The sequence below is a fragment of the Scyliorhinus canicula genome, chromosome 7, assembly GCF_902713615.1.
Source record: "Scyliorhinus canicula chromosome 7, sScyCan1.1, whole genome shotgun sequence".
Classification (NCBI taxonomy): domain Eukaryota; kingdom Metazoa; phylum Chordata; class Chondrichthyes; order Carcharhiniformes; family Scyliorhinidae; genus Scyliorhinus; species Scyliorhinus canicula.
In genome coordinates, this window is record NC_052152.1 from 168,484,349 (window position 1) to 168,556,437 (window position 72,089).

The window sequence follows — 72,089 nt, forward strand, 5'->3', positions numbered from 1 at the left end:
ATGGTAGCCCATCCCTGCGAAGGGTCCACCAACCGAGGGTCCGCCAACCCTGCCGAGCACTGGGGAGGCCGGCCCAGTCAGTCTGTCCTGGTGATGTTATGAGCGGGTGACTGGGATACAATATCTGGGGTCCGGTGAGGGGAGCTCGCTACGGCCGTGAATGTGTGTGGGCGGGGTGTTCCAGGTTGGGGGTGGGGATCATTGGGGAATGGTGGGTCCCAGGATGGGAGCCATTGCTGTTTGTCAGTCAACCAGCCTCCCCCAATGCTCTAGTGGTGCTGCTGCTTCAACGGGCGGGCAGATGCCGGAGACAGTGTCAGCAGCGGAGTCTGCAGATGCTCGAGGTGGCGACTCACGTGTTGGACCCCGCCCCACACCCTGAGGACCCAGACACCCATCAGGCCAAGGAGGGACGCAGAGGGGAGTCCCGCGACAGCCCAAGGTGTACAGGCGTTGCTGGTCATTCGAACAGATGACGGACAGTGCATGCTGCAAGAGGCTCCTCAACAAGGAGACGCTGTGGCACCTGTGTCATGTACTTGCGGACCTGGCACCACATGGAGCAGGAGGACACCGTTCTCTGGATGTAAAGGTCACTGCAGCCCTTAACTTTTGTGCCTCAGGATTCTTCCAGTGCTTGTGCGGGGCACCTGTGTGGCATCTCTCAGGCTACAGCTCAAAGGTGCATCCGACAGGTGATGGATGCCCTGTTTGCCCAGGTGAAAAACTACATCATCTTTGACATGGACCAAGACCAACAGGATGCCTGGACAGTAGGTTTCTCCACCATCGCCGGGGTGCCCCAGGTCCAGGGGATAGTAGATGGCTTGCATGTTGCCCTGCACTCACCGGGCCATCTGGGAGTGCCCTATGTTAACAGAAAGGGGTTCCACTCCCTGAACATACAGCTTGTGTGCGACCACCACACGAATGCATGTTTCCCCAGGAGTGTCCACGACACCCACATCCTGGGGCAATCGGTCATCCATTGCCTCTCCGAGGACCACCCAGGATGGGCACAGTAAGAAGTCTCACAACACCAGGCTAACGTCCAACAGGTTTATTTGAAGTCACAAGCTTTCAGAGCGCTGCTCCTTCATCGGATGGAGGTGCCCCAGGATGGGCGGTTGGCTCTTTGGGATAAGGAGTACCCACTGAGGACCTGGCTATTGATGCCAGTACGGAGACCGGAGACTGAAGTGGAGACCCAAGACAACGAGGCCCAACAGCCACCCTGGCTGCCATTGGGCAGTGCACCAGACTCCTCAAGATGCGGTTCCGATATCTCGACCACTCCGGTGGTGCCCTGCAGTACACCGCCCGGAGGGTCGACCGCTTTGTGGTGGCCTGCTGTGTCCTCACAACCCCGCATAACAGGACAAGATGGAGGTTGGTGATGAGGAACATATGTAACTCGGGGGAGCTGTTGCCACTGTCGCCATTCCATGGGATGGGGCAGGGTTGGCACCCGGCGATCCTCCTCCTGCTCGGTGCTGATCAAGCCATGGGGTTCACCTTGAGACAGAGGGGAAGATGGTTTGAGCCCTGGCTGCCCCTGTATAATCTGGCTCTGCCAGCACTGGCGGCTACCCAATGTCTGCACCCTCGTGTCGATGCTACTCAGTGACTGGGACATGCTCCGCAGCATCTCAGCCATTCCCACATGAGAGCGGGATATGTCCTGCAGCACCTCATCAATGTCAGCCTTGTACTGGGTCACATCCCCCAGCAAGTCAGTCATTCTGCTAAGACGCTCAGCCATGGTTGTCACCTACTGCGTGATGCCTTGGACAGCTTCATGAATGATGCCGATGTCGTGCGCCAGTCTTTCCACTGCGGTTGCCATCCTAGCAGAGTTGGTCTCTGTGCCACGCACTGCCGGCATCATCTCCTGCACCTGTAGCCTCTGGGATGACTCCAAGAAGCTACGGACCTGCTGGAATGTCGCTGACATCTCCCTCTGAATGTCCCAGCCCCTTCCTATCATTTCCATCAGCTCCAGCTAACCCTGTACCAGAGGCTCAGCATCATGCTGGGACCCAGCAGGGTCCTGGGTTCCAGCAGACCTCCGAGTGCTGTCTCACCTGGAAGGTTCCTGCCTCAACCATGTGTGTATCAGCAGCTGTGTGGTGCTCACCAGATTTTGCCCAGAAGTCTGACCACGAGCATTTCCCACCAAGGCGCACATATCCGCACAGGTGGAGGGTGGAGATAACAGCTATGACGCATCGATTGTGTCTTCCTCGGAGCTCTCCACTGAGGTTGTCTCCTGGGAGACTGGAGAGGGGGCCATCCGGGATGGGTCGGCGCCATCGGCTGGAGGACCTGTGGGAGAATGGACAAGTGGTCAGTGGGAGGGATGGGTCAGTCAGTAAGGCAATAACAACTCACATTTGACAGGTTATCCATGTGGGGCCCAATGGTTCCTCACCTGTGAGGCTTCCGCCAATCTCTGCATTGGTGACTGCCCTGTCCTTGGCCAACCTAATCACCTCCAGGGCATGCTCCTCGAAGGAGGTGAGGCTTCTTATGTCAGGCACCCCTCCGCCAGTCTCACTCCTTTCGCTCCTCTCCCTGTGTGCCCGGATGGATATCAGCTCCCCACGAATCACTGCCTTCAGGGCTTCCCAGACAATCCCCACCTGAACCTCCCCCGTATCATTCACCTCGAGGTACCCCTCAATACTTGCCCGGACCCTCCTACACACCTCCTCCTCCGCCAACAACCCCACATCCAACCGCCACAACGGACGTTGGTCCCGCACCTCCCCCATCTCCAACTCTATCCAATGCGGAGCGTGGTCGGAGATTGCAATGGCCGAATACTCGGCCTCCTCCACTCTCGGAATCAGTCCCCTACTCACCACGAAGAAATCTATCCAAGAGTAGACCCTATGTACGTGGGAGAAGAAAGAGTACTCGCGTGCCCTCAGCCTCACAAACCTCCATGGATCCACCCCACCCATCTGATCCATAAACCCTCTCAGTACCTTGGCCGCCGCCGGCCTCCTACCCGTCCTAGAGCTGGACTGATCCAGTGAAGGATCCAACACCGTATTAAAGTCCCCCCCCCCCCCCCATGATCAGACCTCCCGCCTCCAGATCCGGGACCCGTCCCAACATACGCCTCATAAAACCCGCATCGTCCCAATTTGGGGCATACACACTAGCCAGTACCACCTTCTCTCCTTGTAGCCTGCCCCTAACCATAACATACCTACCCCCCTTATCCGCCACCACCTCCGATGCCTCAAACAACACATTTTTCCCCACCAGAATCGCCACTCCCCGGTTCTTCACATCCAACCCAGAGTGGAAAACCTGCCCCACCCATCCCTTCCTCAGGCGGACCTGGTCCGCCACCTTCAGGTGGGTCTCCTGAAGCATTGCCACATCTGCCTTTAGCCCCTTCAGGTGAGCCAGTACCCTCGACCGCTTCACCGGCCCATTCAACCCTCTCGCATTCCAGGTGACCAATCGGATCAGAGGACGTCCCGCCCCCCTCCCCCGTTGACTAGCCATAGCCCGTAATCAAGTCACCTCTTACAGGAATGGTTGTTAGATGTTCCGGGGTTTAGATGTTTTCAGAAGAATAGGGAGGGAGATAAAAGAGGAGGGGGGGTGGCACGTTAATTAGGGAGTGCACCACAGCTGCAGTAAATTAGGTAGTTGGGGAGACTTTGTCTCCTGAGTCAGTGTGGATGGAAGTCAGAAACAAGGGGCGAAATTCTCCCCCCCCCACGACGGGTGGGAGAATAGCGGGAGGGCCTTCCCGACTTTTTTGACGCCCTCCCGCTATTCTCCCCCCCCCCCGCCGAAATCCCGACACGAATCGCTGCCGCCGTTTTTTTACGGCCGGCAGCGATTCACAGCTGTTAGAAGGGCCGAAGTCCCAGCCCTTTACGACCTTTTTACGAACGGCAAACACACCTGGTCCTGCCATTCGTAAAAACGTCGTGACCACCTGGAAAAAAATAACCATGGCACCGATTGGCACGGCAGTACCACGGCCGTGCCAAGGGTGCCATGGGCCCGCGATCGGTGCCCACCGATCGCGGGCAGCGGGCCCGATGCCCGCGCACTATTTGTCCTTCCGCCGCCCCGCAGTATCAATACGCGGGGCGGCTGAGGGGCAACCCGGACCGCGCATGCGCGGGTTTCGCGCAAAAACGCGATGACGTCACCCGCGCATGCGCGGGTGGAGTCTTCCCACCTGCGCATGCGCGGCTGACGTCATATGACGCGTCAGCCGGCGCTAAGTCCGACAAGCGGGCTTAACGATTTTCGTTAAGCCCGACTTGTCGGGGCCTCCGACGTCGGGCTGCTAGCCCCGACGGGGGACCAGAATCGGTCCCCCGTCGGGAAGGGGCGCGATGCCGTAAAACCCGCCCGGGTTTTACGGCAGTTTGACGATTTCTCCCGTTTTGGGAGAATTTCGCCCAAGAAAGGTGTAGTCACTTTATTGGGAGTTTTCTATAGACCTCCCAATAGCAGCAGAGAGATCGAGGAACAGATTGGGCGGCGGATCTTGGAAAAGTGAAGAAGTAACAGAGTTATTGTCATGGGTGACTTCAACTTCCCTAATATTGACTGGAACCTCCTTAGTGCAAATGGTTTGGATGGAGCAGATTTTGTCAGGTGTGTACAGGAAGGATTCCTGACTCAATATGTAGATAGGCCGACTAGCAGGGAGGCTATATTGGACTTGGTGCTCGGCAACCTACCAGGCCAGATGTCATATGTCTCGGTGGGAGAGCATTTCGGTGACAGTGACCACAACTCCTTGACCTTTACCATAGTAAAAGAGGGAGAGGGATAGGAACACACAGTATGGGAAGGTATTTAATTGGGGGAGGGGAAATTATACTGCTATTAGACAGGAGCTGAGGAGCTTAAAGTGGGAACAATTGTTCTTGGGGAAATGCACAACAGTAATCTGGGAATTGTTTAAGGAGCACTTGCTGTGAGTGCTGAGTAGTTTTGTCCCACTGAGACGAGGAAGGAATGGCAAGGTGAAGGAGCCTTGGATGACAAGAGAAGTGGAGCTTCTAGTCAAGAGGAAGAAGGAAGCTTACGTAAGGTTGAGGAAGCAAGGGTCTGACTCAGCTCTAGAGGGTTACAAGGTAGCCAGGAAGGAACTCAAAAATGGACTGAGCAGAGCTAGAAAGGGGCATGAAAAAGCCCTGGCAGGAAGGATTAGGGGAAACCCCAAGGCGTTCTACACTTATGTGAGAAATAAGAGGATGATCAGAGTGAGAGTAGGGCCGATCAGGGATAGTGGAGGGAACTTGTGCCTAGAGTCTGAGGAAATGGGGGAGGCCCTAAATGAATACTTTGCTTCAGTATTCACTAGAGAGAGGGACCTTGTTGCCCATGAGAACAGTGTGAACAGACTTGAACAGGTTGATATTAAGAAGGAGGATGTGCTGGAAATTTTGAAAAGCATCAGGATAAATAAGTCGCGTGGGCCTGACGAGATATACCCAAGGTTACTACGGGAAGCGAGGGAGGAGATTGCTGCGCCATTGGCGGTGATCTTTGCGTCCTCACTCTCCACTGGAGTAGTACCAGATGATTGGAGTGAGGCGAATGTTGTTCCCCTGTTCAAGAAAGGGAATAGGGAAATCCCTGGGAATTACAGACCCATCAGTCTTACGTCTGTAGTGAGCAAAATATTGGAAAGGATTCTGAGAGATTGGATTTATGATTATTTAGAAAAACATAGTTTGATTAAAGATAGTCAGCATGGCTTTGTGAGGGGCAGTTTATGCCTCACAAGCCTCATTGAATTCTTCGAGGATGTGATGAGACACATTGATGTGTGAATGTCTCTTTAATTCACTTATCTATCAGCCCGGAGGAAACAGTCTCGAACACGTTCGTACTTTAGAATATTCTTTATTGGGCAGCCCTCTAGGTATTCCAAAGAAACACCTGTGGGAGAGTGCCAAAGTTTTGCTCAAAACATCATATCTTTATATGGTTTTTAAGGGGCTGTCCCTTACATTCACTTGAGCTTGTTTTTACCAAAGATCTAATACATGATTAACTTATTATTGCCATATTTTCAATACATGATTTTACAGACATTGAGGTTATCTATTGGCACATGAGCATATAGCAATTTTAGCAAAACAACAGGTGTTCAGCCACTTTATCAATGGCTCCCACATTTCATATTCCGTCATCCAGCCATCTTCTTTGTTTCTCAAGGCTATTTGGCTTACTGCCTGAGTCGGCTCACAAATTCAATAATAACTCCCTTATTAGTAACTTTCCACTAATGTGTCCCATTAATTCTGGAGTGTTCTAGCTATTAACCCTTGCTTCACATTCTCAGATGAAAGTCATGCAGTGGATGTAGTGTATTTGGATTTCAGTAAGGCATTTGATAAGGTTCCCCATGGTAGGCTCATTCAGAAAGTTAGGCAGCATGGGATACAGGGTAATTTGGCTGTCTGGATACAGAATTGGCTGGCTGAAAGAAGACAGTGAGTGGTAGTGGATGGAAAGTATTCCGCCTGGAGGTCGGTGACCAGTGTTGTCCCGCAAGGATTTGTTCTGGGACCTCTGCTCTTTGTGGTTTTATAAATGACTTGGATGAAGAAGTTAAAGGGTGGGTTAGTAGGTTTCCCGATGACATGAAGGTTGGGGGAGTTGTAGGTAGTATTGAGGGTTGTTGCAGGTTACAACAGGACATTGACAGATGCAGAGCTGGGCTGAGAAGTGGCAGGTGGAGTTCAACCTTGATAAATGTGAAGTGATTCATTTTGGAAGGTGGAATTTGAATGCTGAATACAGGGTTAAAGGCAGGATTCTTGGAAGTGTGGAGGAACAGAGGGATCTTTGGGTTCACGTATAGATCCCTCAAAGTTGCCATCCAGGTTGATAGGGTTGTTAAGAAGGCATATGGTGTGTTGGCTTTCATTAACAGGGCAATTGAGTTTAAGAGCTGGGAGGTTTTGCTGCAGCTTTATAAAACTCTAGTTATACCACACTTGGAATATTGTGTCCAGTTCTGGTCGCCTCATTATAGGAAGGATGTGGATGCTTTGGAGAGGGTATAGAGGAGATTTACCAGGATGCTGCCTGGACTGGAGGGCATGTCTTATGAAGAAAGGTTAAGGGAGATAGGGCTTTTCTCACTGGAGCGAAGAAGGCAGAGAGATGACTTGATAGAGTGTACAAGGTGATGAGAGCCATGATGTGGAGATGCCGGCATTGGACTAGGGTGAGCACAGCAAGAAGTCTTACAACACATATAGAATATAGAACAGTACAGCACAGAACAGGCCCTTCAGCCCTCGATGTTGTGCCGAGCAATGACAACCCTACTCAAACCCACGTATCCACCCTATACCCGTAACCCAACAACCCCCCCCCCCCCCTTAACCTTACTTTTTAGGACACTACGGGCAATTTAGCATGGCCAATCCACCTAACCCGCACATCTTTGGACTGTGGGAGGAAACCGGAGCACCCGGAGGAAACCCACGCACACACGGGGAGGACGTGCAGACTCCGCACAGACAGTGACCCAGCCGGGAACCGAACCTGGGACCCTGGAGCTGTGAAGCATTTATGCTAACCACCATGCTACCGTGCTGCCCACAAAACATGTTGTCACAGTCCCAGAGGATTGTAGGGTGCTCTCCTTTTGAGAGCTGACTGATGGTGATTTAACCTGAGGGTCACCACACCTCAGGCAAAGGGCCTTCATGAGTAACCTCAGCTGGTACAGGAATTGAACCCACTCTATTGGTACTGCTATCACAAGCCAGGCCTCCAGCCACCTGAGCTAACTGATCCCCTTACACCAGGTTAAAGTCCAACAAGTTTGTTTCAAACACGAGCTTTCGGAGCACTGCTCCTTCCTCAGGTGAATGGAGAGGTATGTTCCAGAAACAGTTATATAGACAAAGTCAGAGATGACAGACAATGCTTAGAATGCGAGCATTTGCGGGTAATCAAATCATTACAGATCCAGAGATCGGGGGTGATCGCAGGTTAAAGAGGTGTGAATTGTCTCAAGCCAGGACAGTTGGTAGGATTTTGCAAGTTCAGGCCAGATGGTGGGGGGTGAGATGAATCTGGCATTGACATGACTCCTGACGGCTTGAGCATACATGTCGAGTCTAGGGCAGCGGCCTTCCGGAGAGGTCCAATTTGACTCTTTCCTTTTTGGTTGCTGCACCGCAGATCTCGCGGTCTGCTGTTCCGGTTCATTGGTCGTCTCCTTGGGTTCACAGTCGGCCTCTTGAGGTCTGTGGAAGAATTCCCGGAGCCTCATTCGCCTGATGAATTCCTCTATGTCTGCCGGGAGACTGATGTGGTCCATTTTGGTGGTGGTGCAGAAATTGAGCCCCCCACCATCTGGCCTGGACTTGCAAAATCCTACCAACTGTCCTGGCTTGAGACAATTCACACCTCTTTAACCTGGGATCACCCCCTATCTCTGGATCTGTAATGATTTGATTACCCGCAAATGCTCGCATTCCAAGCATTGTCTGGCATCGCTGACTTTGTCTATATAAATGTTTCTGGAACATACCTCTTCATTCACCTGAGGAAGGAGCAGTGCTCCGAAAGCTCGTGTTTGAAACAAACCTGTTGGACTTAACCTGGTGTTGTAAGACTTCTTAAGGTGATGAGAGGCATTGATAGAGTGGATAGCCAGAGCATTTTCCCCAGGGTGGAAATGGCTGTCACGAGGGGACATAATTTTAAGGCGATTGATGGAAGGTATAGGGGAGATGTCAGAGGTTGGTTCTTTCCAAAGAGAGTCATGGGTGTGTTGAATACACTGCCAGGAGAGGTGGTGGAGTCAGAGTCATTCGGGACATCTAAGTGACTCTTAAATAGGCACATGGACAGCAGTAAATTGAAGGGGTGTAGGTTAGGTTGATAGATTAGGATAAATGGTCGGCACAACATCGTAGGCTGAAGGGCCTGTACTGTGCTGTACTGTTCTATGTTCTATGTAATCTGCTAAACTCCAACAGGTACAAGCAGAGCCTGTCTAATCTTTCTTCTGAAGGATATCTGCCCATTCCAGGTATTAGTCTAGTACACCTTCTCTGTACTGCTTACAAATCATTTACATCCTTCCTTAAATAAGGAGACCAATATTGTACACAATATTTCAGATATGGGGCGGGATTCTCTAATAATGGGCTATGTCACCACACCGGCGAGAAAAACGGGGCCAATGACTCTGGGCTCAACGGCCCCCCGAAGGCGAGGCATTCTTCCCTTCCTAGGGGGCTAGGTTGGCGCCAGAGTGGTCCCCGCAGCTCCAGCTGGCGCGGAATGGCCCGCACGAGTTCGCTCAGAATGGCCAGTGTATTTCCCTGCATGCGCGGGGGTTCCCTTCAACGCGCCGGCCCCCGGGCAATATGGCGGAGGCCAACAGGGGCCCTGCATGGAGTAAAGTAGGCCCCCATGGAACCAGCCGCCCACTGATTGGTAGGTCCGGATCGCGGGCCAGGCCATTGTGGTCCCCCCTTCCCGGGATCGGATCACCCCCGTTCCCGGGATCGGATCACTCCCCCCACTCCAGGATGGCCCACGCACACTCATCTTCCAGGTCCCGCCATGTGGGAGCTGAGTAATCCACGCCGGCGGAACTTGGCCAAACCCGTCAGCCACTTGGCCCATCGGGGACCGGAGAGATCGCTATGAACTTCCCCCAACCGGCATGGCGGCGATCCCGCAGGTGCCCGAAAAATGGCGCTGGAGAATGGGGAAGCTGGTGTCCGGGCACAATCCCCCCCCCCCCCCCCCCCCCCCCAGTGATTCTCTGACCCGGGTTGGAGAATCTCTGACCCGGGTCGGAGAATCCTGGCCATGGTCTCACCAATGCCCTGTATAACTTCCCGTGCCGGCTGAGATTATTCTCAACCTTGCCCCGTATCTGAGGTGTGGTGATCCTCAGGTTAAATCACCACCAGTCAGCTCTCCCCTTCAAAGGGGAAAGTAGCCTATGGCCATGGGGGAATATGGTGTCTTTACTTTTATAACTGAAGCAATTTTACTTGCAATAAGCAATGACATTCTAACACCTTTCCTAACTATTTGCTGCACCTGCACATTATTATTTTGCGATGCACATAATAGGACACACAGATCTCTCTGCATCTCAAAACTCTGCAATCTCTCACAATTTATGATGTGGGGATGCTGCCGTTGGACTGGGGTGGGCACAGTAAGAAGTCTTACAACACCAGGTTAAAGTCCAACAGGTTTATTTAGAATCGCTAGATTTCGGAGTGCAGCACCTTCACCTGAATTTAGATCAAATGTTTCTTTATTATTCATCCTGCCCAAAAAATATATATTTTCCCACATTGTATTCCATTGCCAGATCTCTGCTCACCAATTTGCTAAGTACTACTTCACTGGTAATTTATTTTTCTTGAGTTCCATTCCATTTCTTGATTTACAGCTATTTCTGGGATGTTACTTGTATCCTCCATAGTGAAGACGGATGCAAAATACGTGTTCAATTAATCTGCCATATACTTATTAAAGTGAAATTGCAACAATATGAATTCTGCCATTTTCCATGCAGTCTCACTTTGAACAAGATTGATAACTTAAAACCAATTGATGGTGAATTAGGACAATTATGGTCTTCCACAAAGAACAGGTTTGAGGTTATTTACAGCCATCAGGGAGCCTTCAGATAAGCCATGTGGCTTTCCAGGCCAGCCCCAGAAATTAACTCACCCTCATTTCTGAATTCTCATATTTTTAAAAATATAGTGCACTTTACCTCATTACTTATTTATCTCTTCTATCAATCTTGAGCTTTGGAATTGTACTTTACTTTCCCCTCAAACATATCCTTGTAACAATTAGTAACCTGGTTGTAAAATAATATGTAAAGGAATTTAAAATCTACTTTAAAAATTGGACACCACAAAATTGAGTATCGGCCAATATATAATTCCTGTGCATGCAAGGTCTGCAGGCAAAGGAGTGGAGTAGCAGGTAATTCCTTCTTTATAGAGATATCTTTGTCTAATGATATATTCATATTAATAATCTTCAACAAATTTGAGTTCAGATAACTGTCTGAATATTATTCGTGAATCCACACGAATTTAACTCACTTTTTCCCTTTTTATATGATTTTACACCCTTATATCCTTACTGCAATCCATAACCTGTATTTAAATGTAATGAGCTAACCTATAAAAAAAATAAAAGAATGATTTATTAATGAACAAATATGCCAGAGGAAGACACCTAAGTGTTTAGAACTGTTTTATTTCTATCGCCACATTTTTATTGCTCCTTTGAGCTTTTTATTTTCTATGCTGTGAACCGTGGGATCATTTGTTTCCACCGGAACCTTTGTGCGTGAGATTATACGTGGGCGAACAGTACGGTTGTGACACGGGAAGATGGAGGTGCCGGAGGAAGAAGCGATTCGTGAGTTCGTGACAGTAACAGGCGCCGAGGAGGAGCGGGCTCGCTTCTACCTGGAGTCTGCGGACTGGGATCTGCAGGTAAGGCCCGTATTTGGCGGGGGGAATGCCTGAGCGCAGTTTATCCTGGCGGAGTTGGGCTCAAGTTTGGGCCTGTGGCAGTGTCCCGTTAAATGGCGCCGGGTTCCCCCTCCCCCCTTTTCATCTGATCCTGCTCCGGGGCCGCAAAATGCCGGCCTGGCTCAGCTCCCTCGCCCTCTGTACATGGGTTGGGTCGGGGGTTTTGAGTGGTGATTCAGCAACTTTTAGCCGCAGTGCGGGATCCAGGCCTGCATGAGGGGGAGATCAGGGTTCGGTGAGTCAGTGGTCCTGGGTGGGTGGTAGAGGGGATGGCTGCGAATGGGAAAAGTGCACGAGCTATGCCCAGTGTTATTATCAAGTGTTTCATACAGCTGAAGGACTGTGGCCCATGTACGAGCTTCGTGACCAGGCTTTATTGATGGATTTACTTTTTTTTTAAATGGAGATCTTTTGCAGGGAGGGTGGACTTCAATCTCCAATGACTTCACACAACATTTTGAGAGGGGGTCAACCTTGTTCATTAAAGTCCCTGACATCAAGATCTGTCTGGCATTAGATTTGGATATCTCGAACATCAGGGTGACCAGCATTATCACCAAGCTATCTTTGACCAAATAAACGCAGATGTCAGCAATGAAACACATGAGAAACTAAGGCTTGGGGTGATGATTATCACAAGACATCACTTGAAGATCCTGCATGATCAAACACATCTTTGGTCACCGGGTTGGTTTAGCGCAGTTGGCTGGACAGCTGGTTCGTGATGCAGAGCGAGGCCAACATTATGGGTTCGATTCCCATATCGGCTGAGGTTATTTATGAAGGCCCTGCCTTCTCAACCTTGCCTCTCACCTGACGTGTGGTGATGCTCGGTTTAAATCACCATCAGTCACCTCTCCACCTCAAAGGAAAAATGCAGCCTATAAAACGTAGCAACTCTGCCAAGCAAGGACTCAAACTGTAATTGTCTAGTAGCTGACCTTGGTGGACAGATGGGCAGGCTGTCTAGGAACAACGTGGCTTCAAAATGATACACGCAGCCATTATAAAATAGAACAAATGTATCCTTAATGGCAACTTTGCTAAATCTGATCTGTGAATCAAAAAGCTCTCCTGAATTATAGCCACTGTTTATGATTACCGAGGTGACTCAGGAATGGGAAGAGAACAACCTGTCACTGGGATTGCAATTTGTCACACTCCGATCCCCATAACCGCATAAGTAAATGCCTTAATGAATACAGACTGGATCTAAGCAGGCAAGCAACTCAAGGTTTGCATGAATCCTCTGATTTAAGATGGTGTGGTGAAACTTGAGCATTGCTCGTAGCTTCCTGGGCAGGCTGTTGCCATGCTTCACCAAAGTTCTCCGTGCTTAAGTAAGATCTGTCCTTTTGGGGATGGTACACTCTATAATTAGGCAGTTGGACTTCTCAGTTCAGTTTGGAGATTTGATTGGATTTATGAAGCTGCCTGTTACTGGGCTGACTGAAAACCAAAGGGAAAATCTCTAGAAAACAGAGTACATAGGCTATACGGCACAGGACAGCCCATGCTTCTGCTCCATTTGAATTCAGGAAAAAAAGTGGATCCCTGTTTTTTAAGTTCTGAGTCTTGATCCAATGATACAGATAAAGCTCTAATTGAGGAAAAGCTCAAGAATCGTGGAAAAGTTAAGGCGGAATCTTAATAGTGGTTTTCCAAAACTATGAGGGATTTTGAGAGGATAAATAAGGAAACACTTTCCATTTTTTGACTACATGGTGGCACACTGGTTAGCATTGTTGCTTCACAGCGCCAGGACTCCCAGGTTTGCTTCCCAGGTTCGCTTCCCAGCTTGGGTCACCGTCTGTGTGGCGTCTTCACGTTCTCCCCGCGTCTGCGTGGGTTTTCTCCGGGTGCTCTGGTTTCCTCCCACGAGTCCCGAAAGACGTGCTGTTGGGTGAATTTGACATTCTGAATTCTCCCTCTGTGCCTGAGCAGGCACCGGAGTGTGCCGACTACCGGATTTCACAGTGGCTTCATTGCAGTGTTAATATAAGCCTACTTGTGACAATAATAAAGCTTGCTATTATTCCTTCAACAAGGAGGCATAAACTCAGAAATACAGTGGAGAATGAAAGGGAACATTTTAAGTTTTTCAATCAGACATTGTTTCACCACAGGTCACTGAGGCAAATAGCATTAGTTAAAAGTAAAATGGATAGGGTATTCAAAAAAGGAAATTAAAAAAAGTCCAAGAAGTTGACAATTCTAGTTATAAAGCCAAAACCCATGTACAATGGAGTAAAAAGCGGACTGCTGTGATATTTCCTTAAATAGGAAAGTAAAACAATTGGAGGTGAAACAAGTTAACCTTTGGAGAAAAACCTGAGGAAGATGTGTTGCTCTATTATGTATTTTCTTTTATTCCCTTTTCTTCCCAGTAGTTAATGATGTGTTGAGCTGCTCGCAGAAAAATACTTTTCACTGTACCTCGGTACACGTGACAATAAACAAATTCAATCCAATGAGGAAGCTTACAGGATATAGAACAACATGAAAAACTGTAGCTAAAAAGATTTAGATGGAATAAAATATTTTAAAAGCAAAGAGCAATTAAATTAGTTGATTAGATGAATATTTTCTGGCACCAACAAAATATCTTTCAAATCCCTCCCTTATGCCCATGATATGCAAATTTGTGCAGTTCCGTAACATTCCTTATAATTATGGAGAGCTGTCCTTAATGACTGGGACAAAGATCCAGAGATAGTTCTTTGTTGTTTGCATTATTATTGTGTTTGCTAAAGGAAATTATTAATCTGAAGTTTAAGGCATTTGTTTTTGGATAGTTTGTGAACTAAATGCATTCAAAGCAAAACTGCACCATAGCAATGTAAGAGGCTGTCCTTTTCCATTCAGAGTGTATGCCACTTGCTAAACTTTCACATACAAACCTGTGCATCAGTCCTGACTTGCCAAGAGTGCTGCTTGGAACACCAATGGCATTAATTGCCTGACTGTTCTCCATCTGTTAGCCCAGAAATTCAATATTGGTGGGTTGCTTGACAGGGAGATATTATAGGTGAGCTGTGTCTCATTTGGACTCCATATCAGCACTCTCCAGCAAGAGTTAATGGATACTGAGATCCGTGGTTGAATTTACTCCTTGCTGGCCTCGAGCACTGAATCTATTTTGCATCTACCTGCTATCACCATTGATTGAGATCAGCTAATTTGTTCAGGGTGCAAATTGATTTTGTGATCTTCTGGTCTGTATGCAGACTAACTTACTAACTTAACCTTTGAGGATGAGCCATCAAATCTTTAGCAATGTTAGATTTTAATCCTTGTTTGAATAGAGTGTGGTTTGGTATAGACTACGCACATGTTCTTGAATTCACTGGTTTTTAAAAAAAATTCAGATTTGATTTGGACAGAAAATGCAGTACTGGGTTCCTTGCTGCCAATCTATTTCAACAATCGTGAATAGTTACAGTATACTTAATATCAGTTGCTAATTTTGATTCCTGCTGAATGTTTGAACAGTAAACAAGATGTTTATCAAATATGTCACATCAATAATCTGATCATTTTGCTTTCATTTGAAATGTGTTTAAGTTTTCAATAAAGGATCTATGGGATCCTGCCTGGACTGGCTGTCATTTTCATGTTGTTAAGTCTGGAATGAGAATTTTTGTGCAACCACAATAGTTAATTTGAAGTTTGAGAAAGGTCTCCAATATTATTATATGTTTGGTTACAGCTCGCCCTAGGCAGCTTTTATGAAGAAGGTGGTGACGATGATGTGATAACTCTTCCACAGCCTGAACCCAGTACAGGTTCGAGAACCATAGCACCAAGGTGAGGACTTAGTGCTTGTGTCGGACAAGATTGTTAGTGCTTTCCTACTTCATTAATCTCCTCTACCTTCTCATTAGCTTTTTAAATTTTATTAAGGCTGTCATTTCTGATTTTGGCCCAAGTACCTAATTCTTGTGCGAACTGGCTGGCAACTTTAATGTCCAAATGCATTTGCTTCCAACGTAAACCACTGGATAGACTGGAGCAGGAGTCTTGAGCACCACAGCCTAAAACTGCTGGGAAATAAAAATGTCCCACTGGTGTAGCAAGTGTGCCTGTCTGAAATTAAAATCTGTGGTTGAAGTAGAAAGTATTTTGCTTGCTATCTAACTCTTGCTGGCCTAGGTGTATTCTTTGCCAATAACAGATAGCAAACATTGGGGAAAATATTCAATTTCTTTTAGCACAGGCACAGGCATTTTATTGTAATAAAATCAGCACAAAGTCATGACAGGTGTTCCATCCCATGAACTTGCGTTTCAGAGCTGTATGTACTTGCTACCACCAGGTACCTGTTCCAATGAATGATATGTGGCTTTTAATTTGAATCCAAATTATATTGTGGTTAATTACATTTTTGAGGCTAAACGCAACTGTGGAGCTACCAGGATTTACCTTTTAACACTTGCATTTTCATTTTCCTGATGACCTAGTGTACAAAAGTTAATTGGTTATACATCTCCAAAGTAATTGTTTGTTATTGGCGGTACACAAGCCCTGTGGGACTATAAGGGGTGAGAAAGATTCCTTGATTTTGGCAAGTGATGTGCAAGTACATTGGGATAGCTGAGAATGTTGAGATCATTGATTATTTTATCTACCTTCCTCTGTTTCTTACGTTTTAGCATTCTCTGCCTCCGCTCTTTTATTCTTTCCCAGATTTAACGTCTTGCTACTTTTTTTGCTGATGTGACTTTTCTGTCACCTGCCTTGGTTGGATGATATATCCAGGAATGGCTTTAGCATTCTGCACAGTATCTTCTTTGGGGAAGAGTGGGGGGGAATCATTTATCACCAGGGATTTGTCAGTTACCATGCTGAGTGAGCGCCTTCTGGGACACTTTCAGTGTATAAATGTTTAGCCACTTTGGGGAAACCTGAATTACACTGTATATGAGACTGAGGCAATTATTGTTTCATCTTGTAAGGTACCAAAATGTGTATTTTTTCTGGGGTAGTTTATGCTTCCAGTGGGGGATTGTACTTGAAAAGCAGTAAAAAGTCTCCAGTATTGTGTGGGGGGTGGGGGGGGGGGGGGGGGGGTGGGTGGGGGTGGGGGGGGGGGGGGGGGGGGGGGGTGGGTGGGGGTGGGGGGGGGGGGGGGTGGGGGGTGGGGGGGGGGGGGGGTGGGGGGGGGGGGGGGGGGGAGAGAGAGAGACACGCCAAAGCTTTTCGACTTGCACTCATCAGGACACTATGCAAGAATATCAACATAAGGCTAAAACAGTTTGTACCATATGAGAAGAGTGTCCTGATTGGTGGAAGTGTTGCCATGGACACTGCACCACGTGATGATAACTGACAGTTAACTGCCAAGCATTGTTTAAAATCTAAATCCGGCAGCTTGACTCTGATTGGTCAAGCTTGTATGGTAAGCAACTGGCTTGGGCCCTATTTACAAGGTTTGCTAATCTTGTAGCGAAACATGGAAGCTTGACTCTAAAATAAGGAGCATCTAAAGGCATCCTGCTAGACAATGGCTACCCTGATGGATCATTTTGTGCTGTATTTCGCACAAACGTCTTGAGTGGCCCAAGGCAGTCACTTTCAGTCCAGAAACGTGTCCAGTCTACCGCCGATCTCAACAAGTGAAGCTAGTTGTTTTACACTGTTACTATGCAAGCAAACTAGATGCTGCCATCAAGCCAAAAATATATATTCTGCCTATCTCACAAAAGTAATCTGGTATATGAATTTTGGTGCCATTATAATACCAAATACGTAGGCCACATGTCCGAAAAGCTGGCGAATCATATGAATGGCATGTTTCAGCCACTGTTTGCAACAGGCAAGTTACAGATTGTACCCAACCAGCCCCTGCTTGCAAAACTCAATGGTGTTCAACATTAAATGTGATTCTGCAATTGGACAACATTTGCTAAATATTCCTTATTGTGCTAAGAATCAATGCTGTCATCCAATTTAAGATGTCGGGCTTGCAGTGTGGCATGTGCTGGCAGTGAAATACATTAATACACAGGACCTGGTTCTTTGCAGATATGTACACACATCGCGTCTATTTTTGCGAGACAATATAACTGGAAGCCATTTGCTGAGTCATTCCGTAGGGTAATACAATAACCAAACTATGTCAAACTGCCTGGTATTAATATCAAACAATGTTTGGCAGTTAACTGTTGGTCACCATCACTTGGGGCATTCTCCAATGCACTGCCTCGAGTCCACTTGTCAACTATTCAGCACTCCCTTCTCAGACAGTATAAACTGTTGTTTTCACCTTATTAGTACTGCTGCGTAGTGAGTGCAAGTTGAAGATTTTTGACATGTCTATTTTTATCAGAAATATTCTGTACTACGAAATGACTATTATATAAAGCCTCCATTGTAAGTATAGATGTCATGAATCAGTCTTGATGACAGTACCATAATTGTGTAATGTGTTTCACAAAGTAGCATGTTATTTAACAGCGCACTCCTGCTATATTTTCATGCCGATTAGTGTCAAATAAAATTTATTGATTGATTCATTTATTCGTATCCGGCTCTAGCTCTGTTTTTAACATACATATCATCAGATCATTCTTTGCAGTATTTAATGCCCTAGCTAACTTCATTTTCTCCTCGGAGGAAGGTTAGAATTAATCTGTCTTTCTTTAGTGAATGAAGAATATTTTTTGATTTGATTTATAAATTTAGGTGAAGTATCCTTTACCTATTGTAATAATGTATCCTATTTTTAAATTTATAGTGATGCCCGGGTAACCTCGTTCAGAGATTTGTGGCATGAAGAGAAAGATGATGACGACGACGAGGGCCAAAGGTCTGCAGATTAATCAATTTCTCGCCCAGAATTTTGTCGTTCTCTGTACAATGCACTGAAGTGGTTTCTTTCTAGCATGATTGCACAGTGGTTAACACTGTTGCTTCACAGCACCAGGGTCCCAGGTTTGATTCCCGGCTTGGGTGACTGTCTGTGCGAAGTCTGCACGTCCTCCCTGTGTCTGCATGGGTTTCCTCCGGCTTCCTCCCACAAGTCCCGAAAGACGTGCTGTTAGATGAATTGGACATTCTGAATTCTCCCTCTATGTACCCGAACAGGTGCCGGAATGTGGCGACTAGGAGATTTTCAAAGTAACTTCATTGCCTACTTGTGACAATAAAGATTATTATTCTTGAAGATTATCATTCTATGATTCTAGTGTGTTAAGGCACAGACTGTTGACACAATTGTTCAGTGTTCCTACTTTGTTTATAAGATGAGCAATGAATCATCGACTAAAGTGTACACCAGAGAATGTCCTGATAATTTGTTCCAATTCGTAATGGTGTTCGGGTGGGAAAGTGGACATCAGCCATGATCTCATTGAATGGCGGAGCAGGCTAGAAGGTCGAGATGGCCTACTCCTGCTCCTAGTTCTTATGTTCTTATGGAACTGGATTATGGCCTGTACCATTCCCCTACTTGTTCACCTTAATCTTTGAGGTGGTTGTCATTGCCAAATTTTACCAACCCAATGGGGATCTGCCCCATGTTATTTACCAATGGGAAACATGCTCATTTGTAGATTCTTACTCTTTTATTTGTAGATTCTTAATGTTCAGATCTTTGTATATGTTTCATTACTCTATTAGTTGGTAACAATATGGAGGGACCTGTTCAATTCAGGTAATACATGTGTGGTATATTTAATTTGATGAGCATTAACTCAAATTGTATTCAGACACAGTTATGTAATTTTGACCAACAATCCTTCAACTTTTTTTTCACCCTTTTTCTTTGAGGACATAGTGATCAATCTTTAGGGTACTAAGGTTAGTTTGTCATAACTACTGTAACTTATATTTTTCCTATGTAGCCTTTAGAAAGCTGCTAAGTACCGTTTTGATCTATTTTATGGGAGTTTCAAAATCACGTGGAGCTGTTAACAAATGCAGGAATCGGTTTATTTTAGTGCTATGTTCCACTACCTGTGGATTTAAATCTATCCCTTTGTATTCTACAATTCCAAGATTGCGAAGGTAGAGCTTCTTCGGGTTCACACTGCATGGACTGAGTTATATTGCTTGCATGATTTTTTTTTCAGTGTGTTTAAAACTTTGGCCCACTTGCTGGTGGAGTTATGGAGTGGAGTTGGACGGATTCAATATTATAAAGGATGTCACAACTTGGAAATAAACATCCTTTTGATAGAATATTGTGAGAGTCCCAATCTTAAGTCTGCCCCATGCAGTTTTTATAAGTCTTGTTTTTTTTTAAATGCTATTCATTAATCTGCTTTATTGGCTTTAAAACATGAGTATTGAGCATTTGTAGTTTTAGCTTTAAGGCTTCGTATTTGTGTAGCGGAGGAGTCACTATGTTTGCAAGTTATGTTCTGTAAGTTGTTCAGTGCTAAAACTTAGTGCTTACTGTGTACTTGTGCAACTACAATTTGTGGCAGCATTAATTCATTGACCAGCCCTGTAATGGCAAGATTATTGCATAATGTCCCTTTGTTAGAAATTAAGTGAGCTGTCACATCTGGAATATACCATTGAACAAATTGTACTGAAAGGAAAAAGTTGGAATTGTTTGGTTTGCTTTATCCTATCAAAGTGCTGTACTCATCAATATAGTACTGAAATCATGAAGCTGTTTCATGTTCCCTTGAGGTTGTTGCTGCATAATGATTTTAAATATATGTTTGTTATTTTAAAGGTTTTATGCTGGTGGATCTGAAAGAAGTGGCCAGCAAATTGTTGGTCCTCCAAAAAAGAAGAATTCTAATGAAGTTGTAGAAGATCTGTTTAAAGGGGCAAAGGAACATGGTGCGGTTGCTGTTGAGCGAGCTGGCAAAGGTCCTGGAGAATCCAGCAAATCTAGAGTATGTATAGTATTAAAAGCCACCAAGGGAGCTTTGGGGTTGTTTGCAGGCTGATAATAGTAACTGGGATGATAATTGCTGATTCATAGTTGTCATCCTTTGTTCCACAGTGCTAAGTTTTTATAGTCCAGAGTCAAGTACTCTGCGTTTTATTCCTGAGCGATTTTCCAGCTCATTGTCAAGTTTTTTTCCGTTAATTGGAAAAGAGCGAATAACCCTTTGTGATTCCAATTCATCTGTGGTGATTTATTTTTTAAAATTGAGGGCTTATTTTCAAATTGTTTATATTGATAACTCTAAATTGGACAGACGAGTCATAAATACTTATTCTCTGATGCAGAATTTGATATTTGTGCTGCAGAAATGTGCCTCAAGGTACCAGACTTCCTACAAGACTAGAATGCTTTCTGGTTACAAATCAGTAAAGATATTGGAGTTAAACCCATAATATTTAAAAAGTATATTTTTATTGAACTTTTTATCATTTTGTACAAATCACAAATAATAACAATAGCAGCGTAAAATCAAAAAGAATAATACCACCCCGCTGCTAAAGTGACCAGCTCTTTAAAATGCAATATGAACGTCCGCCATCTACGGTAGAACCTATCGATCGACCCTTTCACCGTAACCGTGACCTCCTCGAGGTACAAGAAGTCGATCAAATCACCCAACCATTCTGCGGCGCTCCCAAAAAACCATCGGCTTAGGGCAGGACCAGAACAGGTGCATATTGTGAGTAGGCTCTCTCAACCATCGCTCGCCCTTCTCTTCGACCTTTAGTGAATTTCTCGTCAAAAAATCTGCTTACCCTGGCTTTGGGTGAGTGTGTGCCCTAAATATCACCTTAAGCTGAATCGGGCTCGGCCTTGTGCAGAATGAAGTCATAGAATCATAGCATTTGCAGTGCAGAAATCCCTCAACCACTCCAGCCCTTTGCCTTTCCACCCCTCCAAATGTAGCTTTCAATTTCACTGGCTCAAACAAGTGGTTCCCACAGACGGGGGCTACCTTGACACCGTCCTCAACTTAAAATATTGACTGAGTTGTCACCATATTTTTAAAGTGGAGACCATCACTAAGTTTATATAATACGTTGCTGGGGCGAATGGCAAAGACTCCGTTGCCACCACCTCCAAGCTCATCCCTTTACAGGACCCCAACTCCACCCTCCCCTAAACAGCTTGTGATCCCCAAACTACCCTAATACCTTCACTGCATTAACTGCACAATACATCAGGTATGGCAGCACCAACCCCCCCCCCCCCCCCCCCCCTGTAGAATCCTTCCCCAAATCCGAGGAGTACTCTCTGCCCACATGAAATCAGTTATGAGCCACTCCATCTCCTGGAAGAATGACTTTGGTATGAAAACTGGGAGGCATTGAAACAAGAACATTAATTATAGCAAGATACATATGTTGATATATTAAACTCGGCCAGCCAACGACAATGGGAGGCTGGGTGGCACAATGGTTCAATCCCAGACCCGGGTCGCTGTTCATGTGGAGTTTGAACATACTCCCCATGTCTGCGTGGGTCTCACGCCCACACCCCAAAGATGTGCAGGAAAGGTGGATTGGCCACACTAAATTGCTCCTTAATTGGACAGTGTGGTGCTGACCTAACTTTCTAGATCTGCTCTAATCATGCTCACCAGACTCCTAAAATTGAACTTGCAAAGCCGTACCCCGTCCTGAGCCACCTGGGCTCCCAAAGGACGAAAACTAGTCCCCGCCAGATGGAACAGCAATTGTACCAACCTAGCTTATCCCCTTGAAAGCCTAACCACAAAATACTCACTACCCAACATTCAGTTGACACCCTGAAAAAGAGCTGAACCCTTGCTCCCCCTCCTCACGATCCCTCTCCACCTATCCAAGGCCCTCAAAGTGATTGTCCACAGTTCAATCATCATGAGCAGAACAGGGACACTGGACATCTCTGCCTCGTTCCCCTGTATGCCCCAAATGACCTGGACTCCAGTTGTTTGTTTGTATGCCTGGAGACGGTGCATCATATAACAACCTCATCCATGACACAAATTCCAGACCAATCCCAAACTTCTCTTGCACCTAGAACAGGTAGGTCCCTGTTGAATGCCTTTTCTGCCTCCAGGGACACGATTACCTCTGAATCTGGCCCCAGTGCCGCTGTGAGAACCACATTAAGTAATCACCTCACATTAGACAACAACTTTCTACCGTTCACAAACCCCGTCTGGTCTTTCCCCACTACCTCCAGGAGACAGGATTCCACCCTCAACGCCAAGATCTTGGCCAAATGTTTTGCATCCATGTTAAGTAAAGAAATTGGGCGGTACGGCCCACACTCTGTGGAGTCCTTGTCCTTCTTCATAAGGAGGGAGACGGACCCTGGCCCCAGCCTCTCTGGCTGACACCCCACACCAATGAGTCGTTAAATCAACAATGCCAGCTGATCCACAAACCTTTTTATAAAATTCTACCAGGAACCCATCTGGTCCCGATGCCTTCCCTGGCTGCATCTTTCCAAGGCCCTACAGACCTCTTCCAGCCCTATCGGCACCTCCCGCAGCTCTTCCCTCACCTGACAAAACTCCAATCCCTTCAGGAACTCCATCATTTCCTGCTCCTCTTCTGGCGGCTCCGATCTATAGGGCCCCTCCTAACAGGACTGAAACACCTCATTGACCTTTCCGGGACAGAAACCAGCCCACACCCCTGCTCCCGTACCTGCACAATCTCCCTTGCAGCCTCCTGTTGCCTTAACTGATGAGCAAACGGGCGGCAAGCCTTTTACCCGTACTCGTGTACCGTCCCCTTTAAGAGCCTCAGCTGACGCCCCACCCAGACCGTGGATAGTAGGTCAAATAATTTCTTCTTGCATGCCCTAAGTTCTGGTGTTGGGTAGTTCGCATACTCCTTATCTACACCAAAATCTTGCGCCCCCCCCCAATGTCGTTCCATTCCACATATCCCCCTATGGCCCTAGAAATGTTTGCACAAAACCCCATAACCAATAAAAGTCCCACATCCAGCTTCCAACCCATACACTACGCCCTCCCTGCTTCCAACCTCAGGTCCACCACATGTGGTCAGAGATGACCATAGCCAAAAACTCCATGCTCTTAATCCCGTGACGTGCGCTCTTAACCTCAGTAATGGGAGTCCTACACATAACAAAGAAGTTGATCCTTGAGAATACGTTATGCACCCCCCCCCCCCCCCCCCCCAAGTCTATTGGTGCTTCTAGAACCTCTGCCATTCTTGAAGGGACCAGCGATCTAGGCCTGGAGCGGTCCATCTTGGATCCAAAACTCAATTTAAAAGACGCTCCTAAAATCAGTTTCCGTTTATTTAATTACAGAATAGCAGCCAACAACCATCTCATAAACGTGTCATCGTCCCAAGTTGGGGCATACACACTCACCAACACCACAGTCCTACCCTCTAGCGTACCTGTAACAATCACATAATGACTCTTCTCCTCCCCCTCCCGCGTACCTTTAACAATCACATAATGACTCTTCTCCCCCCCCCCCCCAAATCAGTCTCCACGTAAACCCTGCTGTCAAACCCAGAGTGAAAAGAGCTGACTCACCCAGGCCTTCCGCAACCTGATCTGGTCTCACACCCGCAGGTGGGATTCTTGCAGGAACACTAAATTGGCCCCCAAAGCCTTTAAATGGGGGAAAAAACTCTTGCCCTCTTCATTGCTCCCCCTACATACACACAGTCCTAAATAGTTCTCTTCACAGTGGTCCAACTTCTTCTCCTTTGATGAAGGCCACTGCCTCTTCTGGTGTGTCAAAGAAGTAGTCCATTGTGACCCGCAGTCGCACCGGGTAGACCATACCAAATTGCACAACCTTATTATAAAACACTGCCTTCGCCATGTTGAAGACTGCACGTCACTTCGCCAGCTCCGTCCCAATGTCTTGATATATCCGCACCGTGTTCCTGTCCCAGTCGATATTCCAAATGTTCTTTGCCGACTCCGAGCCCCTGCCCTTCCTTTGATAAATGTAAAGCGGATTATCCCTTCCGCGGTGGTTCGTTCGGCCTTGGCTTTCCCCGAGTGTCCGAGGTGCTCTATCCAGCTCTGGAGGGGCGAGCACTTCGTCCCCTCCCACCAATCGAAACACATTTCGGCAAAATACTGGGTCAGTTTCGAGCCATCCACTCCCTCTGGCAGCCCCACCAACCTGAGGCCATGACCTGTTCTCCAGGTCCTCCACCTTGAACCTCAGGCCATTGCTATCTGCCACCAACAGAAACTCTGCTTCTAGCAAGGCAAACAGGTCCTCATACCGAGACGAGGCCTCCTCCACTCCCTTCAACGCCACCTTGTTGTTAAATGACGTCACCGGAAGTTCCCACTTAAAATGATTTTGAAGAAGATTTGCATATCTATTCTTTTCTAAATGCTTTTCTTATCATTGCCTACAGGCTTTCATTTATGCTAATCTTCCAAAGTCTCCAATATATTCAGAACTCTGCTGTCTCCATCCTAGTCAACACGTAACACTCATCCCCAATCTCCTTGAAGATTTTCATTATGTAGGATTGCACAGTATGTACGCACCGAAACAGTTCATTCAGTGCAACAGGCGATGCCTGTATTTGTGCTCCTTTTAAAAAAACAAAAAAAACAAACCAATTATTTTACGGCATTTGGGGTTCGATGGCGAGGCCAGCATTTGTTGCCCATTGTCCTTAAGAGGGTGGTGGTGAGCTGTCTTCTTGAACATTGCAGTCCATGTCGTGGAGGTACACCCACTGATAAGTTTATCCCTAGTCTCTGACCTGCTCTTGTAGCCACAGTATTTATATGGCTACTCCAGATCGTTTCTGGTTCATGATTCAATGGTATCCCCAGGATGTTGTTAGTGGGGGATTCAGTGATGGTAATGCCATTGAATGTCCAAGAGCAATGGTTTGATTCCTTCTCGTTGGAGATGGTCATTGCCTGGCACTTGTGTGATGCAAATGTTACCTGCCACTAGTCAGCCCCAAGGCTGGATATTGTCTAGGTCTTGCTGCATTTGCATGTGAACTGCTTCAGTGTCTGAGAAGTGTCCAAGTCTTCTCCCATTCTTCATTTAATCCCATCAACAGATCTCTGTTTCTTTCTCCCTTGTGTTTATCTGACATCTGCTTAAATGCATGGATGCTAGTCACATCAACCAGTAACGAGTTGCATATTTCCAGGTTAAGAGATTTCTCCTTATTTCCCCATTGGATGTGTTGGTGACTATCTTGAATACATTTGTGGCCCCTAGTTCTGATCTCCCCAACAAGGAGCAACATCATTTCTATGTCCATCCTTTCATAATCCTAAAGACCTCCCCGAGTCTTCCTTAAGAGGCCCCCATTGTTGAACCTTTCGTGATTGGCATAACCTCCTCCATTCTGGTGTCTTCTCCTGAACCTTTTTCACTACTTCTCCAGTGCGTCATTCTTTTTTTTTGAAGACTATAAGAACTCATTAACTTCCTTCCATGTCGCCTGAAATCAAAATCGGCAGTTTCAACCCAATCTTTGTAAACTCTCACTCTTTGTTCTTTGGCCCTGTGATTTTTGGCATCCTGTATATCCCCAATCTCCTCATTCCTGGTGGTGCAACCTTTAGCTCTATTTATTTTGCTCTCTAATCCCCTGCTCTACAATTGGCTTTAAAAACTGTGGTTGTAAAAGATGTTTATGCAAATTATTTTATTCTTTACTGCTCGACATGTCCATTCTGAGGTGCTTCTACATTAAAGATTTGTTGGGACATTGTAGCCAAATCTGTTCCTTGAATGTTCGAACATGAGCATTTGCCAACCAGATTTCCTGAATAGAGAAAAGGAATGGAGGAATGGGCATTGTGTATTTCTTTTTATATTCCATGTTCTCTCCTCCTGGCCCCTTTCCAATTCAACCCAAAGCTGCTGATGTCAACTGTAACACCCCACTTACAGCTATCTTAATATTGATTGGAATTGAACAATGCCGTAATGGGTGGTATACGTTTCCCTAAGTCTAAACACATTTTGCTGATATGTTAACTTTTAATTTTAGTTGTGTAAGTGAGGAAAAGTAACTTTTTGATACTGCTGCTGTGATTTTAAAGGTTTTGCGTTTCCCTTAACACAAGAAGGCAGACTCCATATTCAATGATTTTTTTTTTTTAACCAAGCTGTGAAAATAATTTTTTTTCTTTTTCAAAGCCATTTGGTGGTGGTGGATACCGTTTGGGAGCAACTGAAGGTGAACAGTCTGCATATGTTACAGGAGAGAGGAGACCAGAGACCGCACAAGATGTGAGTTTTATAAAGGGGTGTTTTCTGGCTTCAGCTTAAAAAGTCCTGAATAAACCATTCAGTTCAAACAACTTTAATATATGTTGATAGATTAGAAATATATTTTTTAATTGTTAGGTTGGTCTGTATATTTTGCTCTTGGTCTCTCTAGGCTGTAGCTGGCCCTGTGCATCATGAATTTTCTATGAACCTTTTTCCTTTCAGTTCAAACACTTGTAGAATTATTCTTTTTTCCCCCCTAATAGTCACAATAATACGTAAATGCTGCAGCACTGTAAGCATGTTTCAATTTTGTAAAAATATCTGATTAGGTTTCTAGCCAGCTTTGAGTGCTCCCTCCAATTTCAAGTTGGCAGGTATTTCCCCGCCGTATTCTCCTTTCTTGATTCTTTCGATGTGGCAACACATGAGACAGGATATATTACCCATCCCCAGTTGTCTTGAAGGCATTTATATCAACTGCATAGTTTGGCTTTGAGTCACATGTAGACCAGACGGGTGGCAGGCTCCTCCTGAAAGGAGTAAACCAGTTTGGTTTCTATTAGCCTAAACATTCTCCAATTTGACTCCTGAGTTATTAGCGCACAGCTGCATGCACAAGTCTACTGTACCTCTGTAAAAAGAGGAGGGAGGAAGCTTATTAAATGCAGTTCTTTGAAATGTTTTCATTACACTCGTAGTATGACCCATGTTGTAGGAAATGTTACTGTTTAGCGTAAAATAGTAAGTGACTTATTACGAACACTTAAGTTTGTAATTAATGTGAGCATCAAATTAAACTTGAATTCTTTGCTTGTTTTATTTTCAGTTGTTGCTTCCATTGCTTAACTTAGATCAGATACTGTTTAAAATATTGCTGATGTGCAGCCCATGACCTCATTCAGTTTATAGGGCAGTGATGTTACAATAAATTGAAACTAGTTTTGTGGAGTTTTGCACCTGTAAATACTGGCAATTAGACAAGGAAATCAGTTTGCCTGTCAGAATCTTGACAGAATTATTTAGACTGCACTGTTTTTTAAAAAAAAACTGGATTCCATCTCTTTCTGAATGCTGTTCAACAGGTTCATGTTATACTGAAGCTCTGGAAAAGTGGTTTCAGTGTTGATGACGGTGAGCTGAGAAATTACACTGACCCTGCCAATGCCCAATTCCTAGAAGCTATTAGGCGAGGGTAAGTGTCATGTTTCACAAATCTGGTCACGAATGGCTATGTTACCTTTAGGGACCTTTTTATAGGAAGCTGTACAATTCGGAACCACCCGGGGGACCGGGGGGGGATGAGGCGATTCTTGGACGGACTGACCTTCCCAAGAGTGGGGAGGGGGTTGGTGGATGGACTAGGGGCCCTGGTCAGGATCGAAGAGGTGTTGGGGGGCATGAAGGTCATGCAGCCGGGTAAAGCCCCGGGGCCGGACGGGTGTCTGGTGGAGTTTTACAAAAAATTTGCCGGGATAGTGGGGCCGGTGCTGGTCAGGGTCTTTAACGAGGCAAGAGACAGAGGGAGTTTACCCCCGACGATGTCGCAGGCCACCATCTCGCTCATTCTGAAACGGGATAAGGACCCGGAGGCCTGTGAGTCATGCAGGCCGATCTCTTTGATTAACGTAGACAGCAAGATTCTGGCGACCAGAATTGAGGACTGTGTACCAGATGTAATTGTGGAGGACCAAACCGGGTTTGTAAAGGGGAGGCAGCTGGTGGGCAACATAAGAAGGCTGCTCAACGTGATTATGATGCCCCCGGCGAGTAGGGAGGTAGAGATAGTGGTAGCCATGGGTGCTGAAAAGGCTTTTGACCGGGTCGAGTGGGATTATCTGTGGGAGGTACTAGGACGGTTCGGGAGGGGGGGGTTCATCGACTGGGTCAGGCTATTGTATCAGGTGCCGGAGGAGAGTGTAAGGACGAACAGGACAACATTGAACTGGTTTAGATTGCACCGTGGGACAAGACAGGGCTGCCCTCTCTCACCACTGCTGTTTGCGCTGGCCATAGAGCGCTGGCAATTGCACTGAGAGCTTCTGCGGCTGGAAAGGGCTGGTCCCGCGTGCGTGGGGGGGGGGGTGGAACATAGAGTATCATTGTACGCGGATGATCTGCTGTTATATGTATCGGACCCAATGGTGGGGATGGATTGTTTTATGGCAACCCTGAGGGAATTTGGCCGGTTCTCCGGATACAACCTGAACATGGCTTAGAGCGAGTTGTTTGTAATTCAGGCGAGGGGGCAGGAGAGTAGGCTGAAGGGGTTGCCGTTCAGGCTAGTGGGGGAGAGTTTCTGATATTTGGGGATTCAGGTGGCACAGGACTGGGGCAGGTTGCACAAGCTCAACCTGTCTAGACTGGTGGAACGAGTGAGGGAGGAGGTCAGGAGGTGAGGTGCGCTCCTGCTGTCATTGGCGGGGAGGGTGCAGACTGTTATGATGACGATTCTCCCGCGGTTCTTGTTTGTTTTTCAGTGTCTCCCCATCTTTGTCCTGCGGTCCTTCTTTAAGATGCTGAATAAAATTATTCTGGGATTTGTATGGGCAGGGAAGTCCCCGTGGGTGAAGAGGGTGATGCTTGAAAGGAACAGAAGAGAAGGAGGGCTGGCGTTGCCGAACTTCAGCAACTATTACTGGGCGGCCAGCATAGCGATGATAAGGAAATGGATGGTGGGTGCGGGGTCGGTTTGGGAGCGGATGGAGGCTGCTTCATGCAGGGGCACTAGCTTAGCAGCCCTGGTCACGGCACCTCTGCCGCTTTCGCCGGCACGGTACCCCAGCAGCCCGATAGTGTTGGCGGCTCTTAGGATCTGGGGCCAGTGGAGGAGGCATGTAGGGGAGGTAAGAGCATTGGTGTGGACCCCAATCTACGGCAACCACCGATTTGCCCCGAAGAACAGGGGCGGGGGGTATCAACTGTGGAGGAGGGTGGGGATTTTGAGGATGGGAGATCTGTTCCTGGAAGGGAGCTTTCCGAACATTAGGGCGCTGGAGGAGAAGCTTGGGCTGACGAGAGGGAATGATTTTAGATACTTGCAGGTGAGGGATTTTGTACGCAGACTGCTGCCGTCCTTCCCACGTCTCCCGCTGAAGGGGAGGCAGGACAGGGTAGTTTCTCGGGGAGAGGTGGGAGAGGGTAGAGTTTCAGACGTCTACAAGGATCTAATGAGAGCTGAGGATACGCAGACCGAGGACCTGAAGCTTAAGTGGGAGGAGGAGCTCGGGGGAGCTGGAGGACGGTATTTGGGCAGAATCCCTGAGCAGAGTAAACACGGCCGCAACATGCACCAGGCTCAGCGTGATCCAGTTTATGGTCGTGCACCGGGCACACATGACGGTGGCCCGGATGAGTAAATTTTTCGGGCTGGAGAACAAGTGTGGTAGATGCGCCGGAGGGCCGGCTAACCATGTACACATGTTCTGGTCGTGCCCTAAACTCGGGGGTATTGGCAGGGATACGCAGATGTCATGTCCCGTGTATTGAAAACTGGGGTGGTAATGAGCCCGGAGGTGGCAATCTTTGGGGTTTCGGAGGACCCAGGAGGCCAGGAATAGAGGGAGGCCGATGTTCTGGCCTTTGCTCCCTGGTAGCCCGGCGACGAATACTGTTAGCGTGGAGGGACTCGAAGCCCCCCGAGGGCTGAGGTATGGCTATCGGACATGGCGAGCTTTCTTGGCCTGGAGAAAGTCAAGTTCGCCTTGGAGGTTCGCTACAAGGGTTCGCCCGAAGGTGGCAGCCATTTATTGACTTCTTCACAGAGGAGTAAGCGTCAGCAGGGGGAGGACGGGGTGGGGGGGGCTAGGGTAGAGTAGAATAGGGGATATTGAGGCAGATCCGTGCGTTACCAGAGCCGTGGTTTGCATTATGTTTAATGTGGAATTTGTGTCTTGACTTATTTTTTTGTTTGTGCTGTACAATATCATTTTTTCTATATGCCTAAAATACCTCAAAATTGTTTGTAAAGAAAAAACAAATGGCTATGTTACAATTCAGTTGTATAAAGTATGCTCTTGGGCATCTATATTCTGTATTTGTAACCAAAGTAACTTTTCTAAGTTGATTGTTCCCCGATAAATCTTGCTGCAAGAGCAAAATGTATTTACCTGGCCAATACATCTAGTAAAAACATGGGGAAATTTTGAGACAGAAAACTGGGTTGTTTGTGATGAAAGATGCAGCATTTTGTGAATGTGGGCCATCAAGTGGCATAACAAGTCACTGCATAAATAAATGCATTTCTTTACATTTCACTCTGCTGCCATTGCAGACTTTGGCCCAGAACTTCCAATCTCAGGATAGTCATATCCCAAAGGTACCCCCTAAGATGCACTATGGGACTCCTTGGAAGTTCTGACATACTGACCTATATGGAAATTGCCTGGAAAGTCTGGACTTCCAATGGGAAATTCCCCTGCATCTATGCCCCAACTGACTGTGAAAAAGTTTCCAACTGAGTTGAGGATCGGCGATTTCGGATGATTCTAACTTACTTATCTGAATAGTTATCCAGAAACGTTCGGGAAAAAGAAGTTCTAACTCCTGGGTAGCTATAGAACTGATCCCCATGACTGTCTGGCCCCCAGCTGACCTGACTTTGCCACCTTACCCAGCTGGCATCCTACTCATCCTATCACTCTACCCACATACCTCACACACTCATTCACTAACACCGTGAAACACTTTTTAACTGTCCCAAAGCTGTTCGGTGTGTTAGTGAATGAAGACTTGCCAAAATACAGTATGGCTAGGCTTCCCTCGATGATCCTTCACTACAAGGAAGGACTTCCAGGGTAGACTATGTAGTGGTAATGTCACTGGACTAGTAATCCAGAGGTCCAGGCTAATAGAATCATCCAATGATACAAAACACCATGGTCCATCATGTATGTGCTAGCTCTGTAATAGATCTACTATTCGCCCACTCTCTTGGTCTTTCCTCAATGTCCCTTTTTACGGTGTTTTATTTATTCAATTCTCTTTTTGAAAGTGATTATTGAATCTGTTTTGACCATCCCCTCGGGGATATGGGTTCAAATGACAGCTGGTGGAATTTAAATTCAATTAGCAAATCTGGAATTGAAAGTTAGTCTCCGTAATGGTGACCATGTCATTGATTGTTGTAAGAACTCATCTGGTTCACGAATAGAATCTTACACTGCAGAAGGAGGCCACTCAGCCCATCGAGTCTCCACCGACCCTCCGAAAGAGTACCCCACCTTACCTTTATAGACATTAAGGGGCAATTTAACATGGTCAATCCACCTCACCACATCTTTGGACTGTGGGAAGAAACCGGAGCACCCAGAGGAAACTAACCCAGACATGGGATTAATGTGTAAACTCCACACACACAGTCACTCCAGTCCGGAATTGAATCCGGGTCCCTGGCGCTGTAAGGCAACAGTGCTAACCACTGTGCCACCATGCTGACCCAAAGCGATTTGGTTGACTCTTAAAACTGTCCTCTGAAATTACCTAACAAACAATTCCGGGTCCTGAAATACAAGAAAGGAAACTACGATGATATGAGTGGCAGAGGAGGTTTTGGAAAAGATACCGAGGGACAGGATATATGCACATTTGAAGGAAAATGGACCAGTTAGTGACTGGCAGCATAGTTTGTATGGGGAGGGTCTCAGTTTTTTGAAGATTATGGGGAAGGTCTCAAGTTTTCTGAAGAGGTGATCAAGAATATTGATGAGGGAAGGACTGTGGATGTAGTTTATATGGACTCTAGTAAGACATTTGACAAGGTCCCACATGGCAGACTGGTATAAAGACTCAAATCACATGGGATTTGCATGGGCTGTCTAGATGGATACAGAAATGGCTTGTTTATAGAAGACAGTAGGGGTGAAAGGGTGTTTTTCAGAATGGAGATCTGTAGCTTGTGATGTTCCACAGGGATCAGTACTGGGACCTCTTTTGTTTGTAGTATATATAAATGGTCTGGTGGAAAATGTGGGTGGTCTGATTAGTACGTTTGCAGAGGAAATCATCTTGCAGCTATATAAAATCTTGGTTCGGCCGCATTTGGAGTATTGCGTGCAATTCTGGTCACCACATTATCAGAAGAATGTGGAAGCTTGGGAGAGTGTGCAAAGATGGTTTACCAGGATATTGTTGCCTGGTTTCGAGTGTGTTGGCTATGAGGAGAGGTTGAATAAACTAGGATTGTTTTCACTGGAAAGACAGAGGCTGAGGGGAGACCTGAGAGAGGTCTACAAAATTGAGGCATAGACAGGGTGTATAGTCAGAGGCTTTTTCCAAAGGTGAAAGTGTCAATTACAAGGGGGGGGGCGGGTAAAGGTTTTCATGCAGGGAGTGGTGGGTGTCTGGAACGCACTGTCAGAGGATGTGGAAGCAGGCACATTAGCAACATGAGGAATCTGGATGGGTACACTAATAGGGAGGAAATGGAGGGCTACGGACCGAGTTAAGGACAGAAGGTTTTTTTTTGTTAGGATATCATGATCGGACAGTTGAAGGGCCTGTTCCTGTGCAGTGCTTTTCTTCTTTGTTCTAAAGTAGTGGCAGAATCAGGCAGAGTCAGCATGGATTTATGATGGGGGAAATCATGCTTGACAAATTATTGGAATTATTCGAGGATGTAACTAGTCGAGTTGATGAGGAGGGGCCAGAAGGCTTTTGACAAAGTCCCTCGTAAGAGATTAGCATGTAAAACTAAAGCACATTAGGGGTAGTGTATTGAGATCGATAGAAAACTGGTTGGCAGACAGGAAACAAAGAGTAGGAATTAACGGGCCTTTTTCAAATTGGCAGGCAGTGACTAGTGGGGTACCTCGGGGATCGATGCCTAGAGCCCAGCTATTCATAATATCAATATTAACGATTTTGAAGAGGGAATAAAATGTAATATCTCCAAATTTACAGATGGCACCAAGTTAGATGGGAAGGTGAGCTGTGAGGAGGATGTGTGATTTGGACAAGTTGAGTAAGTGGACAAATGAATTGCAGATGCGGTATAATTTGGATAAATGTGAGGTTATCCACTTTGGTAGCAAAAATGAGACATGGCCATAAATTGAGAGAGGAATGTGCAACGAGTCGTGGGTTTCCTTGTACACCGGTGAGTATGCAGGTATAGCAGGTGGTAAAGAAGGCAAATAGTATGCTGGCCTTTGTTAGAGGATTTGAATACAGGAGCAGGGATGTCTTGCTGCAATTGTACAGGGCCTTGGTGAGGCAACATCTGGAATATTGTGTGCAGTTTTGATCTCTTATCTGAGGAAGGATGTTCTTGCTGTAGAGGGAGTGGGTTTACCAAACTGATTCCTGGGATGGGGGATTGATGTACGTGGAGAGATTGAGTTGGTTAGGGTTGCATTCGCTCGAGTTCAAAAGAAAAGGCAGAATCTTTTGAAACCTATAAAATTCTAACTGGACTAAACTGGGTAGATGCAAGAAGTTTGTTCCTGATGATGGAGGTGTCCAGAACCAGAGGTCACAATCTGAAGATACGGGGTAGACTATTTAGGACTGAGGTGAGAAGAAGTTTCTTTACCCTGAAAGTGGAGAGCCTGTGGAATTTGTTACCACAGGAAGTAGTTGCGGTCAAAACATTTGTATGGTTTCGATATGCAGTTAGATATAGCACTTGGGGTGAAGCATATCAAAGGATATAGGGAAAGTGGGATTAGGTTATTAAATTGGATGATCATAATGAATGGTGTGGCAGGCTCGAAGGACCGAATGGCCTCCTCCTATATTCTATTTTTATTACTTGATTCTGAATCAGCTAATGGAAGTAGTAATGAGCACTAACTGAAAACTGTGCTTATTTGTCTAATGTTTACTAACCAAAAGTTTTTATGTTAACATGGGAACAGGAGTAGGCCATTCAGTCTCTTGATCCTGTCCTGCTATTGATTGGGATCATGGCTGATCTGCACCTTAACTCCATCACCTGCTTTGTTCCATATCTTTTTAAAACCCTTAATCTAGCAATAATGCTCACTCTCAGAAATAAAAGTATTTACTTGAACTAGCATCTACCACTTTTGTGCGGGAGCGTTCCAAACACTTTTTGTGTGTAGGCACGTTTCCTAACCTCTCCCCAACATGGATTGGCTCTGATTTGGGTCCCTTTCTCCTGGACTGTTTCACCAGTGGAAAATATTTCTCTCTACCTTTCAGCTCATTGCAAAATCAATCAAATCGTCTTTAACTTTGTACATTCCACTGAATACAAGCCTCGTTATGTATTCTGTCCTCATAATCTAAACCGTTGCATTTTGAATCTTTTTTTTCAATAAGTGCATCAGAAATGGCACTTTATTCTTTTTCAGGGTACCTCATCCCCTCTGCCATATCTGGTCCGTGTTCTTTATTGTAGAGATGGAAAGCAGTTTTAAGGAAATGAAAATGATCAATTTTAGCAAAACATTTTTCTGTCCTCCCCTTGCAGTAGTCAAATTAATTTTCAAAGTAAACTGGATAATTTGAAGCTTTCTTTGGTCTAGGCAGGGAGTGCTATTTTAGCAATTTTGTTCACTGCGTATCATTGAGGGACTTGTCAGTACTGTTGATTAGAGCTCTTACTAGGATCTAGGTTCTGTCAGTCCAGAGCAAAACTTAAAAGGTTTGGATGATCCAATTTATTCTGGAATGCTTGATCAACTATAGGTAATAGGCTTGCTGACAAAATTGAAACTTATTTTATTTGACCAGCTGCTCATGTGAAGAAGTATAAAGAATGTTACTTATTTTCCCTATATCATTGTTTTGTTCCACCTGCCAAGGTGTGTTCATGTGTTAGTTAGTACATTAATTACTTCAATCAAGCTAGTCTCTCACCTATCCCTGAGAATTCTTACCTCTTGGTTTTGGTGGTATTGATGTGCAGCTGATTGGAAGTTAAGGTTGCCTGCTTTCAGGGCAATTCCAAAATATTTTCTTTATGTGGAGCATTGAGTAAGTTTCAGTCCCTGATGTTTTTCATTTTTAATTGAGTGTACTTCATTCTGCTATTCACAGTGAGATTCCACTGGAGTTGCGAAGATTGGCCCGAGGTGGACAGGTAAACCTGGACATGGAAGACCACAGAGATCAAGAATTTGTAAAATCAAAGACTGTGTTTAAGGCATTTGGAGGAGAAGGACAGAAGTTGGGGAGGTAAATCTAGTAACCTTGCACAAGTATTTTATTTAAGTCAAAACTTTAAACCCGTTCTACCACCCGTGTGGTATTAATTTAAATGTGATTCACTGTTAAGTTGCTGCAGTTCGTTTGTGTGAAGCAGTGTAATTGGAAATAGTGATGTTGAGTTCCGTGTCATTTTTACATCTGGGAGTAGACCAAATTGAAGTGGGAGTCTTTTCTCACTGGTGGGAAGGTTCAGGTGAAATGAGTTTGAGAGTTCATTGTGTTTATCTACCCAAAATGCAGAATGAAACAGCTAGCCCTGTACTGATTGGCTTTACAGGACGATGGGAATTGATTTCACTAACTTGTTAACTTGTATTCAGTTAGTACTGATGTAAGAAATTTGATTTTTTATGATTCTAGGATCTGTCCCAAGTTTCTGATCTCTTTATCTTTGGTTAGCTGAACAAATGTTGCCAGTTAGCCGAACGAATGTTGCCTGCATGCGAATGTTTGCTACAGCAGCTTGTGTTTACGTTGCACCTATTTTTAATATGGGTGAATAATGTCCAAAAATGACAGAGTACGGAAATTCAGTACTTCGAGGCTCTGGTGGTGTTAGTACAAACATATGAATTGGGAGCAGGAGTAAGCCACTTTGCCCCTCAAACCCCTGCCATTCAACAAATCATACAGATCTGATTGTAACTTCAACCCCACATTCCCGCCTACCCTGGTAACCTTTCACCCCCTTGCTTATCAAGAATCGTTCTAGCTCTGCCTTGAAAATATTCAAAGACTGCTTCTACTGCCTTTTTGAGGAAGAGAGTTCGAGACTCACGACCCTCTTGAGAAAAAATTCTCCAAATCTCTGCTTTGAATAGCCAGCTCTTATTTTTGAACGGTTGGAATCAAATTAAAGTTATTCATTGCTTTCTTTGTTGCCAAGCTGTCTGGTTAAGGCCTTCTGAGGGATGAAATCTCTGTTGAATGGTAGGTTCAGTAATTAGTGGGCAGTAGGGTTCCAAGAGAAATACATCAATATGTTGAGGTGCAAATAATCATTTGGTAGTACAGAACTTTCACCAGGACAATTCACAAGTACACCAATGTAAGGGAAACAACAAATGCATACTCTATATGAGAAGAGTGCTGATTGATTGGTAGAGAATCCTGTTAGTGGCAATACCATTTATATTGTTAACTGCAACGTAGCAACAGCCTCACCTGTTGATCAAATTTTTGATACCTTGGCTTTCTAGGGTAATCTGAGGGAATTTGAGCAACAGGTGAAACCAGCAGCAACACGATTGATATTTGCCACTAACGGGATACTTCTGTCAAGCCAAAAAATGTGTTCTGCCTATCACACAAACGAGTAATGTGGTATGTGAATTTCGGTGTCAGTGTGATGCTACTTATATAGGCCGTATGCCCCAAACATTATATCAAACAGCATGTCCCTTCTGCTGTTTGCAATGGGCAAGGTACAGACCACACCCAATCAGCCTGTGCTTGCAAAATTCAAAACAGTGTCCGACAAGGGGCCTCACGGTAGCATGGTGGTTAGCATCAATGCTTCACAGCTCCAGGGTCCCAGGTTCGATTCCCGGCTGGGTCACTGTCTGTGCGGAGTCTGCACGTCCTCCCCGTGTGCGCGTGGGTTTCCTCCGGGTGCTCCGGTTTCCTCCCACAGTCCAAAGATGTGCGGGTTAGGTGGATTGGCCAGGCTAAATTGCCCATAGTGTAAGGTTAATGGGGGGATTGTTGGGTTACGGGTATACCGGTTACGTGGGTTAAGTAGGGTGATCATTGCTCGGCACAACATCGAGGGCCGAAGGGCCTGTTCTGTGCTGTACTGTTCTATGTTCTATGTTCTATATAGATGCAATTTCAGCGATTGGACAACATTGGCTAAATAATCTGTGTGCTAAAGATTATGCTGACAACCAATTTAAGATTGTCAGTCAGGCTCGCAGTGTGGCACATTTGCCTGTACTCGATGCTACATATAATGCACAGGCCCAGTTCTATGCAAACAAATAGAACATGTACACACATTTTGCCTATTTCAGCTAAACAAAATAAGTGACAGCCATTTGTTGATTTACTTTTCAGGGCAATGTCTTGACCAATCATCAGGCTGCCAGGTTTAAATTTCAAATGATGCCCGGCAATCAACTGTGCATTATTATCAACTATTGCATTATCGGGCAGCATGGTGGTGCAGTGGTTAGCACTGCTGCCTCACAGCGCCGAGGTCCCAGGTTCGATCCCAGCTCTGGGTCACTGGCCATTTGGAGTTTGCACATTCTCCCCGTGTTTGTGTGGGTTTTTCTCCCAGAACCCAAAGATGTGCAGGGTAGGTGGATTGGCCATGCTAAATTTCCCCTTAATTGAAAAAATGAATTGGGTACTCTACATTTTCCATTGCATTCTCCATGGCAATGCCTCTAGAGCCCACATGTTAACCAATTGGCGCACTCTACTTGTACAACATAATTTGAAGTTTCCCTTACATTGATATTCTTGTGAATTGACATGATAAGTACAAGTAAAAAAACTTCAATAAAATGTCTTTTATTTTCATCTTGGGTCACTGTCTGCGGAGTCTGCACATTCTCCCTGTGTCTGTTTGGGTTTCCTCCGGGTGCTCCGGTTTCCTTCCACAAGTCCCAAAAGACTTGCTGTTAGGTGGAGAGTATTCCGTCATAGTCCTGGCTTGTGTCTTGTAGATGATGGGCAGGCTTTGGGGAGTCAGGATGTGACTTGCACTAGTATTACTGATCCAGCAGTAGTTAGTACAAGACTAGCAGAATAAGTAGAGGAACAATGTTTTAGAAAAACGTACAGCAGTCTTTTATTTCCTTCATCTTATGAATTCTAGGTTGCAAATTTTTTATTTTGTACATTGTACCATTTTGGAAAATGTCGCCACTGTGAATACACTGAGGGTTGATAATCTACAATATAATATTTAACGTAACTTTAGTTCCTTTTGTACCATTCTTTGAGTCATGAAATTTGCTCAAACTTTTGGCATCGGCTGCTTTATGTGAATTGTTTGAGGCATAAGTGCGAATAAAATTAGCTTTCACAGGAAAAGGAATATTTTTAATACAGGAAGCATTGCAATCAGTATTCCCTCTAACTTTTTTGTTTTCTGTGCTTAGCCAATTTGTTGCACCACATGATCCCTTTTAAGACTGACATGCGGCTGTGCATGCGCAGATTTTGGAAAAAAGCATTTCTGTTTGTTTCCTGTGTGGCACGTTGCCAATTTTGGTTTGTCTTGCACCTGTACAGCTTGGAAGGAATATTGATTGTAACCATTACATAATCATTGAATCTCTACAGTGCAGAAGGAACCCACTCAGCCCATCGAGCCTACACCTACCCCTCGAGCATCCTTCCTATGCCGAAACCCCCGTCCTATCCCTGTAACCCCATCGCAACCTTTGGACACTTATGGGGCAATTTAGCATGCCAATCCACCTAACCTGCACATCTTTGGACTGTGGGAGGAAACCGGAGCACCTGGAGGAAACCTACGCAGGTACAGAGAATGTGCAAACTCCCCAAAGACCGTTATCTGAGGTCGGAATCGAACTCGGATTCCTGGCACTGAGACAGCATTTCTAACCACTTTGTCACAGTGCTAACCACTGTGCTGCCACAAAGAACCTACTTGATTGACTCATATCGTATATGGATCACTTGTGTTTCTATAGTCAGCAGCAGTTTTAAGTTTACAGAAATCAAAAATGTTTTCCAAATCCAATTTCTCAGCTACAGAAGGTTTGAGAGTTTATACAACACAAATAATTTCATACAGATTGCCATCTTCAGCAAAAGGAGAAAGGTCTGTTTTGTTGTCAGGCTGTTGCATTAATTTCACTTTTGTGGTCGGGACGGGGAGAGAAAGAATAAAGTTGTTTATATATAAAAGGGCACTGACAATCTGCAGTGCTTTGTAATTGTAATAAAACTGTTCTTTGTACTGTTCATTGGTTGTGTTATGGAGCAGATGGATTGCAATATTGTCCCCTTTTGCGTTCATAGAGAGGTAGAGAAAATAAAAATCTACAGCGCAGAGACCACAGAAAAAATAAATGGTGCCTGATTGTGGGTTCCAGAGCCCAAGACAAAATTTCAGTGAGATGTTCCTGCACTGATGTCAGCAGGCTAAAAACTGATGCTGTATAATCACTTTTCCATTGGTATTGACTTCATATTATGATCAGAGGCATGCAGAGATGAATCCGTCTTGTAGGTGATAGTACAAATTTCTAGTACAAATGGGTAGATGTGAGCAGAACCCCTTTTCTGTAATGCTGCTTTTTAGATGGTAAAATGGCAGACAGCTTGTAGTTCACAAGGCAATGGGTCCATGTCACGCGACTCCCACCTCCCCACGTTGTCTTTGATAGGGGATGTGTATTCCTTGCCTGGATCCCCAAGATTGTTCAATGCCCCAACCATGAATAATTGAAAGGAAGGTTGCAGGGCCCTTCATCCTAGCAGGTGAGCAGACTCCGGTTGGCCAAACTGAGTTATGAAATGAAGGTGACCGTTGTATACTTCTTTTTGAATTTGGTTTTGGCAGTTCATAGGGGGTCGTTAGTGTCTCTTCAGGGAGAACAAGGTGCAAGAGTCGCAATTTCCTCCAGCTCAGTCAACATCGTTGGGCCCTCTACACTCTGACCATTCTCACTAACCTGGTCTGCTGCTCATATCTTGCAGCATTATTCAAACCGGAGTTGAATTTTAAAACCGCATCCTTTTTCTCACCAATGGTACTTCCATTTCCATAACATCATCACCCACCTCTGCCGTTACCTCTAGCCTTGCATTACTGCAAATCTCATCAGCCCCAGTCTTTCCAAGAGTGCTAATTTCCTATCCTTTCCTCTTTAGAATTTAAACCCAGCCACTTTTATTTTGCTTTGATTGTTCTTCCCTATCCTTGCTGGTCTTCACTTGTTTACTGCCCCTCAATACATTTATAGTTAAAATCTTTGTCTATTAATTTCTTCATCACTGCCCCACTCTTATCGCTGCAATCTGCTTTGGGCTTCTTCCTTTCTGAAACATTCAATCCTTCTTGCCCTGAACTCTTGTGCATTCACTGCCCTTTACTAACGTTGGTGGAAAAGTCTTGAACTGTCTCAGCCCTTCTACCTGCAACTCCTTTCCTGAATCTCTACTTTTAATTTATCTTTCATCTCAATAATCTTTATCTTAGCTTCCTATCACAGCACGGTAGCATGGTGGTTAGCATAAATGCTTCACAGCATTTATGCTAGGTTCGATTCCCGGCTGGGTCACTGTCTGTGCGGAGTCTGCACGTCCTCCCCATGTGTGCGTGGGTTTCCTCCGGGTGCTCCGGTTTCCTCCCACAGTCCAAAGATGTGCGGGTTAGGTGGACTGGCCATGCTAAATTGCCCGTAGTGTCCTAAAAAAAGTAAGGTTAAGGGGGGGGGTTGTTGGGTTACGGGTATAGGGTGGATACGTGGGTTTGAGTGGGGTGGTCATGGCTCGGCACAACATCGAGGGCCGGAGGGCCTGTTCTGTGCTGTACTGTTCTATGTTCTAAACTTCCGATCCAATACTGGCATTGATGTGCTTTCATCTATATGAATTGCATCAAATTGTTGCCATTGCTTACTTCCCTGCTGAAACAAGCCATTTACCCACAGCTCTATAAGAAGTGCAGCTGATCAGTGTCTATGTTGTTAACTCAGTACCAGCTTCTTCAGCAATAACTTCCTTGTGGAGCCTCTTTGGACTCCGTACAGTTTTTATAAGACCATAAGACATAGGAGCAGAATTAGGCCACTCGGCCCATCAAGTTACTCTGCCATTCAATCATTGCTGATATTTTTCTCATCCCCTATGCTCTTGCCTTCTCCCCATTACCCCTGATCTCCTTATTAATCAAGAGCCTATCTATCTGTCTTAAAGACACTCAGTGATTTGGCCTCCACAGCCTTCTGTGGCAAAGAGTTCCATAGATTTACCACCCTCTAGCTGAAGACATTACTCCTTATCTCTGTTTTGAAGGATCGTTCCTTCAGTCTGCGGTTGTGCCTTCTGGTTCTAGTTTTTCCTACAAGTGGAAACATCCTTTCCATGTCCCCTCTATCCAGGCCTCGTAGTATCCTATTGTTAATAGTAATTATGCTCCATACATGTACCTGAAAACTTGTTCCTATTATGTTATCTTTATATTTTCATACTCTTTGCCCAGCTTCCTGCTGGCAATTTGTTTGGTTCATCTTGGGCCGAAGAAGTATCTATTCTATCCTTCTACCTACTGCATTGTTGTCCTCACCTGAGTACATAGAAAAGTAAAGCTGGTTATCAGGGAAGATTGAATGTGAAGTATTAGTGGAATAATATCGTAATGTGTTGTCATGATATAAGACAGCCTGAGGATGCAAGTAGGTGCGTAGTAGAGAGACTGAGCAGGAGAGAACCAATTATTTCCCCGCCCCCGACCTTTTTGATCACATCCACTCATTTGCATGGCATATGAATCTCTGTTCCGCAGTTTCAGACAAGAGAAGCCTTTTGACTTCTTTAGAAATGTATTATCTTTTTCTGTTCTTCCTTCTCTCTCTTCACCCCCACCTCCACACACACAGTTGCAATTAAATAATTCTGAAGTGTTTGCCTCCAGAATTCTACCAGTTTGTATCTATATCTTCTTGACCTGTTATCAACATATGACTTGAAATACTGCTTTTGATTTAACCTTTTTTCTGTTCTACCTTGTATCAAATGTGTGTGGTTCTTTTCCATTCACCTTCTTTCAAGTTGGCTGAGGAATCTTGAGGTTTTTCTGATCTTTCCTTTGAATCAGTCCCCCTTTGCCCTTCTCTACATTACTTCCATCGATTGAATGTTTCACTTGTGCCTCAGGAAAGGGAGGCAATGGCGTAATGGGATTAATCCAGAGACCCAGGGTAATTGATCTGGAGACCCGAGTTCGAATCCCACCATGGTGGTGGGTGAAATTTGGATCTAATAAAATAATCTGGAAAACGCATCTGATTCACTATTGTCCTTTTAGAGAAGGAAATTTGTCGTCCTCGCATGGCATGGCCTATGTGTGACTCCAGATCTACAATGTGGTTGACTCATAAAAAAGCCCTCTGGAATGACTTGGAAAGGGCAATTAGGGATGGGCAATAAATGTTGGCCCAGCCAACAATGCCTAATTAATTGTAAAGGAATACACAATACATTTACTTAACAAATGTCTACCATCGTTCAGTACAAACTTTTGTATTTCTGTTACACCTAAGGTTCAAATTCTGGTTTATAAGTTTATCAGCCACAGGACGTCTTGCAGTCATCTGTAGTTTCCTGGTTTTATCCCTTCCTCCCTTCTTGAATAATGGTTCCATATTGGGTATCCTCCAGTCCTCCGATACCTCTCCTGTGGCTAGAGAGGAATTGAAAATTATTGCCACTTCCGATTGGGATACATTTCATTTGGCCCTGGATATTTGTCTACTTTTAAGCCTGTCAGACCACTCCGAACCTCCTCTCTGTCTAGGTTAATCTCTCACGAATGAACACTCACACAAAGTATTCGTTTAGAACCTGACCTACATCATCCGGCTCCACACACAAATTACCACTGTGGTCCTTAATGGGCCCTACTTTTTTCCTAGTTATCCTTTAACCCTTAATGTACTTGTAAAACAACTTAGGATTTTCCTTTATTTTACCTGCCAGTATCGTTTCATGTCCCCTCTTTGCTGTCCTAATTTCCTTTAAGTTCCGTATTGCATATCCTAGGGCTTCTGCTGTTTTGAGCCCTCAATATCTGCCATAAGCTCCCCTTTTCTCCTACTCCCAATGTTGTATATCCCTCGATATCCAGGGTTCACTGTCCCACGCTTTTTGTTGATTGGAACATGTTGGCTCTGTCCTCTTCCTATTTCCTTCTTGATGTGGAGATGCCGGCGTTGGACTGGGGTGAGCACAGTAAGAAGTCTTACAACACCAGGTTAAAGTCCAACAGGTTTGTTTCAAACACGAGCTTTCGGAGCACGGAGATCTTTATCTCATCTGCAAACTACTGATCCTACCCCCACACATAGTCATCCATGTCATTTATATAAATGACAAACAGTAGGGGACCCTGCATGATTCACCTGAAGAAGGAGCCGTGCTCCGAAAGCTCGTGTTTGAAACAAACCTGTTGGACTTTAACCTGGTGTTGTAAGACTTCTTACTATTTCCTTCTTGAATACATCCCGTTGTTCTGTCACAAATTTACCTAAAGTCCACTCCGGCTGATTCATGTCTGATCTTATTAAAACCGGCCTTCCCCCAGTTTAGAACTTTGATCTCAGGCCTATCCTTGTCCTTTTCCATAACAATCTTGAATCTAACGGAGTTATAATCACTGTCTGCAAAATGCTACCCATTGAAACTCCAACCACTTGCCCAGCTACGTTTCTAAAGTCCAGGACTGCCCCCTTTCTTGTAGGTCCTTCTATGTACTGGCTTAAAAAGTTCACCTAAATGCATTTTAAGAATTCTGCTCCCTCTAAACCTTTCACAATGTGGCTACCCTAGTTAATATTGGGGAAGTTGAAATCTCCCACTATCACTACCCTATAACTTTTACACTTATCTGAAATTTGCCTATATAGCTGCTCTTTTTATTCTCTCAGACTGTTAGTGGGCTTATAGAACACACTCTATAACAGGGGTTGTTTTATCACAGTGGGCTTCTAATGCAGAACAAGGCCAGCGACGTGGGCTCAATTCCCATACCGGCCTCCCTGAACAGGTGCCGGATCCACCTAACCTGCACATCTTTGGACTGTGGGAGGAAACCCATGCACACGGGGAGAACGTGCAGACTCCACACAGACAGTGACCCAGCGTGAAATCGAACCTGGGACCCTGGTGCTGTGACGCATTTATGCTATCCACAATGCTGCCGTGCTGCCGTGCTGCCCACACAAAGTTCTTCGGAACTTCCCAGTGTTAAACCTTTTATAGTATACTTCCTTGTTAAATTAGTCCTTCCAAAGTGTATTTTTCAGGGTTAAATTCCATCTCCCACTTATCCGCCCATTTGACCATCCCATCTATATCTTCCTGTGACCCACGACACAACACAAAACCTCACTGTTAACCACCTGGCCAATCTTTGTCTCATCTGCAAACTACTGATCCTACCCCCACACATAGTCATCCATGTCATTTATATAAATGACAAACAGTAGGGGACCCTGGATGGATCCCTATGGCACCCCACTGTTCACTGGCTTCCAGACACTAAAGCAGCTGTCTATCATCACCCTCTGTCTCCTACCGCTAAGCTAATTATGAATCCACCTTCTCAAATCACCTTGTATCCCATTTGGGACCTTGTCAAAGGCTTTGCTGAAATCTATCTAAACTACTTCTCCAGGAGTTTCCCAATCACTGGAGTGAGACTCACTGCTCTGTATTCCCTAGCTCGTCTCTACAACCTTTCTTAAATAGTTGGACCACATAGTCCTCTGGTGCTTCCCCTTGGCCAGAGAGGAATTAAAAATTTGGGTCAGAGCCCCAGCAATAATCTCCCTCGCCTCCCACAGCAACTGGGGACACAATTCATCCAGACCCGGAGATTTATTCACTTTTAAGCCCACCAATACCTTGTCACTCCCTATGACACTTCTCAAGAACCTCACAATCTCTTTCCCCGAGCTCCATAACTACCTCCTCATACTCTTGGGTGAAGACAGATGTGAAATATTTGTTCAACACCCTACCGATGTCCTCTGGCTCCACCCACAGATTTCCCCCTTGGTCCTTAATGAGCCCTATTCTTACCCTGGTTATCCTCTTCCCATTGATGTACTTATAGAATATCTGGGGATTTTCCTTTTCCCAGATGGCGCTTCCTCATATCCCCTCTTTGCTCTCCTAATTAATTTCTTAAGCTCCATCCTGCACTTTCTGTACTCCACAAATGCCTCAGCAGACTTGCTCCCCTTATACTTGTTAAAAGCCTCTTTTCCATCTCATCGTATCCTGAATGTCTGTGGTCATCCATGGTTCTCTGGGTTTGTTACATCTTCCTAGCGGGAACATATTGGGCCTGTACCTTCCCCATTTCATCTTTGAACCCCCCCCCGCCCCCACCTGGCCAAGTTTCAAGGGAGAAGACAAGGCTGGATGGCCTCCACTTTAATGCCAGGAGTATTAAATGTAAAGCGGACGAGTCAAAGGTGACGATTTGCACGTGTAATTATGTTATAATAGCTATCACAGAGACATGGTTGAGTGAGGAGCAGGTTTGGCAGCTCAACATTCTGGGATATGGTCTTTGAACCCCCCCCCCCGCCCCCACTGCTCTTCTGTAGGTTTCCCCACACGTAACTCTTTCCAGCCTATCTTGGCCAGATCCTGCCTTATTTTTGTTAAAATCTACTCTTCCCCAATCCAAAACCTTTTTTTGCAACTTGTCTATTTCTTTGTCCATAACTAATTTAAATTGAAACATATTGTATAGATTTTAAGAACTCTACTCCACCTAAACCCTTAACATGGTGGCTATCCCAATTAATTTTGGGAAAGTTGAAATCACCTAATATTTTTATTTTTATACCCCTCCACGAATAGCACACATATTTGCTCCTCAATTTCCCGTTGACTATCTGGGGGTCTATAAACCACCTAGCAACATATTTTTGCCTTTTTTTATTCCTAAGCTCTATCACAAAGCTTCATTTGATGTCCTCTCCAAGATATTGCCTCTCCTTACTGCAGTAACTGCCTCTTTAACTAATAATGCAATGCCTCCTCCTCCTCTTTTACCCCCTCCTCTGTCTTGCCTGAAGATACCATATCCCAGAATGTTGAGCTGCCAAACCTGCTCCTCACTCAACCATGTCTCTGTGATAGCTATTATAACATAATTACACGTGCAAATCGTCACCTTTGACTCGTCCGCTTTACATTTAATACTCCTGGCATTAAAGTGGAGGCCATCCAGCCTTGTCTTCTCCCTTGAAACTTACTGCTGATATATTCCCTCTGACCTGTGTCCCTATTCTGCTATCAGTCTGCGTCCCTTCTCCCGCCAATCTAGTTTAAACTCTTCATGTGACACAAAATTGTGACACTCCTCTTTTGCCAACATTCCTGAAGATCCTTTATCCTGGAATATTGAGCTGCCAATCCTGCCCCTTTCTCGACCATGTCTCAGTAACAGCAATGACATCATATCCCCATGTGTTAATTTGTGCCCTCAATTCATCGGCCTTGTTCGTCAGATTCCTTGCATTAAAATAAATGCCATCCAATCTTGCCAAACTCCCTTGTGGCTTAATTGGTCCAGACATTCAATGGCCTTCCTGACTCACTTAATGTCTCTTCTAATTTTGGCTGTGCATCTATCCCTGCTGAACCTTCCCTCAGGATCCCAAGCCCCTGCCAAATTAGCTTAAACCCTCCTCAACAGCACAAGTAAACCTCCTTGCAAGCACACTGGTCCCATTTTGGTTCAGATGCAAACCGTCCGCCTTGTACAGGGTCCTACCAGCCCCCAAAATGGTCCCAATGGCCCAGAAATCTAAAGCTCTCCCTATTGCACCGTTTCTACAGCCACACATTCATCTGGACTAACCTCTTATTTCTATGCTCACTAGCAGGTGGCACCGGAAGTAATCCAGAGATTACTGCCTTCTGGTCCTGTTTCTTATATAAATTTAAGAGTACCCAATTCTTTTTTTTTTCAATTAAGGGGCAATTTAGTGTGTCCAATCCACCTACCTTGCATATCTTTTGAGTTGTGGGGGAGAAACCCACACAGACATGGGGAGAACGTGCAAACTCCACACGGACAGTAACCCAGAGCTGGGATAGAACCTGGGACCTCGGCTCTGTGAAGCGGCAGTGCTAACCACTGTGCCACCATGCTGCCCCTGGGTCCTGTTCTTTTAATCTACTTCCTAACTCTCTAAATTCTGCTTTCAGGAACTCGCCCCTTTTTCTGCCTATACCATGCTATCTGTCTGTTTGCCCTCTCCCTTCAGTATGTCCTGCAGCCATTCAGTGACATCTCTGCAACAGGGTGCAAGCTCTCCTGCCATGACGATCTTTAAACCCCTTATTTACTTCTTTGAACAAGGGGATTATCTCTGTTCTTATTATGCATCACTTACTATTACCAGATAAAAATGCCTTTCCAAGAAGCTCTAATAGAAAGCAGCCCTGCATTGTATACCAATTACTAGTTGAGATTCTAGCTTCTTGAACTCCGTTTATATTGAGTTGGTAAAAATTCCCCTGAATTTTCTGTTCCATTGTATTTATCTTCTCTTTTCATACACTAACCTTCCCTTTTTGTTTTAATACTTTGTAGCATACTTAGAGCTATTTTGCTCCTATTGTACTATATATTTCCAATCATGGTACTTTGTTAAAAAACATATTGTTTCTAGTGGTTGGGCTTCCTGATCTATTGAGCCACTTTGCCTCTTTACCTGCCAATTGTATGTGTAACTGTAAGAGATTAAGCGTATACATTAAAACATGCCTTGCCTTGATTCTCCACCAGTAACTGTTGCTATTTGTTAATAGGGGATCACATTCTGACCTTGTTTTGAGATGCAAATTTTTAAAGCTATATAAGGTTGTTTCACATTTAATATTTCCTATACTGGTTCATTTGCAGCTGATTTTGTTTACTCAGCATACCCTTGTCTATTCTTCGTGTATCGGTATTTGTCTTGCTCAGGGACCTGGAGTACAATTGAGGGAAACCAACTCTATTTTGTTTTTATTTCATAGTGCCATTCCCCAGCTAGTCACTGCAACTTCTCCAGCACAACAAGCAGAAAATGAAGCAAAGGCAAGTTCTTCTGTTAATGTAAATGAATTGCAACCCACCACTAGTATCCAGATACGGCTTGCGGATGGAGGGCGTCTCGTTCAGAAGTTCAATCACACGCATAGGTAAGATAATGGCAGCCAGCATTTTGAAGCTCATTCCCTATTTTCAGAAGAAAATTGACATCGCTAATTGTCGTAGTGGCCTGTGCATGCAAAGTGGCCTTTATGTAATGTTGGACTTCTGTTGGTTCCCATGCTTCGGCAATAAATAAAACACGAGCACTATAAAAAGGTTTACACTGATCTGGCTTCCATGTTACTTGGAAATCTGGTTTACACTGACCGTGGTTCCCTGCTGCATGGAAATCATTGCAACGATGACAAAATTTAAAAGAAAATATCATATTTCTGCTGCCTCAAAGGTGCTGACTTTTATGGAGTTCATGGTACTATTTGTCCTTCAGTGCCTCACTCCAGGCATATTATTCAGGTGTGAACCTCGGCATGAGTGCTGATTTCATAATCATACCCCCCTGAGGCCCATTCAGAATATACCACGATATGTTTTCCATCTGTCCCTTGAGGCTGGTATGGAACACCTATCAATAGCAGAGCTCCGAAAAGAAATTGTATCTGTGGCCATTTTAATCTGTGTGGCTCAGATCTCCTGGGCTTCAGAAAAGCAGCATAATTCTTTGGCCCGTTATTGGAATTTGACTCTGAGCAACTGCCTCTTCCCCTTTACTAAATATCATTTAAGAATTGGAAGGGTAATTGACCAAAACTAATTGCAAAGGTCTGTACCAAGTATTCTCCAAGGATTTGCTTTTCATGTTTTGCTTTCAAATGGAAGAGTCACAACTGAGTTTCTAAACATGACAGGGATGCTTTTCTTTTTCTGGAACTTTGTCCAAGTATTATTTTTAATTTTAAAATCCTCACTTCAAAAATTCTTCTTACTTTCAAATCACTCTGTGACCTGGCCTCACTGTAATCTCTTCCAGTCCCACAATCCTGGTTTAGCTCACTGGGCTAAATCACTGGTTCTGAAAGCAGACCAAGGCAGGCCAGCATCACGGTTCTATTCCCGTACCAGCCTCCCTGGACAGGCGCCGGAATGTGCCAACAAGGGGCTTTTCACAGTAACTTCATTGAAGCCTACTCGTGACAATAAGCGATTTTTCTATTTCTATTTCTATCCTCATATCTGCGCCCTTCAAAGTCTGTCCTCTTGAGAATTCCCAATTTGTAATCACACCTTCAGTTGCCTAGGGGGCCCAGAGCTCCAGAATTCCTTTCCTGAGCCCTTGTGCCCCTCCATATCACTTCCCTCCTCTAAAACACTCCTGAAAACCAACTTCTTTTGAACAAGATTTTGGCCATAGAACATAGAACAGTACAGCACAGAACAGGCCCTTCGGCCCTCGATGTTGTGCCGAGCAATGATCACCCTACTTAAACCCACGTAACCCGTATACCCGTAACCCCCCATTAACCTTACACTACGGGCAATTTAGCATGGCCGATCCACCTAACCTGCACATCTTTGGACTGTGGGAGGAAACCGGAGCACCCGGAGGAAACCCACGCACACACGGGGAGGACGTGCAGACTCCACACAGACAGTGACCCAGCCGGGAATCGAACCTGGGACCCTGGAGCTGTGAAGCATTGATGCTAACCACCATGCTACCGTGAGGCCCCTGCCCCATCTGCCCCAATATCTCCGAACATGCCTTGATGTAATTTTATTTTACTTTAGTGAAGTACCTTGATGTTTTATTATGTTATGGGTGCTATATAAATCAAAGTTGTTTTGAAATGCAGTGACTCTCTTATGACAACCATTTGGACTAGCAGCATCTCTCAGTTTTCCCATGCGGGAAATTATGAGCAAATCTGGTTCTGGTCATATCTGAGAAAGGACAGTTGGCCAGAGTACTGTAAGGTAAACTTGCCATGGTCCCAGATGACCATAGGCTGCTTTCCCCTTTGAGCGGGAAAGCTGACTGTTGGTGATTTAACCTGAGGATCATCTCTCACAGGGTGAGGAGCAAGGTTGAGAAGGTAGGCCTTCATGAATAACCTCAGCCGGTACGGGAATTGAACCCACATTAGGGGCTGGTTTAGCACAGGGCTAAATCGCTGGCTTTGACAGCAGACCAGCAACACGGTTCAATTCCCGTACCAGCCTCCCCGAACAGTGCCGGAATGTGGCGACTTGGGGCTTTTCACAGTAACTTCATTTGAAGCCTATGTGTGACAATAAGCAATTTACATTTCATTTTCATTTTTCACTACTGGCCTTGCTCTGCAACATGAGCCAACTGTCTAGCCAAGTGAGCTAAACTGTGAGAGTACCTTAGTCACCTTCGAATAGTGTAATGGAATTACAACATCCTCTTTAAAGCACTGGAATAATCCCTCATGTTCGTATCTCACAAAAGAACTTTATTTGAATAATTTAGCACACACTTTAGTGCACTGGAGTATCATCTTAGATTATGTGCTTGCACCTGACACTGGGTGTCTTCGATACCTTCCCAATTAACCATTCTTTTATGTCTTGTCCGTTAGTGAGTTATCAACAACACTAAGGATATTCGAACTGAACCTTTTATCAAGGTCAACCACCATAAGTATCCACTCTTCCAGCAGTAGTCACTGGGGAACAGTAAAAAAGAAAGAACCCTAGCTGAATTTGTTGTTTTCCTCCCCTGGGTAGGTGAGTGGTGAAGTCAGGTGGGCAGCACGGTAGCATGGTGGTTAGCATAAATGCTTCACAGCTCCAGGGTCCCAGGTTCAGTTCCCGGCTGGGTCACTGTCTGTGCAGAGTCTGCACGTCCTTCCTGTGTGTGCGTGGGTTTCCTCCGAGTGCTCCGGTTTCCTCCCACAGTCCAAAGATGTGCGGGTTAGGTGGATTGGCCATGCTAAATTGCCCTTAGTGTCCTGGAAAAATAAGGTTAATTGGGGGGTGTTACTGGTATAGGGTGGATACGTTGGCTTCAGTAGGGTGATCATGGCTCGGCACAACATCGAGGGCCAAAGGGCCTGTTCTGTGCTGTACTGTTCTATGTTCTATGTTCTAAACCAGGGGTGGGCAAACTTTTCCGTGCAAGGGCCACATTCAGAAATTCACAATTTTAAAGGGCTGCATAGTATATTAAGTAAAATAATTAATATTTTAAATAGCCAAAATAAAAGGTCTTTAAAGAAAAAAAAGCACATTTATTTGAAAAACAAAGTAACTCAGTAAGTAACAGAACAATGTCAATGAGAATGATGCATCTGACTGCAGTCATTTACCAGTTTGTTGAAATCAGGTGTCAAGTTGCTTGTGCTGATCCTTAACACTGACAGAAGCACAGCCTGACCGAGTCAACGATAAAAACGCGCGTAGTGGGGTGGACGAGTGGGGCTGCCTTATTGGTCGGTTTAGTTGGGTGTGCGACCAATAGGAGTCCAAGTTACAAACAATAAGGCTTATTGTTTGTAACCTGGACTCCTATTGGTCGCACACCCAACTAAACCGACCAATGAGACAGCCCCACTCATCCACCCCACTACGCAAGTTTTTATGCGGCCCGCCAATGAGGTGCCCGGAATCATAACCGGCATTTTTGAAAAGCCGCTGAAGTAAATGAGCTTATTGAATAAGCGCATTTACTACAGCGGCTTTTCCCCGGCGGCTTTTCAAAAATGCCGGTTATGATTCCGGGCACCTCATTGGCGGGCCGCATAAAAACCTTTGTAGGGCCGCATGCGGCCCGCGGGCCGTAGTTTGCCCACCCCTGTTCTAAACCTTTACTGCCATTCTAATTGAAATCCGCTAACTCAGTATAAACCCTGATTGTTGTCAAGTACGTCAGTTACTCCTTAGATTAAACTCATTGAACCATCAATGATGTCGGGTGGCACGGTATAACAGTGGTTAGCACTATTCCTTCACGGCTCCCGGGACCCAGGTTCAATTCCCCCTTGGGTCATTGTCTGTGTGGAGTCTGCATGTTCTCCCTGTGTCTGTGTGGGTTTCCTCCCACAAGTCCCGAAAGGTAAGTGCTGTTAGGTAATTTGGACATTCTGAATTCTCCCTTTGTGAACCAGAACAGGCGCCGGAATGTGGCGACGAGGGGCTTTTCACAGTAACTTGATTGCAGTGTTAATGTAAGCCTATTTGTGACAATAAAGATTACTATCAAGTGACCGAATCCAATGGAAAAGAAATGTGCTTGCCTTTAGACCAAATTTTGAATTTATTAACCGTATCACTCATAGCTATATCTGGAAGAGGTTGATCATGGTAGTTTTGGCTCTTTAGAATTTTTAAGGAATTCAATCTGTTTAGAAAATGTGGGATTTGTTTCTAACATTTTTCTGAGGAAAACTAACCCTTTTTTTTTGTCTACAGTGTTGAGGATATTCGACATTTTATTATTGATGCTCGTCCTGCTCTGGCATATACTCCTTTTGTGCTGATGACCACCTTCCCTAGTAAAGAGTTGACAAATGAGAATGAGACCCTGAAAGATGCCAATCTGCTGAATGCTGTAATAGTACAGAGGCTGAAATGAATGCACTTCTCCATCAAACTTCATGTTTGTGGAGTATTTGAACTGTTCGGACTTTGTTAGTTTAACTCACTGGTTGTGATAAATTGGAGAAAATGCTTTTAAATGAAACTGTTCACTCTTAGAGTTATTCAAGTAATAACATGTGAGCATTCAGTTACACAGCTTTAAGCGTGACTTTGTGATATAAACCTTAATTGCGTATTCTGATTTGTAATTTTTTTTGCGATTTTTAAGTGAAAATATTATACATTAAAAGTTCAAATCCACAAATATAAGTTGATGCAATCCTACTAACTTTGATTTTCTTGTGACTGTTGTTGGGCCTGTAGCTTGACTGAAAATTGCATTCAAAGATTCATTTCAAACTTAAAACATTCTGTGTTGTGAAATGGGTTATGTACCCAGTTCTGTTCATTTTGTACATTATTGCATCAAATGAATAATCTGAGCAGAGTGTTACTGTGAGTTTTATTTTCAGCCTGGATAATGACTTTCTTTGCTGCATGATGGAACAGTTTCCAAGTTTTTTTTTAGAACATTGCCTTTTGTCCATCAAAGTTACTAAGAATTCAGTAACAGCAAATAATTAGAAAGCATACCAGAGAAATTGGCTACTTGACTCATGAATGTTGAGTTGATATATTTCTCCATGTGTCTAATTCCACTTATGTTTTTAGATTGTAACTTTTTTTTCTAAAATCCTTTTTTTTTTAAAAAATCCGTGGCAAACAATTTTATATTTTAATCACACTCCAAAGAATTTTCTTATTGCCTCATCATCATAAATGTTTGCCTCTCTCTAAACATAATTCAAATAACCAAGTAACCCTTCATAATCTTAACTTCTTGAATCGAAATTGTACACTGAACGGGAAGGGAAAAGCATCAACTTTACACTGCTGAAACCTCTTTAACAGAGCTATGATTCTGCAGGATGTGAGACTTGTCTGCATGTTCCACAGTTTGGTGTTATTGTTTTATTGTTGAAAAGTGCCTTGATCTCTGAAGCATGTATAGGAATCTTTACTGCATCTGTTCGTTTCTGACTGGAGAACAAAAACATCATTGTACTGTGATCTGTTGTGTTTTAACAGTGTGTGCTGACTAAAAGAGTCCTCATTTTGCACGCAACAAAATATAACACTTTTTTAATAAAAAGTAGGGTAATACCCAAGGAACTTTACAGAGACATATCGCAAAGCAGAACAACACAGAATGGAGATGTACTTCATCTTGGACCTTTTAAAGGAATTCTGGAAGTATTGGTAATGCTGAGGTAATTGAAGATTTAGCAGTGAATTCAAAGGGATAGAGTTTCTGCTAGTTAGCTCTGTATAACCAGTGCTAAATAAGCAAAATCGGCCAAGTTATTGAAAAGGCTCAGGGAATTTTTCAATGTAATTTCAAGTGTTTAGATTTTTTTTTTCAAATTGACCCATTCTGACTAAACCACAGTCTCAGATCAAAGTAATGAAGATGATGAGGTTTGCTAATTATAGAATAGAACCCCTACAAGGAGGCCATTCAACCCATCATATCTGCACTGGCCCTTTGAACGAGTACCCTACCTCAGTGCTGTCCCTCATCCCTGCAACACCATCCAACCTGCACATCTTTGCACACTTAAGGGGCCATGTAGCTTGGCCAATCCACATCTTTGGACTGTGGGGGAAAAACCTGAGCACCTAGAGGAAAGCCACACAGACACTGGGAGAAAAGTGCAAACTCCACACAGATAGTCACCCAAGGCTTGAATTGAACCTGGGTCCCTAGCACAGAGGTAGCAATGCTAACCACTGTGCCACCCCTGATTACACCCATTTTAAGCTATTAGAAGAGGCTTTTCAAATTGAGATTTATAAACCCATTGACATAAGTGTCCATGCTCTTAAGGTTTTTACATTGTAAAACAAATACTAAAAATGATGAGTGAACCAATAACTAGGTAGGGTGCTCTTTCAGAGGGTCGGTGCAGACTCGATGGGCTGAATGGCCTCATTCTGCACTGTTGGGATTCTATGGAGGATTGGACATTTATTAATTCTTATTTTCTGTGATCAACCCATTTTCAGCTTTTTTTTTAAATTTAAAATTTAATTTTAATGCTAAGAGAAAAAATATAGAACGTAATTGTTTACTAACCTGGCTGCACTGGTTCAGGGAAGAATTTACATTTGTGACGACTATGTAAAAAGGCAGTTGGGCAATTTATGCTTATTTTCTTAATTGTGCCCAAAGCTGTAACTATTCCAATGTCTTCCCTGCAGTTGGGGAAGTTTATAATTCTATCTAATTAGCTACTGTTTGTTGCAAGTACAGTAGGCAATACCTCAACAACAAAGTATCTTTCATTTATGATTGTTTTCCTGCTACATTACTATTTGAACAGTTATCCTGAAAGAAACTTTAATTTATATGGTGCCTGATCATATCAAGAAATCGCAAACCACTTTACGTTTTAAAAGTAATTCAATAGATTTAGCTACTATTTGATAAGTAAACATGACAGCTATAAGAAACATGACCGCTATGTCGATAGCTTCACCATCTCGCAATAGCAAAGACGAGCTGTTTGTTGAAACATTTAGTAATGCTTACCAGGCCATGCACCTCCGGAAATATTCCTAAAAGGTAACATAAATCCGAGTGAATTTGCTCAACTACAATATGTGGTCATGGATGCTGTAAAAATTAATTTAGTCGGAGGGAAATTGTGTAACTACCCCTTAGAAAGGTAATGAAGCAGAACTCCTATACATCAACTCATCCAGTGTGATGGGAGGGTGGAGATGGGGGAAGACTTCCTTGTAAGCCTGGGCCTGGCCAAGTTGCCCATCAACGAGTACAGGTGACAGGCGGTCCAGGGACCGTCTGTCCTATTGTGGCTATGTTCACTGCTGGGTAAGCTTGGAGAAGGAGCATGCAGTGTCTATCGGTACCCCCCAGGTCTTCTATGACCGGTTGGGGCCACAGGGGCTGGAGTCCATCATAATCCCTGGAAATGACATTTGTGTTTTTCCTTTTGAAGTTTTGATTTTTTTTTTGTTATACTGGCCCACCAGGGCTGTCACCCGTGTCTTATTGATTTTTGTTTTCTCAAAACAGTATATACATCAGCTATGTATATAATAAATATACATTATTCACCCTTGATATTGGCTTGATGATTTGAAAAGGAACCAGAGATGAAAAGAGGAAACTTTTTACACAGCTATGATCTGGAAAACGACCACCCGAAACTGTTCGGAAATTAAGCAGTTTGAGATAGAACTGTAACACAGGATGGGGGAAATGTGTGACTTTGGTTCTGAAAACTTTCAATCATGGGTTTTCTTTTGTGTCTGAATCTGTTGTAGACTAATTGCGGGCGACTGATCGTTATTAGTCAACAATTCAATTTTATGTTGAATATCAAGATGATAGAGGCAAAATAGAAGGGACTTTATTTCATCTGGCAATTCCTATGTTCTTAAACCATACTTAATGGGCAGTATTCTGTGGAAAACAATATATTATCAATAACAATTCTAAACATATCAAAAATAAGGGTGCTTCTCCTTTCGTTGCCTTTCTATGTTCATTAGAACTTGAGCTTTTTTCTTAAATGGATGGTTGTGAGTTTAAATCGTACCATGGAAAGATATGCTAGCCCACAAAATGAAATTATAGAATGATATAGCACAGGAGGAGAACAGAATGAGGGGAGATCAAATTGAGGTGTACAAGATGCTAAGAGGTATGGATAAAGTAGATGTGGAGCAGATGCCTCCTCTTGTGGGACATTCTAAAACGAGAGATCATAATCTTAGAATTTGAGGAGAAACTACTCCCAAAGGGTTGTGAGTCTGGAATTCGCTACCCTGGAGTGCGATGGATGCAGGGACAGTGAGTAAATTTGAGGAGTTAGATTTTTAATTGGTAATGGGTTGAAGGGTTATGGAGAACGGGCAGCACAGTGGAGTTGAAGCCAGGATGGGATCAGTCATAATCACATTGAAGATGTTTAGGCTTGGGAGGCTAAATTGCTGACTCCTGCTCCTGGATCATGTGTTCTAAGGAGGCTATGCTCTGGCTGATTTTGCAATCCAGCTCTTGGTCTGTAGCATTGTAGGTAACAGATGAGGAACATACCAGCCATGATAGAAGGGTGGAGCAGACTCGATGAGCTGAATGATCTAATTCTGCTCCTATATCTTATGGAGGCAGCCTTTTGGGCATCCTGCATGTGAAGACTCGTTGATAAAGCTAACCAATTAGTCTCACTCTCAGCTATTTCCCCATAGTCCTATAGCTTTTTTCCCTATCAAAATATCTGTTACTGTTGAATGTGCTGCCAAATACTTTCAGGTGATTGTTTTCAAGATCATAACTTGCCATGAAAAGAAAAGTTTCTGTATGCAAATCACCTAAATCAACGTCCGCTGGTTACTGACCCCTCTGTCACTGGAAATCTTATTTTTCCTTATTTAATTGAATTCAAGAAATCAAAATTTACAATTATATGAAACTCAAATATAATAAACAATAAGTAGGAAATAACAGACTTTAGGGGTAGGATTTTGAGGATGGTGTGCGATTGGCACCAGTCATCCTGAGAATCAGTGCCGAACACGAGTCTGCTGATTCTCACACTCCGACTGCAATTTTGCACGTTTCATTGTGTTAATTGGCAGTGGGCGGGACTTTTGTCTGCCCTTGGAAGGAAGTGCCACCTGTGAGATCTCGGCCAACAGCTCTTCACCCTGGCACAGCACTGCAGATACGATACTGTGGAGCTCTGCCTGGGGCTAAGTCCTGGGACCCTGGAGGGTAGGGAACAACCAGGGGTACAGGAGTTGGGTGATCGGAGGGAGGGGGAGACGAGGGGCTCCAATATCCCGGGAGGAGAGTGTCCAAACTCTGAGAGAGCTTTGATTGAGCCCTCCCTTTCCCTTCTGAGATTGGGGGGGGAATGTATGTTAACCACCCTACCTGCACCTGCCTTCCTAAATATTGACATAATGGCTTTAATAAATGAATGGATGCGTTTCCTGCCACCCAAGCATGAAATTGCATCTTGATTTTGGTGGACGGGTTCCTGGGGGGAATCCCATCCATTCAATTTTATGCTGCCCCACCTCCAATCCCATCTTGCCCAAGGAATTTTTAAGCAGACTAGAAAAATGGGCAAACACATGAAAGTTAATGCAGAAAAATAAAAAGTGATACATTTTGACAAGGATGTGGAGCCAATTAAGTGGTGTACTTTTACAGGAGAGGCAGGAACAGACACCTGGTGGTGTATGTACACATTTTGTCAGGTGGCAAAGCAGGGGTTTAAAAACAAGGAAGTTATGCCAAACCTTTATAGATCACTGGTCAGGACTAATTGTGCTCACTTCTGGACACCACACTTGGAAGTGATGTTTAGATATTGGTGAGGGTGCAAAGGAGAATTACTAGAAATTTGTACCAGAGATGTGGAATATCAGTTATGGAGGGACTGGCGAAGCTGAGCTTTGACAAAGAGTCATCCAGATTTGAAACATTATCTCTTCTCTCTCCACAGATGCTGTCAGAACTGCTGGGGTTGTCCAGCATTTTCTATTGTTTCAGATTCCAGCATCTTCTGTAATTTGTTTTAATCTGGAAGCTGAAGTTGTTTTCCTTGGAGCAGAGAAGATTTAAGGTTGATTTGATAGAAATGTTCAAAATCATGAATTGTTTTGATAGAGTAAATAAGGAAAAATAAGGTTTGCAATGCCAGAACCAGAGAAAACAGATTTATGGCCATTTGCAAAGCAACTGGAGACACAAGGAAGCTTTATTTTTTTTAAACAAGTTATGATTGTGAAAACACCACTTGAAAGTGTTGGGAAGCAGATTCAACTAGAAGGGGGAAAAATTTCACGGTTATAGAGAAACAGCAGGGGAGTGGGATTAGTTGCGTAGCTTTACCATGTGCACTATAGCCTTTTCCTGTGCCATATCATCCTATGGTTCTATTTAGTAATTTGTGGGCTAGAACCAGGAAATAACCAAGGTGAATGGTTCTAGCCTCTTGGGTATCATCAATTTTAATTGATCCACCATTGGCAATTGTGCTGTCAGGTGCCTTGGTCCTAACCTCTGCAATTAATTTCTTAAACCTCTCTGCCCTTCTTTGTTCAAGTTGCTCTTTAAAATCTAACTCTGACCAAGCTTCGGTCATTTGTCATAATATCACCTTGTATGATTCGGTTTGGTAAATCTCCGGTGAAACATCTTGGGATGTTTTATTAAAGATTATATCAATGCAAGTTTTGTTCTGTTGTAATAGGCACTGCAGGATAGCTGCATTATTAATGGGAAGAGGGAGATTATTTTGTTTTCAATTGTGATACATTTGTTTGGAAATATTTTTTTAAAAATATTTTATTGTATTATTTATATTATACATTTTAACACTATGGACAACAACACCCCCTCCCCCCATACACACACACCAGCTAACATGGCTTTACATAACTAACACCCCAACATAAATTCTCCACCAACCTGTCCGACTCCCCCGCCTCCCCTTTTTTAACCCCCACCCCACCCCTGCTGACAGCTTCATTTTTCCCAAATAAATCGATAAACGGCTGCCACCTCCGAGCAAACCCTTCCACCGAGTCCCTCGGCGAACTTAATTCTCTCAAGCCTCAGAAACCCCGCCAGGTCACTCACCCACACCACCGACTTTGGGAGTCCGAGTCCCTCCATTCTAGCAAGATCCGTCTCCAGGTTACCAGGGAGGCAAAGACCAAGACATTGGCCTCTCACCCCCTGGACTCCCAGGTCTTCTAACACACCAGAGATCGCCACCTCGGGACCACCCTTACTTTCAGAACCTCCAACATACATCGGCAAAATCCCAGAATCCCCCAAGCTTTGGACAAGCCCAAAACATATGGACATGTTTCCCGCACACCGCCCACACCTAGCCTCCACCCCTTCAAAAATCCTGCTCATCCGGGCCACAGTCATAAATGCCCTGTGAACTACTGTAAATTGTATAAAGCTAAGCCTGGTACACAACGAGGATGCATTAACTTTCCTCAGGGCATCCTCCCACAACCCAGCCTCCAGCTCCCAACCCAACTCTTCACTTCCGTTTCACCTCCCCTATCGGGGCTCCCTCCCAGTCCATTAGCTCCTTACAAATTTCCGATATGGGACTTCCGGCGACGGCAGGCGGGAGATAGCCGTGCGTTGGATGGCTCCCGTTCGGGAACGGCATTGTCGGGGGTTATCGCCCGGTCCTAGCGGCAGTAAAAGTCTGGAGAAAGCACAGGGAAGGGAAATGTCGAGGATCAGTAAAAAAACGACCATGAAAAAAGCAGCTGAAAGTCCATCAGGGAGTGGAAAGGTCACCGCGGGGTCGGTAAAGAAAATGGAGGCTGGAGCACCAGGGCAGGCCGCATTGCTTATGGCTGAAGAAATAACTAAGGTGATGGCCGTGGAATTGGAAAGGCAGGTCACAAAACACATGGAGGCAATGAGGAAGGAGATGGGGGCGGTTTTGAAAGTGCTGGTGGATGAGGCGATTACCCTGGTGAGGACGGTGGTGGCGAGCGCAGTGGCGGAGGTGCGGGAGCAAGGCCAGGTGCTGAAGGAAATGGAAAAGACATTATTGCAGCACATTGATCAACTTACCTCGATAGGGAAGGAGATGTAGAAGGTGGTAGAGATCAACAAGGATCTGCAAGGCAAAATGGAAGGCCTGGAAAACAGATCCAGGCGACAGAATTTGAGGATTGTGGGGCTTCCTGAAGGAGTGGAAGGACCGAGGCCGACCGAGTATTTTGCCGCGATGTTGGCAAAGCTATTGGGGGAGGGGGAGGATCCCTCCCGATATGAACTGGATCGGGCTCATCGGTCGTGGAGGCCTGTACCAAAGGCGAGTGAGCCGCCAAGAGTAGTGATTCTGTGCTTCCGTAGGTACAGTGTAAAGGAGAAGGTCCTGTGCTGGGCTAAGCAGAAGCGGGTGGTGCAGTGCGCTGGAGCTGGTATACGCGTATACCAGGACTTTACGGTGGAGCTGGGGCGGAGGCGGGCTGCCTTCAACCGGGTGAAGTGGGCACTGTACATTAGCAAGGTGCAGTGCAGCATTGTATATCCAGCGAAGCTGAGGGTGACCTACAAGTTCAAGGACTTTTAGTTTGGGACGGCGGAAGCTGCAGAGGAGTTTGCAAAGGCAGAAGGACTGTGGGAGAATTGAGAAATGGTCATGTACCGATGTAGCCTCATGACTGTATTTTTTCTTTTTTGTTTCACTGCGTGCTGGTGTATGGGCTACAGGAGCCAACGTTGTGTATATTTGGACAAGGGAAGAAATGGGACTTTCAGTCGTAATGAGGGTTCTTTGGGGTGTGCGTGTGTATGCGGGGTTTGTGTGCTAAAGGGGACTTCTGGGTTTTCCTGGAGCCGGGCAAGGGGGAAAGAGACCCGGGCGGGGGCCTCCACACTGGCCAGTTTAAGCCGGCCAGTGGACGGGGGTGAGGTGGGGGGAGGGGCTGCAGCCATCGGAGTCTGGCAGAACAGGGTCCGATGAGTCTAGACGGGGTGGAAAGTTGGGGAGAAGGAACCGAGGTTGGGGGGGAGGAGTTTTACAAGAGGAAGTGGAGGGGAGGACTTGGGGGGGGGTTACAACTCTTGGGTGTCATTTACGGTACTCTTTTGGAGGCTGGATGGCATTAAGTGTCGGGGTGGGGTGGGGCGGGGCGGGGGGAACTCTACAGGTTAATGGTGCGGAAAGCACGATAACAGCCTCCACACAGTCACTCACCTGCAAATAATGGAACCCATTTCCACCGGGCAGCTGAAATTCTTCCTCCAACTCTTCCAAGCACGGAACGCCGCCATTGATAAACAAATCCCCAAACTGCTCAATCCCCGCCCGCTGCCACCTCCGAAACCCCCCCCCCCCCATTCAGCCTTCCTGGAATAAACGGGTGATTGCCACATATTGGTGCCCAAACCGAAGCCCCCACCAACCCCATGTGCTGCCGCCACTGTCCCCACACCCTCAGGGCCGCCACCACTACAGGGTTTGTGGAGTACCTGGCCGGCGAGAACGGCAGAGGCGCCGTTAACAGTGGCCCCCAAATTTGGTTCCTTACATGAGGCTGCCTCCATCCGCTCCTATACCGACCCCTCCCCCACTACCCATTTTCTGACCATTGCAATATTCGCTGTCCAGTAGTAATTCATAATGTTCGGGAGAGCCAATCCCACCGATCCTGCTCCAGCAGCACCTTCTTCGCCCACGGGGTTTTAATCGCCCACACAAATTCTGAAATAACCGCAATCACCGTCTTAAAATATGCCTTGGGAATACAAATTGGGAGGCTCTGAAACACGAACAAGAACCTTGGGAGGACCGTCATCTTTACCGTTTGAACCTCCCCACCAATGACAATGGGAGCACATCCCACCTCCTAAAGTCCCCCTTCATCTGCTCTACCAATCGAGCCAAATTTAATTTATGCAACTGCTCCCACCTGAAGCCAACTACCGAAAGCTACCCCCCCCCCCCCCCCCACCACCACCTTGAACGGCACCACTCCGAATCTCTTCCCCGTCCCCTCGTCTAGATTGGAAAGACCTCACTCTTCCGCATGTTCAATTTATACCCTAAAAACTGGCTAAATTCCTCTAAGGTTCCCAGAATCCCCCCCCAATACCTCCAAATGGGTCGAAAATGTACAGTAACAAATCGTCTGAATAAAGCAGGACCCTCAGCTCCACCCTCCCCCATACCATCCCCTGCCAGTCCCTCGACGCTCTCAATGCCATCGCCAATGGCTCTATAGCCAAGGCAAAGAGCAACTGGGAGAGTGGCCATCCCTGCCTCGTCCCCCAATGCAGCCTTAAATAATCCGAGCTCACCCGGTTTGTCCGCACACTCGCCATGGGTGCTTGATACAGCAGTCGGACCCAGTCCACAGATTCTTGCCCAAACCGTCCCAGTACCTCCCACAAATATTCCTGTTTGGTCCTCCCTTATCACCCCTGGCCCACAGTCCTCAGATCTTGGCCAATAACTTGCCATCCATGTTCAACAAGATCGGCCGATAGGATCCACAATACTCCAGATCTTTATCCCGTTTTAGATTCAAGGAGATTAACGTCGGGGGAGCACCCCCCGCTCCCTCGCCTTGTTAAGCGCCCTCATCAACAAAACGTTTTATAAAACTCCACTGGGTATCCGTCCGGAGCCTGGCCCGACTGCATCGGCTTAAGCTCCTCCACCAGTCCAGTGGGGGCTTTCAGTCCCTCCACCAGGTCCTCCTCCACCCTTGGGAACTCCAACCCCTCCAAAATCCGCCTCATCCCTCCACCCCGGCTGAGGGTTCCGACTCATACAGCCTACTGTAAAAATCCCTGAACACCCCATTCACCCCCACTGGGTCTAAGACTGCCCCTCCATCCTTTATTTTTCCAATCTTCCTAGCTGCTTCCTGTTTCCTGAATTGATGCGCCAGCATCCTGCTCGCCTTCTCCCCATATTTGTAAACCACCCCCCTCGCCCTCCTCAACTGACCTATCGCTTTCCCCGTGGATAAAAGCCCAAACTCCATTAGCAGTTTCAGCCCCGCCTCCGGGGCTTCCGAATACCTCCAGTCCACCTGCAAGAACTCCTCCACTAGTCTCTCCATCTCCACCCACTCCGCCTTCTCCATGTGCGTCCGTATCGAGATAAGCTCCCCCCTCACTACTGCCTTCAATATCTCCCACAACATGGCCGCCGAAACCTCCCCCCCCCGTGCCGTTCAGCTCCACATACCCCCAAATGGCCACCCTCACCTGCTCAAAAACCTCCTCATGCGGCAAAAGCTCCGCATCCTGCCTCCACTGCAGGCACTGACCCCCTCCCTTGTTTACCCGCAAGTCCACCCAGTGTGGCGCATGGTCCGACACAACAATTGCTGAATAATCCATGCCGACTAACCCCGCCAACAGCGTCCTATCCAGCACAAAAAAGTCACAAAACAGTATGCCATGTGCACATGGGAGAAACACAAAATTTCCTTCGCCCTCGTCCTCTCGAACCTCCACAGGTCCATCCCCCCCATGTGCACCATAAATCCTCTCAGCTCCTTTGCTACCGGCGACACCCTTCAGAACCTCGGACTCGGCCGATCCAACCTTGGATCCAGAACCGTATCTGAACCCACACCTCACCCCCCACTCATCATCAACCAGTGCGAGTCCTGATCAGGGACCGTCCCCATTACCCGCCTCGTAAACTCCACATCGTCCATGTTCGGAGCATAAATATTCACCAGCACCAACGGCATCCCCTCCAATTTCCCACTTACCATAACATACCTCGCCCCAGAGTCTGCCACTATACTCCCCACTTCAAACGCCACCCGTTTATTACCCCCCGTTTTTGAATCTAATCCTGAATGGAATACCTGCCCTACCCACCCTTTCCTGAGCCTAGTCTGATCCCCATCCTTCAGGTGTGTTTCCTGCAAAAGAGCCATGTCCACCTTTAAACTCCTTAAATATGCGAATACACAAGCCCTCTTGACTTGCCCATTCAGCCCTCTCACATTCCATGTGATCAGCCTGGTCGGAGGACACCCGGGAACATGCACACCCCCCCTCCCGGCCGATCAACCATAACCCCTCCTAGGCACCGCGCGTCCCACACATCCTCTTCAGGCATGCCCTCGGGCACCCACCGTCATTGACCCTCCCCATGCCACATTTTAAAAACCCCTTCCCTGTCAGCAATTCCCTCCCCACCCACCACAAAATAACAACCCCAACTCCCATCAACACACTAACTACCTGCTCACCCACACTGCGCTTCGATGAACTAGCCCGCCTAGCTAGCCAGGTAGCCCACGCCCATGGCACCCACCCAGTTGATTCCCCCCCCCCCCCCCCCCCCCCCCCCGCTCAAACATCCCGGTGCAAATAAAACACCAACCCAAAAACAATGAAAAGAGCAACCCACTATCCCCCACAAAGGAAAAACACAGGGCAATGGCCCCAAAAGAATACAAAAACAAACCCAAAGGAACAGAAGACGAGAATCTCCTCAAAAGTTCAATGTCCTCCTTCTCCTGCCAGACAATTGTCCCTGAAACATTCCATCACTTCCTCCGGCGTCCATACCATATTTCACCCCCTTCTTGAAGAGGGCCGCCTTCACCTTATTAAACCCCGTTCTCCTCTTGGCTAGCTCCGCAGCCAGGTCCTGACACACACAAAGCTCACTGCCCTCCCAGGTACATCACCTCGTCTGCCTGGCCCACCTCAGGATCCGCTCCTTGCCCAGGCACTGATGCAGACGCACCACCATCGCCCTCGGCAGCTTGTTCCCCTGCGGTTTCCTCATCAGCGACCCTTGTGCCCTGTCCACTTCCAAGGGTTGTTCAAAGAGCCCCTCTCCCAGCAATCTCTCGAACATCCAAGCCTCGTACGAGCCAACGTCTGCACACTCGCAGCCCTCCGGCAGCCGCACGATACTCAAATTCTGCCTGTGGGACCGGTTCTCCAAGTCCTCCCCCTTCTCCTGCAGCCGCCTTTGATTATCCCGCATTATCCCTAAATCAGCCACCATTGAGGCAAGCTGCTCCTCGTCCTCCCCCACCATCTCTTCCACCTGTTCGCCTGGCTCTGGGCCTCCAGCCTAGCTTCCAGGCGGTTGATCCCTGCCTTTATTGGATCCATCACCCTCACCAGGTCCTCCAGATTTTTCTTCCTCTGCTGGGTGAGCTTCTTCAGTCCACCAGCTGCTCCATCGACCATTGACAGGATAGGTCCGGTCCCTGACCCTCAGTCATCTTCTCCTGTGTTGCAGATACAGCTCCAACTGCTCATTTCTTTCTAGACCACGCTCGTTTCCAGCTTGGGTCACTGCGCGGAGTCTGCGCGTTCTCCCCGTGTCTGTGTGGGTTTCCTCCCGGTGCTCTGGTTTCCTCCCATATGTCCTGAAAGACGTGCTATTAGGTAATTTGGACATTCTGATTTCTCCCTCGGTGTACTCGAACAAGTGTCGGAATGTGGCAACTCGGGGCTTTTTACTGTAACTTCAGTGCAGTGTTAGTGAAAGCCTACTTGTGACAATCAAGATTATTATTATTATGCTGTGGGTTGGGAGTCACATGTAGGCCAGACGAGGTAAAGATGGCAAATTTACTTACCTAAAGTACATTTGTGAGCCAGATGGGCTTTTTGCGATTATCAACAATGGCAATGGCTTCATTAGGCTTTTAATTCCAGATTTTTATTGAACTTAAATTTCACCATCTGCAGTGGTGGGATTTGAACCTGGATCCCCATAGCATTACTCTGTATCTTTGGTCCACTAGTCCAGTGACAATACCACTAGGAAATCACCTCCCCACCCCTTCCACAAACATTCAAACCCTCCACCACCGATGAACAGTGACAACCGTGTGTACCATTTATAAAATGCACTGAAGTAACTTGCCAGGATTCCTTAAACAGCACCTTCTAAACCTACTACCACCACCATCTCGAATGACAAGAGCAGCAGATAACTGGGTATCCCACCACCTGGAGGATTCCTTCCCAGTCATTGACCACCCTGACGGAAAATATATCGCCGTTCCTTCACTGTCGCTGGGGAAAATCCTGGAACTCCGTCCATAACAGTGAGTGTACGTACACCTCAGGATCTGCAGCAGTTCAAGAAGGCACCTCACCACTACCTTCTGTAGGGCAAGTAGGGATGGGCAGTAAATGCTGCCCTAACCAGCGACGGCCACATAAATGAATTTTTTAAAAACCCTGGGCGGGATTCTCTGCAAATCTGGTGCAGCGCTCCCCAGGGATTCTACGACTCGCCAGCTGGCCAATGGGATTTCCCATTGTGGGCAGCCCCACGCCGTTCGGAAATCCCCGGGCTGCCAGCGCAACGGAGAATCCCGACAGTGGAGAATCCAGCCCCCTGTCTTTCCCTGTCAATATCTTGAATACTTGGATCAGATCACCCTTTGACCTTCTAACTTCCATCAAAAACAGGTCTAATTTGAGTAATCGCTTCTCGTAACGTAATTCAGGTATCATTTTTGTAAACCTAAGTTGCACTCCGTCCAAGGCCAAAATATTCTTCCAAATGTGTGGTGCCCAGAACTGCTCAAAGTACTAACTAGGGTTTTGTATCGCTGCAGCATCACCCCTGTGTCTTTATATTACAATCCTCGAGATATAAAGGCTAGCATTCCATTAGCCTCTTTGATTTTTTTCTGCACTTGTTCCTGGCATTTAAAAAATATATACTTTTATCCTCCTCATTTTCATCAAGTAAACAACAAAAGAAAACAAACAAAAACAAATACAGTAACAATCCCCCAAACACCAGCCCCTTTAGCATTCAAACCAAATCCCCCAAAACATAACCCCTACAATCCAAGTAAAAAAACAAAAGAAAATTAACAATCACCTCGTAAACAATGTATTCAAAACCAACAGTAACCTCCCCCCCCCCCCCCCCCCCCCAATGTTGGATGGCAACCAATTCTTGAAAGTGCATGATAAACAGTCCCCAAGAATTGTAGCCCCTTCCTTTATCCCCCTCTGCTCAAACTTCACCTACTTGCGAGTCGGAAATTCCAGCAGGGTCCCCCCCGCCACCAAGCTGAGGCACAGGGCGGAGAAGCTGACCTCCATCCCAACAGATCCGACTCCGTGCAGTCATCAAGAAGAAGGTTAAGACATCCGACCCGCACCTGCCTGAACCCTGGCCGGTCTGACATCTCAAAAATGACTTCTAGGGACCCTAGTTCGAAGCTCACATGCACTTCCCCTGAGATGACCTTGAAAACCACCCTCGAATACTTCTCCATCTTCGGGTAGCACCAAAACATATGAACATAGTTTGCCGGGTTTCTCCCACAGCGTTCACACACATCCTCCACTCCCTAAAAGAGTCGGCTCATCCTTACCCTCATGAGGTGCACCCTATACACGCCCCCCCCCCCCCCCCCCCCCCAAGGCCCGCCCTCCCAAATAAACGAGGGAATCAGCTTATCCACTTCCTTAAAAAATGTTTTCGGCAAAAAGACCAGCAGGCCCTGGAATCAAAACAAATATCGCGACAGCACATTCATTTTAATAGCCTGCACCTGACCTGCCAGTGACAGAGGGAGACTATCACACTTTGCCAAATCCGTTTTCACCCTCCCCACCAAGCTAGTAAAGTTGTATCTATGGACTCGCCCCCAGTACCGTGCCATCTGCACCCCCAAATTCCTAAAGTAGTTGCCGCCCTGTGGAATGGCAGCCCTCCCAACCCTGCCCCGACCCCCAGGCCGGGACATCACAAAGTATTCGCTATTTTCCTGGTTTAATTTATACCCTGAAAAGGACCCAAAAGTTTGGAAAAGTTCCATTATATCCCCCATCGATGCACTCGGCTCTGATACATATAATAATAGATCATCCACATTCAGAGACACCCTGAGCGGAGTTCTCCATTGCCCGATGCCGAAATCAGGAACAGCGATCGGGCGGAGAATAGCTCCCGACTCTGAAATCGCAGCAGGCCCCGGTTTGACCCTAGGTCACGATGCTCCACCCCCTCCACCCCCTCGGTGACATTGGGACGCGTGTTGTGCGTAGTCGCAACCCCATTGGAATGTCATTAGCGGGCCCACCTGACAGCATGGGCCACGTGTGGTCTCAACAGTTGTGAGCTGGCGTGGCGGCTGCGGAGAGAGAGTAAGGGCTTGCGGACTGTGTCCAGCACTGCCACGCTTGGCCGAGATCCGTGCTGCTGGCTGGGGGGCTTCTGCAAGGGCTGGGGGGGGCGGGGGGGGGTTTCGGGGTGGGCGGGTACGCGATCCAACACAGCTGCGCTATCTTTTCCGGTGCAATTGGTGCATGTGGGGAGCTGTAGGCGTACGCGAGGCTGCAGCTTGTCACCCCTGCACATGTGCAGCACGGACCCAGCGATTCTCCAACCATTTCCTGCTCATTCTGCGGGTGTTACACGCAGCACCGGTGCTAGCCCCTCACTGGTTGCAGAATCGGTGCGGGTTTTGCACCTATTTTCCCGTCATGAAACACCACGGCTCCTCCGTTGGTGTCGGCACTTATCCTCAGGAATGGCGAATCCGGCCCTTATGTTCCAAACGCTCCCCCCTGAAATATTCCGTTCCACATTCCCAAGCTTCTCAGAACGATGGCCAAAGGCTCAATCGCTTACGCAAATAGATGGGGACATATAACACCCTTGCCTGGTCCCTCGGTGCAGAGCAAAGTACCCCAAACACATATTATTTGTGTGGACTCTCGCCCTTGGTTCCTTTTATAATAGCCGTACGAATTCCGTGAGTCCCGGCCAGTTCCAAACTTCTCAAGAACTGCAATCGAATACCCCCATTCTACTCAATCGAATGCCTTTTCCACGTCCAGCGCAACCACTACCTCTGTCTCCTTCCCCTCAGACGGCGTCATGATTACATTTAGCACCCTCCTAATATTTAAGAAAAGCTGCCATCCTTTCACGAACCCCGTCTGGTCCTCCCCCATCACCTTCGGAAGGCACACCTCCAACCTAGCCGCCATTACCTTCGCCAATATCTTTGCATTCACATTCAGTAGCGATATAGGTCTGCACGACCCGCACTCTGTCTGGTCCTTATCCTTATTCAGCAACAAGGAAATTGAGGCCTGCTGCAATGTTTGGGTAGCATCCCCTTCCCTCAAACATCCCCACCATCAGCGGCGCCAATTTGTCCTTAAATTTCTTATAATACTCCACTGGGTACCCATCTGGCCTTGCCATCTTCCCTGGTTGCATCCTCCCAATTGCCTCCTTTACCTCCTGTTCCACGACCGGCCTCTTCAATGTGGTCCTATCTTCCTCCCCAACCTTGGATACTCCAAACCGTCCAGGAACTTCCACACCCCCTGATCCTCCCCTGTATGGTTCCGACCCATACAAATTTTCATAGAACTCCTCAAACATCCTGTTAATCTGGTCCGGGGCCACCACCAATTTCCCCATCCTATCCCGCACCTGGACAGTTTCCCTCGCCGCTGTCTCCCTCCGAGGTGGGCCAGGCAACATGCCCCGCCTTCTCCCCATACTCATAAATCGCTCCCCTCGCACGCCTGAGTCGCACACTGACTTCGCCATGGATTAAAACTAGCTTGTAGCTCCCTCCTGCTGGCTAAAAGTGCTGGATCTGCATCGCCCCCATACCTCCTGTCCACCTCCAACATCTCATCTGTTAGCCTTTGACGCTCTTCCCTCTCTTTATCCACTTTAGCCTTAAATGATATCACCTCCCCCCTTACCACCGCCTTCAGGGATTCCCATACCACCGCCTGCAATACCTCCCCATGCAGTTAAAACCCACGTACTCCTCAATCACCCTCCCAATCACCCTGGTCTCTGCACTGCCCCTTCTCCAAGGCAATGTCCACCCAATGCAGCGCGTGATCTGAAATTGCTATCGCCAAATACTCTGATCCCCTAACCTCAGCCAACAGCGCCTTCCCTACTACAAAAAAGTCTATCCTCGAATAAATCTTATGAACCGGAGAGAAAAACAAATACTCCCGCTCCGTTTGGTGCAAGAACCTCCACAGGTCCATCCTTACCAATCCCATCATAAGCCCAGACAGCACCTTCGCGCCCCCCCCCCCCCCCCCCCCCCGACTAGGCAAGTGAGCGTGGCTGTCACCTGTCCAGCCTTGGCTCCTGCACCAAGTTCCAGTCCCCTCCCACTATTATCTTCCTCACGGTAGCATGGTGGTTAGCATCAATGCTTCACAGCTCCAGGGTCCCAGGTTCGATTCCCGGCTGGGTCACTGTCTGTGTGGAGTCTGCACGTCCTCCCCGTGTGTGCGTGGGTTTCCTCCGGGTGCTCCGGTTTCCTCCCACAGTCCAAAGATGTGCGGGTTAGGTGGATTGGCCATGCTAAATTGCCCGTAGTGTAAGGTTAATGGGGGGATTGTTGGGTTGCGGGTTACGTGGGTTTAAGTGGGGTGATCAGGGCTCGGCACAACATTGAGGGCCGAAGGGCCTGTTCTGTGCTGTACTGGTCTATGTTCTAAACCCTACATCATCCCAGTTAGGGCCATGCACACTTGCCAATGCCACCAACGCCCCCGTTACTATCATATATCTGCCTCCCTGGTCCGCCACCACCCTCCCCATCTCGAACCTCATTCTCTTACTGGCCAAAACTACTATCCCCCCCTCCCCTCACGCTCTTCTGTCGAACCCCGAATGAAACACTTGGCTTACCCAGCCCTTCCTGAGCCACACCTGATCTTTCACCGTCAGATGAGTCTCCTGTAGCATAACCACATCGGCCTTTAAACTTTTTAGGTGTGCAAACACCCTCGACCTCTTCACTGGCCTCCCCAATCCCTCACATTCCACGTAACTAACCTGACCACGGGTCTCTCACCCACCCCCCCGCCCCACCTATCCACTATCATCATAACTCTAGGCCCCGCCCACTGGACCTGGCCCACCCCGTCTCATTGTTGCCATCAAACCCCTCCCCCACTCCCAGAATCCCCCATCCACTTCCTCTCGAAAACACCTCAAGCATTAACAATTCCCCCCCCCCCCACCCTTTTCACACCTCCTCGGCCCATCAAAACCTGTTCACCAGGCTCCAATGTCTGCCGCCCTTCCCTCCACCGCACCTCTGTTCACTAGCCGACTTAAGCTTGCTAGCGTGGAGACCCCTGCCCAGGCCCTACTACCCTCCAATGCCCTTCGCCCACCCGATCCCAGGAAAACAACAAGAAACTACATATCCTTTTCAAACAAACAAATCCAGTGCAAACATACAAACCCAGAAAACTGTCGTTCTAAAAAATCTCCACTGTTACCTCATCCAAATCGACAACTCTACCCCATTTAACCCATA

At 46.0% G+C, this 72,089-nt stretch overlaps 1 protein-coding gene across 1 annotated transcript; it reads left to right on the top strand.

The window, feature by feature from the left end:
• The first annotated feature begins 11,323 nt into the window (after nt 1-11,323).
• nsfl1c (NSFL1 (p97) cofactor (p47)) lies at nt 11,324-53,659 on the top strand. The gene is made up of 9 exons (XM_038803234.1): nt 11,324-11,513; nt 15,262-15,359; nt 18,289-18,360; nt 20,239-20,404; nt 26,597-26,689; nt 27,754-27,863; nt 35,672-35,809; nt 48,593-48,757; nt 53,043-53,659. Exons 1-9 carry the CDS (start codon nt 11,409-11,411, stop codon nt 53,203-53,205), a joined length of 1,110 nt encoding a protein of 369 aa, XP_038659162.1. The 5' UTR covers nt 11,324-11,408; the 3' UTR covers nt 53,206-53,659.
• Nucleotides 53,660-72,089: the final 18,430 nt, after the last annotated feature.

What these genes read in the sequence shown, in the direction of transcription:
- nsfl1c (XM_038803234.1), top strand. Translation starts at nt 11,409, where the DNA reads ATGGAGGTGCCGGAGGAAGAAGCGATTCGTGAGTTCGTGACAGTAACA. An exon ending in GAAGGACAGAAGTTGGGGAG is followed by an intron (nt 35,810 to 48,592) that starts GTAAATCTAGTA and finishes TTTATTTCATAG; the next exon opens with TGCCATTCCCCAGCTAGTCA. An exon ending in AAGTTCAATCACACGCATAG is followed by an intron (nt 48,758 to 53,042) that starts GTAAGATAATGG and finishes TTTTGTCTACAG; the next exon opens with TGTTGAGGATATTCGACATT.